The sequence below is a fragment of the Helianthus annuus genome, chromosome 7, assembly GCF_002127325.2.
Source record: "Helianthus annuus cultivar XRQ/B chromosome 7, HanXRQr2.0-SUNRISE, whole genome shotgun sequence".
NCBI classification, from domain to species: domain Eukaryota; kingdom Viridiplantae; phylum Streptophyta; class Magnoliopsida; order Asterales; family Asteraceae; genus Helianthus; species Helianthus annuus.
The window spans coordinates 2,677,418-2,749,506 of record NC_035439.2 but is presented as its reverse complement, the minus strand read 5'-3'; the positions used below and the strand labels follow the sequence as shown (position 1 = coordinate 2,749,506).

The window sequence follows — 72,089 nt, the reverse complement described above, 5'->3', positions numbered from 1 at the left end:
CAAGGGCATGGTCATAGATGATGTAACGTCCACTTAACAAATAACTATTAAGTCATCATCAAGTCTTAGTTACTTAGATGTATACATATAGAATAACTTAGATATTATATAGTTTACAAGTCTTATGATTCAAGCATGAGGTAGGAGATTAATGTCTCCATTTAGGTACCTCTTTGTGTCATAGAATACATACATGAGGTAGGAAGAACAAGCTTCCATTTAGGCACCTCTATTGTTCACCACTACACTTGTTGTTATAAACAACAAGGAGGGTCATGAACATACAAGTATCAAGGTATTAACAACAACTAATCTATAGCAAAACATCAAGTAATGAGTGGATTCTTATGAAGGATAGCCCAAGCTAATCCAACCATCACACATTCAACAAGTTTCACACTTGAACATTACTTGTGGGTAAAACCCTAATTAAAAACAGAAAGTTTATGAGGTTTTAACCTCTGATTCAGATGTCTCAACCTTGTTTTTAAGCTTAACCAACCATGGGATAAGTTGTAAGCATTAGGACATAGGTATGAGATGTGTTGGACACAAGTTGCATAGGTTTAAACAAGTTTTTGATGAACATAAAAACAAACAGAAAGTTTATGGACTATTTCGGGGCATTTCCAGGTCTGATTTCTCCAAGGAGAAGTCTAGGAATCGAACCCCATGATTATACAAGCAAGTAGGAAAAAGAATCGAGTGAATCGGATAAGAATTGAGTGAGTTATGCTCATTTTCGTGAAGGGGTGTCAATCTACTCGAACCTTTGCTTTCAGCTACGGTTTGGAGGATGTTTTGAGAGTTTTTAGTGTTGCAAAAGTGGTAGGGAGGCTGGTTATAAGTGGTATTTATAGGGGGAAGGATTAGGGTTTCAATGGGTTGGGCTTTGGAAGTGTTTAGAAGGGGTTACACCTTGGAACTAGCCCACAAAACCCAACTATATGGGGCTGAATTTTGCTGAATTGGGCTGCCATATTTCTTTATTTTTTTATTTTTTTAAAACATTATAATGAGTAATTTTGTTAGTTAAGTTGTGTAATAATATGCAACAATGTTTCCCCTAACTTGTAACAAGGTGAAATATGAAATAAAACATGATTTAACTAGGTAAAAAGTGTAATGTACAAGTATGTAACATGTTTGTAAGTGACAAGTATATGTCACATATTTACAAGTTCAACATATGTTTGTAAGCATCACAAAGAAGTATCAAATGATCTCATGATTAATTGTATTATGGTGTATGTATAGTATGTAACAAGGAAATGCAAGTTTTCATTCATGATCAAAATCTCGAGTTTACAACGAGTACTAGAAGGAACGAGTACAATGATACAAAGCTTCCAAAATTAGCAACACGAGTAAGACAAGCTATAAATAGAAAGTACAAAACACAGGGCGTTACACACATGATCCACGGAGGCAAGGGCAGGCCGCGCAAAGCGGCAAGAAGGCCGGAATATGACTGGAAAGACGAGCAAGTCGTCTTTCCAAAAGTCCGAGGCGGACCGCGCGATAGGCGCGCCGTCGTCATTTCAGGCCAACTGGCACATTACTGCACCGAGCGTCTATTCATCGACCCGGGCAGTACATCTGATATAATCTACGAACAATGCTTCAACCAGTTCGACCAGGAGGACAAAGATCGGTTGCAAGCAGTAGATTACCCGTTAACCGGGTTCGCAGGGGAAACTGTCTTTCCCCTATGCCAGATTACTTTCCCTGTGCGTCTTTCCAGCGGAAACCGCACAAGGACAGAAGAGGTAAACTTCATGGTTTAACCTCATACCTCCAGATATGACGTACTCCTCGGGAGAGAATCCCAAGGAGATTTCAATATGATTATGTTCGTCCCCCACTCTGCGGTTGGTTTCTCAACCGAATCGGGGGTCGCGATAATCTATGCCCGCAGAGACGTCATGATGTCGGACGAAGTACGTCCGACCAAGGTCGCAAGGCCCACTCCCAACGACCAACCAGAAAAATGGGTTCTCAACGCGAGATACCCAGAACAAAAGGTCACATTGGGTCACGCCTTATCCCCGACCACAAAAGCGCAACTGAAGCAGCTTCTCTTCAGGAACCAGGACATCTTCGCGTGGACACCCGCAGACATGACCGGGGTCCCACGTGATATTGCGCAACATCACTTGAATACCTTGCCAGGTATTAAGCCAGTGATCCAAGGCCAACGCCACCTTGGGTCAGCTAAAAATCAGGCGATGCAAGAGCAGATCGAAGAACTGCTCTCCGCGGGCATCCTGCGGGAAGTCAAATACCAGACGTGGTTATCCAACCCAGTCATGGTAGAAAAACCGTCCGGGGGCTGGCGCATGTGCGTCGATTACAAAGACCTTAACAAAGCCTGCCCCAAGGACTGTTACGCGCTTCCAGAAATCGACGAAAAAGTCGATAATCTCGCACCATTCAGGTGGAAGTGTTTCCTCGATTGCTACAAAGGGTACCATCAAGTACAAATGGCAATCGAGGATGAAGACAAAACGGCATTCCGGACTCCCACCGGAAATTACTGCTACACAAAAATGCCGTTTGGGTTGCGCAACGCGGGCTCAACCTACCAAAAGTTGATGAACGACACTTTCCGCGGCCAAATAAGCAAAAGTGTCGAAATCTACATGGACGACCTGGTCGTCATGAGCATGGAAGAGGATACCATGCTCACAGATATTGAAAGAACATTCCAAACTCTGCGCAGCGTTAACATAAAGCTCAATCCAGGGAAATGCTCGTTTGGAATGGAAGAAGGCAAATTCCTTGGGTTCATCGTGACTAAAGATGGATTCAAGGTAAACCCGGAGAAAGTCCAGGCGATCGAGCGCATGCCATCGCCTTCATCGATGAAGGATATGCAACGGCTAGCCGGCAGGCTAGCGGCACTTAACAGATTCTTAGCCAACCATGCAGCTAAGTCTTATCCGTTCATCAAGACCCTGCGGAGCTGTTCAAAGAAAGAACAATTCCAGTGGACCGCAGAGGCTGAACAGGCTTTTCGGGAAATGAAGGAGTGTTTGATACAACTCCCAACTCTAACCGCACCACACAAGGATGAGCCACTCATCTTATACCTATCCGCCGCGGATAACGCGGTGGGTGCGGTATTAATAGTGGAGCGAAAGGGGGTTCAAACACCCATCTATTACATCAGCAAGATGCTCAACGACCCAGAGACGAGATACTCAATAATGGAGAAATTGGTGCTAGCATTAATGCACGCTTCAAGACGGTTGCGACGCTACTTCGTAAACCACGTCATCACAGTGCTAACCAATTACAGGATCGGCCCGATCCTCTCCAAACCCGACATCTCTGGGAGATTAGCAAAATGGGCAATTGAGCTGGGCGCGCACACGATACACTATAAACCGCGCCCCGCGATTAAAGGCCAGATCTTAGCTGATTTCGCCGCCGAAGTACCGGTGAATCGCATCCAAGAATGCGAAGAAGCACAAACTCCTGCACCAACGCCACCCTCCTCCGAGACATGGGCACTATTCACAGATGGTGCCTCCAACGACGAAGGTGCGGGTGCAGGTCTGCGACTCGTCAGCCCTGACGGCCAAGAGCTTACATATGCAATCCGCCTTGAATTCAAAAGCACAAACAACGAGGCAGAATATGAAGCCCTGTTAGCGGGGCTACGTTTAGCAGTCAAAATCGGCGTGCAACATCTGGAAGCACACGTCGACTCTTTGTTAGTTGCAGGCCAAGTACGCGGCGACTATGCCGCAAAAGGGGATATCATGATCCTCTACCTCGAGCAAGCCCTGCAACTAAAATCCAAATTCGCTTCGTTCAATATTCGCCATATTAATCGAAGCGAAAACAAGTCCGCAGATGCACTATCAAAACTTGCATCTACCAGCTTCCAACACTTGGCAAAGGAGATACGCATCGAAATCCTGCAAAATCCTTCGGTACCCCTGCGCCAAGTAAAAGTCATTCAATACGGTTCAACATCATGGATGACACCTATTATCGCATATCTACAGGTGTGACTCCCGAAAGCAAATCAGAAGCACGCAAGCTACAATACAAAGCGTGCCATTATCAAATGGGAGACGGTATCTTGTACCGCAAATCATACCTCGGGCCACTACTACGATGCGTCAACCCCCAGGATGCCACATACCTCATCCGAGAGATACACGAGGGCATATGTGGCATACATGCTGGACCACGCATGGTAGTGGCCAAAATCATGACAATGAGGCATCTAATGCCGAGCGGCCAGGAGACTACGTCCTACGCGACAATGAGGCATCTAATGCCGAGCGGCCAGGCAAACTCGCCCCCAAGTGGGAAGGACCCTACCTCATCAAAGAGGTCTTAGGGAAAGGCGCGTACAAATTGCAAACACTAGAAGGCGAACCTATCGCACGCACATGGAATGCACAACAGCTTCGACGCTGTTATATGTAAGCCATGTTCTTACATTTCTCTATGTAACCTATCGGGCCGCAGGCCATTTGCAAATAAATAAATAAGCAATTTTATACATTATTGTTTGATATTTCTATTACAAATGCGTGTCCCACTTTGCGGTATCCCAAAAACAGATTGGCAAAATCTTCATTCGCGATACCCATACAAAGTGGTAACCACACACAAATATTGTAATAGGCCAGCAAAAGGCAAAAAGACTTGCATAGTTATCCGGCTGGATCAACAAGTTTTTGTTAAACACTTAACACAATTCCTGAGCCCAAAAAGGCAAACAATGGAATTGACGCGGACTCATACGACAAAGGTATGGAGTACACTCGACCCCATTCACAAATGGGTAGAGTTCCGGACATATAAGCTTTTACAAAGCTTACACAATTCCTGAGCCCAAAAAGGCAAACAATGGAATTGACGCGGACTCATACGACAAAGGTATGGAGTACACTTGACCCCATTCACAAATGGGTAGAGTGTAACGCCCTGTGTTTTTGTACTTTCTATTTATAGCTTGTCTTACTCGTGTTTCTAATTTTGGGAAGCTTTGTATCATTGTACTCGTTCCTTCTAGTACTCGTTGTAAACTCGAGATTTTGATCATGAATGAAAACTTGCATTTCCTTGTTACATACTATACATACACCATAATACGATTAATCATGAGATCATTTGATACTTCTTTGTGATACTTACAAACATATGTTGAACTTGTAAATATGTGACATATACTTATCACTTACAAACATGTTACATACTAGTACATTACACTTTTTACCTAGTTAAATCATGTTTTATTTCATATTTCACCTTGTTACAAGTTAGGGGAAACATTGTTGCATATTATTACACAACTTAAGTAACAAAATTACTCATTATAATGTTTTAAAAAAATAAAGAAATATGGCAGCCCAATTCAGCAAAATTCAGCCCCATATAGTTGGGTTTTGTGGGCTAGTTTCAAGGTGTAACCCCTTCTAAACACTTCCAAAGCCCAACCCATTGAAACCCTAATCCTTCCCCCTATAAATACCACTTATAACCAGCCTCCCTACCACTTTTGCAACACTAAAAACTCTCAAAACATCCTCCAAACCGTAGCTGAAAGCAAAGGTTCGAGCAGATTGACACCCCTTCACGAAAATGAGCATAACTCACTCAATTCTTATCCGATTCACTCGATTCTTTTTCCTACTTGCTTGTATAATCATGGGGTTCGATTCCTAGACTTCTCCTTGGAGAAATCAGACCTGGAATTGCTCCGAAATTGACCAAAAACTTTCTGTTTTGTTTCAAACTTATGCAAACTTCATCTAACTTGTGTGAAACACATCTCAAACCAATGTCCTAATGCTTACAACCCCTCTTATGGTTGGTTATGCTTAAAAACATGGTTGAGACATCTAAATCAGAGGTTAAAACCTCATAAACTTTCTGTTTTTAATTAGGGTTTTACCCACAAGTAATGTTCAAGTGTGAAACTTGTTGAATGTGTGATGGTTGGATTAGCTTGGGCTATCCTTCATAAGAATCCACTCATTACTTAATGTTTTGCTATAGATTAGTTGTTGTTAATACCTTGATACTTGTATGTTCATGACCCTCCTTGTTGTTTATAACAACAAGTGTAGTGGTGAACAATAGAGGTGCCTAAATGGAAGCTTGTTCTTCCTACCTCATGTATGTATTCTATGACACAAAGAGGTACCTAAATGGAGACATTAATCTCCTACCTCATGCTTGAATCTTAAGACTTGTAAACTATATAATATCTAAGTTATTCTATATGTATACATCTAAGTAACTAAGACTTGATGATGACTTAATAGTTATTTGTTAAGTGGACGTTACATCATCTATGACCATGCCCTTGTTACGACTCTAATGGATCTTAGAATCCATGAAATCATACCAACTCTTTTGAGTTTCAATAGTGTCAAGAACAAGAGTTATGTGTACAAGATGATTATTTTCACCTATGTTACTTTCTATATTTTAAAAACCCTGAATCTATAATCTTCCGTTATACGCCAAACTCACACACCTACGTTTCCTTGTGTAGAAGGACAAGGTGCTCCGAACTAATTCATCCACAAACTTGCTCTCGGAACTTCAAGTCACCACTTGTAAACCGTGAGTATACTCGTACTTTTCCCCTTTTTACTTTTACCACTTTCGGGGCGTAACATGTTTACCTATTGAAACTTACACATGAACTTTTGTCTAAACACATGAACATTCCTATAACATGCTTGTATATGTGATGACTTGATACTTTAAATTTGGGTGATTCTTATGTGTTGAACTTATCATTAACTTCGTACGAGCCAAACCTTGACATATGTAGCGCTATAGGATTAACGACCCGCCTCTACTGAAACTTTGGTTATGTCATGAGCAAGTTGCGTTTTCTTGGTTTGATATGTTATACACATGCCATATTTAATATTTATCTTGAATCGTATGCTTGCTATGAGGAATTGTTCACACTATTATCTTATGCTATGTTTGTACCAAACTTGTATACTCCCCTTTGCTTTTGCATTGAATTATTTTAAACATGTTACAGGTTGATGAGGACGATGCTAAGAAAAGAAATAGCGTTGATGCCTAGATACACATATAGACGTTAGGGTTTAATATGTTGTATCAAATTTTGTTATGTTATCATGTTGTTTTGTTAAGCTTGTTGTATTTGAATTTCTTGTAATGTCGACTATTTGAAGTTATGAAATGAAATGAAATTTGGATTTTCTAAATATTGTCACAAATAGCGTTATGATGTCTCTAGCAATCTTCACACTTCGTCTCATCCCGATGTTTCCGCCATTGGTTGGGGTGTGACAGATTGGTATCAGAGCCATAACTATAGGGAATTAGGAAAATTGCCATGCTTTTGCCCTAGTCTATAGTTTTAGGAACTTTGTCTCTTATTTGTTGTTTAAAACTTTTGTACTCTACCATGCATGCTTCCTAGCTACAATTCTTGTTATTAAACTTATGCGCCTTTCCTAAGGCTAACACGAATACACTTATTCTATTTTATACTCTTGTAACATCAACGAGACAACTTTACCAAAATAGGCGTGAAACCCACAATTTGGTAAACGACTCTCACTCTACCTTTAATCTATTTTTGCACGAAATTTCACCATTAAGCTAGGAGTGACATCCACAACTTAATGGTAATTTCCATTTCAACTCTAGTGGACCCTTGTCAAAGTGTCAAAATTTTATTTTGGCCGACAAGTACCAACCACATTTAGGGTACGAAATCGTCAAGTTAGGGGTGAAACCCGCATCTTGTCGATTAAGTCCCATTCCTTGATTTTTATTCTCGCCAAAGTCCTGAATGTTCCAATCATTTAGAGATGTGTAGTAACCGGAAGGGTAAGATACCGTTAATCGCTTCTCGACGAGAGTATCTTACTTATAGGCCAAAGCACAATATCTCTATATCGAAAGGACTTTCGACCCACTTTGGAATTGTCGACGTTTCTCTACCCGAAACATTCCTATGTTTTATTGAGCCTCTCTTTTATGTATCTCAATTTATATGTGATTTTATACTTGAACGTTCATTCGTTTCGAAATGTCGTTTTAAATCATTTCGCACGTTACCGCAATCACAAACAATAATAATCCTCGTGAACAAACTAAATTTATACCCCTTTACGCAACTTATGTGTTACTCTTGTTGAATGTATGTTGGAAACTTATGCTCTATGTGAACTTTACTTGGTACATGAACATTTACTTGCTTTTACATACACAAACCTTGTTTTCGATTAATGATCAAAGTCTCATCCTTTCCTTCTCTTTCAATCTTTTAGATGTTGTCTAGTTCCTCCAAGAGACTCAAGTCTAAGAAGGGTTCGACTTCCTCCGCCATGTCTCAAAAAGATTGCATGAAATTCATGGCCAAACAATTTGCTAAAGTCCTACCCGACATCGTTAGCAAGATTCAAACCGATTCACCGCATGGCTCTGTTGACTCAAAGGCAGACAAACTCAAACCGACCTTCCAATTTAAGCACTTCATGGCTTGTAAACCCTTAGAATTTACTGGCAAGAATGGCGCTACCGCCATGATGAACTGGTTTGATGCCATCGAGCTTACCTTCTTGCAAAGTGGTTGCCCTGACGAACTAAGAACCTTGAATGCAACTGGGGTGTTTCGTGAAAAGGCACTCGAGTGGTGGACGACTGAACGCAACAAAAGGGGAAACGAGGTTGCACATGCTATGCCTTGGGACGATCTCAAACAGCTTATGAAAGACCACTTCTGTCCTCCTCATGAACTCCAAAAATTGGAGAATGAATTTTGGAACCTTACTCAGAAGGGGAGTGACATGGATGGCCTGATTACGCGCTTTAAACAACTCAGTGTTCTCTGTCCTGGACAAGTTGAAACCGTACCCAAAACCGTAGCCAAAATTCGTCCGTTGTGTTGCACCTTCCCTGACAAACCACCTTGCCTCTGCCAATCCCCAAACCATTGAAGATGCTTTTCGTATAGCCACCGAACTTAACAACAACTGCGTTCTTCATGGAACCTATGACAAGGTTTCAACAAAGAATGCACACCAAGCTACCGTTGACTCTTCTGATGAGCCCAAACCCTCCCAACAGTCTAAGAGGAACCAAGGCAAGAAGCGGAAGGCTTCAAGCCAAAACTATGCGGTCGTCACTCCGCCAAACCCACAACCTCTACAAACTGTGCCTGCTTTTGCCAACAATGAAACTCCACGCAAGGTGTATACTGGAACGCACCCAAAGTGTGACAAGTGCCGATATCATCACCCTCTAAACACTCAATGTCGGAAGTGCGACAGGTGTGGCCGAGGTGGGCATACCGCCCCATTCTGTCGCTACACCACTCATGTCAACCAAAACCAAGCTCTCTTAGCTCCAACCCAAGTCGCTCCTGTGCGAGCATGTTTCACGTGTGGTGATACCAACCATATGGCCAATGTGTGTCCTCAACGATATCAACCACAACAGCCTCGACAGCAACTACCACAGCCACAACCCCAGCAACAACAACAACAGGTTCAAGAACCCGCTAGGGGTCGAGCTTTCCTCCTCACCACAGCTCAGGCTCAAAACGCAAACGACGTCATCACTGGTACGTTTCTCATTAACCATGTCTATGCTTCATGCTTATTTGATACTGGCGCCGATAAAAGTTTTGTGTCGTTAGAATTCGAGTCCTTGCTCAAGTGTAAACGCTCTAAGTTGCCAAAATCTTTCGCTATCGAAGTCGCTAATGGTAAAACCGTCACTGTCGATTCCGTTCTCTCCAATTGTTCCTTGATTCTCAACGATCATACGTTTTCAATCAACCTTATACCTATGCAAATGGGTAGCTTTGACATCATAGTAGGCATGGACTGGCTTAGGCAAGTTCGTGCTGAAGTTGTTTGTTCTGAAAAGTTTATCCGCCTTCCTCTTCCAAACGGTGATTCTCTACACGTCTACGGTGAGAAACCTTCTCAAGGTCTCAAGCTTATGTCGTGTATCCAAGCAAACAAATGCTTACGCAAGGGTACCTTCGCCTTTCTCGCCCACATTGTGGAAAATAAGGACAAAGGCCCAAACATAAGCGACGTTCCTATTGTACGCGACTTTCCGGATGTATTTCCTGATGATCTTCCTGGTCCGCCTCCTGCTCGTTCTGTCGATTTTCGCATCGATTTAGTGCCTGGTGCTACGCCTGTCGCTAAGTCTCCCTATCGTTTAGCACCCTCTGAGATGCAAGAGCTCTCGAGTCAACTTCAAGAGCTTCTTGACAAGGGCTTTATACGCCCTAGTACTTCTCCTTGGGGCGCTCCCGTTTTGTTTTTCAAAAAGAAAGATGGATCATTTCGTATGTGTATTGACTATCGTGAGCTCAACAAGCTTACTATCAAAAACCGATACCCTCTTCCTCGCATTGATGACCTCTTCGATCAATTGCAAGGCGCGACCTGCTTTTCAAAGATCGATCTTCGTTCTGGGTATCATCAACTTCGAGTACTCGAAGAAGATGTACCTGAAACCGCTTTTCGTACACGTTATGCTCATTATGAGTTCGTGGTCATGCCCTTTGGTTTGACCAACGCACCTGCTGTCTTCATGGATTTAATGAACCGCGTGTGCAAAGCATACTTGGACCGTTTTGTGATCGTCTTCATCGACGATATTCTCATCTATTCCAAGACGCAAGAAGAGCATAAGCGACACTTGCATCTTATCCTTGAACTCCTTCGTGCTGAACATCTATACGCCAAATTCTCCAAGTGTGAATTTTGGCTAAAAGAGGTTCAATTCCTTGGTCATACTGTCAACGAACTCGGAATTCACGTTGACCCCGCAAAAATCGAAGCTGTGAAAAATTGGATCGCACCTAAATCTCCGTCTGATGTTCGCTCGTTTCTTGGTCTTGCTGGTTACTATCGTCGTTTCATCTCCAACTTTTCAAAAATCGCTGTTCCTTTGACCTCCTTGACTCAAAAAGAGAGACCTTTTGTTTGGGGTCCCGAACAAGAGGAATCTTTTCAAACGCTCAAGGACATGCTTTGCAATGCTCCTATCCTAACGCTTCCTGATGGTAACGATGATTTTGTCGTGTATTGCGACGCTTCAAACCTTGGCCTTGGTTGCGTCCTTATGCAACGTGACAAGGTTATCGCTTACGCATCGAGACAACTCAAAATTCATGAGAAAAACTATACTACCCACGACCTTGAACTTGGTGCAGTCGTTTTTGCATTGAAGATTTAGCGACACTACCTCTATGGTACTAAATGTGTGGTCTTCACCGACCATAAGAGCCTTCAACACATCTTCAACCAAAAAGAACTGAATATGCGTCAACGTCGTTGGGTGGAATTGTTAAACGACTACGATTGTGAAATCAAATACCACCCAGGTAAAGCGAATGTAGTAGCCGACGCTCTTAGTCGTAAAACTCACGTCAAGAGTATCCGTTGTTTCCAACTCGTCCACGATCTTCAAAATCGCATACGTAACGCTCAGTATACATCCGTTAATGAGGGTAACCTCTACAACGAGATGCAATGTGGTGCTGAAAATAGTCTCGTGTCCAAATCTGATGGCATTTTATACTATCTCAATCGCATCTGGATTCCCAACCGTGATGATCTTCGCAAATTCCTGATGAAGGAGGCCCATAACACGAAGTATTCTATTCACCCTGGTGCCGATAAGATGTATCATGATATGCGTACATCCTATTGGTGGCCTGGAATGAAGAAGGATATAGCCAGCTTCGTCTCAAAATGTCTCACATGTTCCAAAGTGAAAGCTGAACATCAACGTCCCTCTGGCTTACTCAAACAACCAAGAATTCCTATCTGGAAATGGGAGAGCATTGCCATGGATTTTATCACTAAGCTTCCTCGCACTACTGCTGGTCATGACAGCATTTGGGTAATCGTTGATCGATTGACCAAGTCAGCTCACTTCCTCCCTATTCGTGAAGATTTCAAAGTCGAGAAATTGGCTAAGGTCTACATGAAGGAGATAATCTGTCGTCATGGTATTCCCATCGACATCATTTCTGATCGTGATGCTCGCTTTACGTCTCGTCTCTGGCAAACTTTTCAATCTGCTATAGGTACTAAACTCAACCTTAGCACTGCCTTCCATCCTCAGACTGACGGTCAAACCGAGCGTACTATCCAAACCTTAGAGGATATGCTTCGTTCATGCGTAATAGATTTTGGTGGCAACTGGGATTCACACTTGCCCTTGGTCGAATTCTCGTACAATAACAGTTATCACGCGAGTATTCAAATGGCACCTTTCGAAGCATTGTATGGTCGTAAGTGTCGTTCGCCTATTTGTTGGCACGAGATTGGTCAAGCCCAACTCACCGGTCCCGAGCTTATACAAGAGACGACGGACAAGATTTTACAGGTTCGAGACAACCTATTGAAAGCCAGGAACCGACAAAAGAGTTACGCTGACAAGGGACGCAAACCTATGGAATTCGAGACAGGTGACTTCGTGCTTCTCAAGGTATCCCCTTGGAAGGGCGTGATTCGATTTGGCAAGAAAGGGAAACTCGCGCCTCGCTACGTCGGTCCCTTCAAAATTCTCGAGAGGATTGGCGAGGTTGCGTATAGACTAGACCTGCCTGAAGAACTCAGCAATGTACATCCTGTCTTCCATGTGTCCAACTTAAAGAAATGTTTAGCTGACGAAGGACTCCACGTTCCTCTCGAAGACTTGCAAGTCAACGAAACGCTTCACTTTGTAGAAAAACCGGTCGAAATCATGGACCAAGGAACCAAGCAATTGAGGCGCAGTCGAATTCCTATTGTCAAAGTTCGATGGGAAGGAAAACGTGGCGCTGAATTTACTTGGGAGCTCGAAAGCGAAATGAAATCGAAATATCCTCATCTTTTCCCTGAGTCTTCCTAAATTTCGGGACGAAATTTCCTAAAGGAGGGGAGACTGTAACGCCCTGTGTTTTTGTACTTTCTATTTATAGCTTGTCTTACTCGTGTTTCTAATTTTGGGAAGCTTTGTATCATTGTACTCGTTCCTTCTAGTACTCGTTGTAAACTCGAGATTTTGATCATGAATGAAAACTTGCATTTCCTTGTTACATACTATACATACACCATAATACGATTAATCATGAGATCATTTGATACTTCTTTGTGATACTTACAAACATATGTTGAACTTGTAAATATGTGACATATACTTATCACTTACAAACATGTTACATACTAGTACATTACACTTTTTACCTAGTTAAATCATGTTTTATTTCATATTTCACCTTGTTACAAGTTAGGGGAAACATTGTTGCATATTATTACACAACTTAAGTAACAAAATTACTCATTATAATGTTTTAAAAAAATAAAGAAATATGGCAGCCCAATTCAGCAAAATTCAGCCCCATATAGTTGGGTTTTGTGGGCTAGTTTCAAGGTGTAACCCCTTCTAAACACTTCCAAAGCCCAACCCATTGAAACCCTAATCCTTCCCCCTATAAATACCACTTATAACCAGCCTCCCTACCACTTTTGCAACACTAAAAACTCTCAAAACATCCTCCAAACCGTAGCTGAAAGCAAAGGTTCGAGCAGATTGACACCCCTTCACGAAAATGAGCATAACTCACTCAATTCTTATCCGATTCACTCGATTCTTTTTCCTACTTGCTTGTATAATCATGGGGTTCGATTCCTAGACTTCTCCTTGGAGAAATCAGACCTGGAATTGCTCCGAAATTGACCAAAAACTTTCTGTTTTGTTTCAAACTTATGCAAACTTCATCTAACTTGTGTGAAACACATCTCAAACCAATGTCCTAATGCTTACAACCCCTCTTATGGTTGGTTATGCTTAAAAACATGGTTGAGACATCTAAATCAGAGGTTAAAACCTCATAAACTTTCTGTTTTTAATTAGGGTTTTACCCACAAGTAATGTTCAAGTGTGAAACTTGTTGAATGTGTGATGGTTGGATTAGCTTGGGCTATCCTTCATAAGAATCCACTCATTACTTAATGTTTTGCTATAGATTAGTTGTTGTTAATACCTTGATACTTGTATGTTCATGACCCTCCTTGTTGTTTATAACAACAAGTGTAGTGGTGAACAATAGAGGTGCCTAAATGGAAGCTTGTTCTTCCTACCTCATGTATGTATTCTATGACACAAAGAGGTACCTAAATGGAGACATTAATCTCCTACCTCATGCTTGAATCTTAAGACTTGTAAACTATATAATATCTAAGTTATTCTATATGTATACATCTAAGTAACTAAGACTTGATGATGACTTAATAGTTATTTGTTAAGTGGACGTTACATCATCTATGACCATGCCCTTGTTACGACTCTAATGGATCTTAGAATCCATGAAATCATACCAACTCTTTTGAGTTTCAATAGTGTCAAGAACAAGAGTTATGTGTACAAGATGATTATTTTCACCTATGTTACTTTCTATATTTTAAAAACCCTGAATCTATAATCTTCCGTTATACGCCAAACTCACACACCTACGTTTCCTTGTGTAGAAGGACAAGGTGCTCCGAACTAATTCATCCACAAACTTGCTCTCGGAACTTCAAGTCACCACTTGTAAACCGTGAGTATACTCGTACTTTTCCCCTTTTTACTTTTACCACTTTCGGGGCGTAACATGTTTACCTATTGAAACTTACACATGAACTTTTGTCTAAACACATGAACATTCCTATAACATGCTTGTATATGTGATGACTTGATACTTTAAATTTGGGTGATTCTTATGTGTTGAACTTATCATTAACTTCGTACGAGCCAAACCTTGACATATGTAGCGCTATAGGATTAACGACCCGCCTCTACTGAAACTTTGGTTATGTCATGAGCAAGTTGCGTTTTCTTGGTTTGATATGTTATACACATGCCATATTTAATATTTATCTTGAATCGTATGCTTGCTATGAGGAATTGTTCACACTATTATCTTATGCTATGTTTGTACCAAACTTGTATACTCCCCTTTGCTTTTGCATTGAATTATTTTAAACATGTTACAGGTTGATGAGGACGATGCTAAGAAAAGAAATAGCGTTGATGCCTAGATACACATATCGACGTTAGGGTTTAATATGTTGTATCAAATTTTGTTATGTTATCATGTTGTTTTGTTAAGCTTGTTGTATTTGAATTTCTTGTAATGTCGACTATTTGAAGTTATGAAATGAAATGAAATTTGGATTTTCTAAATATTGTCACAAATAGCGTTATGATGTCTCTAGCAATCTTCACACTTCGTCTCATCCCAATGTTTCCGCCATTGGTTGGGGTGTGACATAGAGTTCCGGACATATCAGCTTTTACAACGCTTACACAATTCTAAAACCCTAACACGGTAAATAACAGAATTGACGCGTCCTCATACGACAAAAAGTATGGAGTCTACTTGACCCCATTCACAAATGGGTTTCCGCATACATACGTTCAAACATGCAAGACTTAAAAACACTTGTACAAATTGAACAAAAAACTTTGTATTCAAAAAATTCAAGCACCCACATGATGCTTAATGAATTTACATAAAGTTCCTATTCTATACAAGGGGAACACAAAAAGGAGGCACACTAGCCAACCTAAACCCTATTTTGTACCGCTGGTTCCCGCATCTCCTCCGGCACCACCAGCGGGTTCTTCCTCTTCCGCATCCGGATAAAGCATCCGCAAGCGGTCAACATAGTCCGCAGCCTCCAAACAATCGTCCAGTTCCCCTACACAGGCAAGGGGCGTATCATAAAAGGAGACTTCGGCCGCTTTAAGAAGCGACTCGGTGTCCACACCATGGAACCCGGATCGCTTATCAGTATAACCGCCTGCGGATAATACATTGATATCCCCAATGCAGCGGTTATAACCAGCTTTAAAGCCTGCATCACGCGCGCGATCCTTGACCAGATCCAAACCAGCCGCGGTCTCAGGGGCATTCATGATAGCCTCAACAATCTGCAATAAAAGGATCATAAGTCTTGGATACTAATCCAAGCAAATGTAAAGGCAACGGATACTTACACGCGCGATTCCGTGAGTCCGCAACCACTCACGGTCAGCCTCCAACTGGTCAACAGAGGACACCAAGGCATCCTTGGCCTCAACAGCGGCATCAGCCCGCTTCTCCGCAACAGACACGCGGGCAGTAAGGTCTGTAACCGCGACCTCCCGAGCCTGAACCTCAGCCTGTCAAAAAACAGTAAACCGTTCACACGATAAACATTTACGAAACAAGGAAGAAAGTAACAAAGTTAAAGAAACATACCTGCAGGCTGGTAACAACTTTGTCCAAATGAATGCGCTCCGCATCCGCCTCTTCAAGAGCCTTAGAAGCACGGCTCTCCCTCTCTTCAGCCTCCTCAAGGGCTTTCGCGGCCCGAGCCCCGGCTTCTTTAGCCTCTTCAAGCGCCTTCAGGGCGTCGGCCTTCGCCTGCAGCGCTTTAACAGAAATGGCCTCAGCCGCAGCCTTCTCCTGGCTCAAGGTCACATTCGCCGCCTTGGCATTCGTCAACTCCTGCCGAGCATGAAACAGAATGTCATTCTGCTTAGCCCAAGATTCATTCCACTTCTTGCGCTCATTGGACATTTTTTCATTCCAACTCTTGCGCTCATCAGCAAGAAGCTTAGCAAGGGTACGCACCTGTTTCAGCTGGGCAGTGGCAGCCCATTCAGAAGTCTGCTTCTGCTTTTCCTTGTCCTTCTCGAGCTGCTCCGCACCCGCACGAGCAGCCTAGACCAACTTTTCCGCTTCCGCCCGCATACGAGCAGCCTCCTCCTCGCGGCGACCCAACACCTTGTAGTCTTCCAAGATTGCATTCGCCACAATAGAAGACCCAATTAACATTGTTGAGAGCTGGTTTATGCGCAGCTCACGGGGTGCAGCGCGGGCTCGCTCAACCTCAAAGGGGGTGCCTAGACCACCCAGAATCTCCTTGCATGCCGAAGGGTCATTGGAAATATCATCCCCCTGCATAACAGTCCAGGGGGGTCGGTGATACACAGTACTGCGACCCTGGGTGTAAGTGCGGTAGTAATACTCCAACTCAGACTCCCCAGGCTGAATTGAAGGCCCATCATACCCCGCACCACCGGCAGACGAGCCGGTACCCTTATCAACAGGAGACTTCTGCGGCTCAGCATCATGCTGCCGCGCTTCAGCGCCAGTTTTTTGCGGTTCGGCATCAGAATGCTGCTTCCCAGTATCAGCGAACCGCACACTCAAATTGTCTCCCTCATTGGGGGAGATCAGATTGTTGGACGAGTCAACAGTGTCAAATATCTAGGTCGCAGCATTCTCTGCGGTACCCTCTGTCCGCACCGTCGACTCCGACACCACCTTGGCAGGGGGTATCGATGGCACTTCAGTTGCACCCGCATCCGTGGCACGCGGGGATGACCCTGGAGCATCAAAGATAGAGACATCTTCATCTTGAAGCTCTACAAAAAACAAAGTCAAATAGCTATCAAAAACAAGTTACACATAACAGTTAAAGACAAGCTAGCCTACACTTACCAACGACAACCGCAGGTTTTTTCTGCGTCGGAGCAGACCTTTTGGTTACCAGTCTCCGACGTTTGGTTTCAACACCACCAGCAGCTTTCTGCTCTGGCCTTCTCTTCTCACCAATAACAGGGGGACCCGCAGCTGTCCCTCTCGCGACCGTCTCTTCTGCCTGCTTCTTCGCAGCACCAGAACGCGACCCCGCAGCTGTACCCAAACCCTCAAGGGTATCAGATACTATCACATAATCCTTGTATCGACGAAAAGAAGAGTGAGAGATACCTGCCGCCTGCGGCACCAGATGAGGCACAACAGTGACCTCCTTTATCTTCTTTTGGCGAAAGCGCACGCCCTTCACAGTTTGCCTCTTTGGCACACCTTTCGCTTCGGGGTCCCCTAAGGCCCCAAGATCACCTGCATGGAATCAATCCAAAGGGTGAGTCAATAAACCAACATTATCATCACAAGTGAAAAAGCTTCCAAATTATACCTTTGCCTGGCGGCAACTCAACTGCCAGTGCGGCCTCAGTAGGCACCCGGAAGTTACTACGGATGATAGCATTATGATCCTCCTCACCATCCGCACAAACTACGGCCTCAACCGTCCCAAGGAAATCCGGGGCAAACATCCTCCATGCGAGAGCATCCTCTGATAACACATAAAATCAGTACCGCAAAAAAAGAATAGGGAACTTAAACACATGAAGAGTACGTACCACCGCTTTTCTCCCGCACCACGGGTCTCGAGTTCTTGTTCCTCCTAGTCAACATCATACGCAACAACCACAGTTGCGTGTTGGTCAGCTTCACAGACTCAATAGTCTGAAGCTGCGGAAACCACTGCACTGATTTCAAGCTGGGCATCGCAATGGTCTCCCCTATGATCGTCTCGGTCACGTTCCGAAACGTCATGTCTGCAACAATGGCAGCAGCCTTGACGTAGAAGAATTTCTTCTTCCACATCGTCATCCCCTTGGGAGGAGTCATCAGCTTGGGGCTACCGTCTCGTTGACGGAAAGAAAAGAAACCCAATGATACAGTCATCTGATAAAACCGTCGGAAATCTCCGACGGTAGGCTCTATACCAAGAGCACGGAAGGTGAACTCAAAATTACGAATCCGAATCATCCCAAACGGACTCACTTGAGAAATGTGGACCTTGTACCACTCCAAGACATCCACAACAAACACCGTCAACGGTAACCGGAGATTACAGTCACCAAAAAAGTCGGCCCACATGGTCACATAACCGGCCGGAGCGTCGGCACCAGTATCACCCTCCGATGGATACTGAGCCCCATACTCAGGGGGCATTTGGACATCAAGCATAAGACGATCAAAGGTTTTTCTGGTCCACTTCAACGCCGGTAATCCACCACCGGCAGCCCCCTCTTCTTCTTCTTCAACCACTACCGGCTGTTCAGGGTTTTCACCCTCCACATTGTGTGGACTAGATGGTTCAGCCATCAAGAATATCAAAGAAACAGAAGATGGTGAACAGAAAAACTAGAAACCTCACCGGAATTTCAGAAAAAGTCGTCGGAGAAGACAAAGAACAAGGTTTCTCTCACCGGCAAAATTTTGAAATTTCGAACAAGTGAGGGGAAACCACGAACGGTTTCCCCTTATATACCCATCGCAATTAATGTGGAGGGAGAAAACAAATCATCACGTTCAAAAAGCGCGAATCATATGACACCACGTGTCAAGCGCCGTTTTCGCTGACAGTTATCACGCGCGCGTGGCCGCCCACGCGCCTGACAAAAGAGACGTTTACACTATTCGCTACAGTGCATTTAATGCCTCGGGTAGTGCAAACGTCCTTTCATTTCAGCACATGCCAGGAAGATCTCACCAACTTCCACCAACTCACACGTGAGATCAGCCACGTATGCAACAAAAAGCGACTACATTATCCAATTATAAGCGGCATGCGGTTTCTCTGGTATACCGCACCATAACCCATACCGCATGTCGTTTTTTAACATACCCCTAAAAATAGGTAAAAATATATATCTCTACACTATAAGGGGGTATAATACCTATCCGCACTACCCACGAGCACACGTGGAATATGCGGACATGACACACACGAGCCCGTTCAGGTGTGTCAGATGCTCAGAACCAGCGTAGTCCGTTGGACTGAACCGCATCTCAGACACAGGGGAACCGCATTACCTTCATTCTCTTCAAGCTTCAAATCCCTCCTGTCCGGTTCACAACCGCAGAGGGTACATGAACACCTTCTTTAACAAAAGGAAGGAAGGGAATGTACGCGAACGCACATCAGCAACCCTGTCTCCTGAACCTTCAAGAGCTACATCCAAGCCACACCCGCTTCGAGCAAATGTGGTAATGCAAAACCACAGACACTCACGAGGAGCTACGGACATAACCATAGCTTCCGCAGAGTGGTTGCTACGGAAGAGCCAAGCTCACTCCACATCACCGAGCAATGCTACTGCAAGGCAAACTCGGTATTGGAGCGGGAAGGTAAGTGGCTCCAAAACGAACGCAGATAAGCGCTCTAAACGAGCCCTCGTCGAACAACAAGCGTCCGAACAGCGGTAACAAGTCTGCTTATGACTTTGTTTGCCCGCCTATGGGCCGCATAGAATAAACAATGGGGGGCATACCCTTGCCTATGACCATGTTTATTTACCCATAGTACGAATATACATTGTTCGACCAAACATGGCCAACAATGACGCAACGAGGTAACCGCAAAGAACGTGCGGTTACTAGAGAGCTATGACGACGAACACGAAAACCCAACAAAAAAGGGATCGTCGTCTCGTGACCAGATGCTGAACATAGAGCTTGAGCAAAGCACTTGCAAGCATCAACTACTTTTGATCCCAGTCTCAAAGATTGGTCCAAAAAGTTTCTTTTCTTCTTCATGCACCAACTCAACAATTGGTATGAAGAAAAGACAACCTTTAAAGGATGGGAAACCTCTGCACACCTTCAAACCACCATCTCAGAGGTTGGTTCGAAGTTTGTGCAGCATTACTAACAAAGTCTCCAAGAGACCTTCGGCACAACAACAGGTGGCAAGCCACCTGGTGACATAAATCGGCTGAGAATTTCGCATCAGACGAGATTCCTTCACCGATACGGAAGAGGCGTCAGATGACCCTTCCAGACCTCCAGCTTGATTTACATACAGAAAAGACCACACATGGTCTAGGATCTTCTCCAGACTCCAAACTACCTTCCAAACACCATAGTCCAGTACTCCTCCCACATACAACTTGTATGTGGCAGCAACACTAGACTGGGGGGACTTGAAGGGGTATGGTCCCAGATCTCGCGTCAGCATTGACCGCGAGTGACCATTACCCTTATCAAAACCCCCACTAGCTAACAACCTACTTGTGCCCATGCGGGAACGCGTCGGCACAAGGGTTGAATCCAATCTATCTAGTAACGAAGGAGGACTTACATGGAACATGAGAACGGTAGAGTGATGCGACATAGCATCACATCTGGTGTATGAAAACGGAAGTATTCACAGCGATGCGGCATCGCACCGCATCCAGTGAACACTTCTATCAATACAAGAAAGCCTTACCTTAGGCATAGAAGAAGATGAACGTAACGGTGCGGCTGACACCGCACCATACGGGCATTTTCGTCACGACAAGGGATGCAGGCAAGACGACGATGCGGCTAGCACCGCATCTCGCGTATTCCTTGATCACAAGTAAGAGACGCGGTAACTTCAGATGTTACCGCACATAGCGATGCGGCTTGCACCGCATCCTATGCACTCAAGCAAGTGGGACTGACACCACAGTGCAAGTGGCACCAATGGCAGTTACCTGTCAGAGCTACGTAAGCAATGGACTGACGTGGCGTAACCTCCACAACCGACAAGCCTGACACACCTGAAAAGGTGCAGCACGTCGTCAGTCCATCCATCATCATCCTCCTTCACTCCTCGGCTATAAATACCAACCCCAAACCAGGTTTGAGGTATCTCTTCACAACTCTCTCACTACTACTACTATCTTACTTTGCTTCCCAAGCAAACTACTGATTCTCACGCCGGAGAGTGGTAACAAGGAGCACCCCCCACCCCATCCTCCTTGTTACGAGTCACGGCTTGTTTCCTTGTGCAGGAGATCAACCACCGGTGATCCAGCCAGCGATCCTCGAGAGGAAGGGATTAACCCTTCTTGACGAGACCAGTGTGTTAACCCTGCCCGGTTAACCATTGTTTCATCAACAGTTGAAGAGAAGTTTGTCTTGTCCCTTTGGCAGCGAGCTGTGTTTGAGTGTTTGCGAGCCCCCATGCTCAGGATTTCCTGTTTGTTGTTCCTATCGAAGGTTTAGGGTAATGTATGTCGGCTGTTGAATATCGGGCTATCCTCAAGTACCGGCTGATGATACCCTTTTTCCTGGTTGATGACCCGTGTCTTGTATGTCGGAAGTGTTGCTTGGATTCTTTTGGGGAGCATGCAGTCCATTGCAAAAAATTACCGAGCTTTAAATATCGACATGATTTAGTTCGAGATGTGCTTTATGATGTCCTTAAGTAGGCAGGGATCTCGGCAAAAAAGGAAGCTCCGATGAACTTCTTGACCGATCATTTAGAAGGGAGATCTACCCTACGGCCCGTTGACATTCTTGTTTTTTGATGGGAAGGAGGGAAACATGCGTGTGTCGATTTGACAGGTATGTCCCCCCTCGTTGGGCTAAGGGACCACGGGTTTGTGGCGGGACAGACAATAATCAAGGCAGACGCGGGCAAAGAGCTAAGCACGAAAAATCTTGAATCGAGAATCAGCACGTGTTCGCCCCGTTCGCTTTCGATACCTTTGGCGCTCTCGCCCCTGATGCGGTACGGTTCCTCAAGCGGGTTCAGCATGTGTTAAGCAGTAACACCGAGTATGTTAAGGGGCAGAATTTTATGTTTAGCAGGGTAGGGTTTGCTATTCAAAAGGAGATAGCGGCGCAACTTGTTGCTCGTCAAGCTGCCATTAGTCTGTAATCGTCTCTGTTTTAAATGATAACAATAATAAAAGTTGAAAAAAAGGAAATTACAATATACAAGAACTAAACAAGCACCAAGTAAGGCTCTAAAGTACCTATAATTCAGTAGTTAGCATGAAAACCAAGATATATGATGTGTACCACATACTCAACCCAAACAAGAGTTAAAGCTTTAAGATAGTTGCCTATGCAAACTTAACTTAAAGCACCAAAAATTAGCCTAACAAACCCTATAAAAAGTTCACACATCAAACATCATTAACAAACTTCATTATTATAAGGAAACATAGCGATCAAATAATGCTTAAGATGGTTAAAGACGTAAATGTTATCACACATGAAGTCATTCTCTTTTAACATATCTAAAAACCATAATCATGAAAGCTATCTTTTTTAGACTGGTATTCATCTATATGTTTTGTTTATACTATAAAAAATGACAACTTAATTACATTGTCAGAATTATCTTTACAACGTACGAAACCTGATCCATACACATGTGCACTTTGTTTTCACTAAAGTCTCATGTACGTATGTTTGGTTTAATTACGAAAATAAAGTGGTTACACACTTAAAATTTATATATGGTGCAGATCATGAGAGAGTCACAAAATTACTTGAGAAGGAAATTTTAATCAAAAGAGTAAACTCTTATTTTGGTTCATGTGGTTTGGGCATTTTTGTCATTTTAGTCTAAATCTCAAACGTTTTAAATCTTGGTCTCTGTGGTTTCACTTTTATTGTCATTTTAGTCTAAAATTCAAATTACCTTCTATTTTACTATTAAAACTGGTTATTTTGTCTTTATCCTTAGGGGCAAAATAGTCATTTACATTTTATAAATAAATACAGACCTACTAGTCAACCATCCCCATCTCTCTCTCTCTCCCAGATATGCACCATCTTAGCTCTCTCTCTCTCTCTCATATCTGTAAACCTAAGTCTTGACATCCACAAACCACCATCAATCTCCTTTATAATCACCGCAACATCATCAACAACCACCATCATCACCCCCGTCAATCACACCCACCACCGTCACCGTCAACAACCACAACCGTCACTGTACCCATTAAATGCCACCACCGTCGCCACTCGAAAACCCTAAACCTACCACCACGGATCTGTGAGACCTGTAACACAGCTCAAAGAATCATTTTTTTAATCGTCGTCGCTGCTACTTCTGTTCCGATGAGCCACTGCAGTTTCGGCGAGAGTTGTTCCGATCTGAATTGGTTCCGGCGCAAGCTTCTGTTCTGATCTCACCCCTTTATACGCAGGTTCGATCTTTCACCAGGTAACAATCAACCACCCATTTGAACGCAGGTATGGTTGATATCCACAGTTCCGGCGAGAGTTGTTCCGATCTGAATTGGAGGCGGTGGTGGTTGCAGTTGTTAGAGGGTTGAATTTAGGTTTTTGATTTTGGGTGGATTTGTTTGATAGAGGGTTGAATTTAGGATTTAGATTTTGGGGGAAAATGTTATGGACTAATACCATTGCAAGGTATGGGACTTGTCTCACATCGGTTGTATGGGCAACTGATGTAGGGTTTATATACCAAATGGGCTATCTCACCCACCAGACTAGTCTTTTGGGTTGAGTTCTCTCGTTTGGTATGTAACGTTGGTATCAGAGCCAGAACTCGGAGTGGTGGCCCATAGAGTGGTGGCCTGGAGAGAGCCAGCCGTGACCAACATGGCCGTGACCAACGAGGCTCGGAGTGGTGGCCTGGAAAGAGCCAGCCGTGACCAACGAGAACGTTGGCCCTTAAGGAGGGTCGATTGTTATGGACTAATACCACTGCAAGGTATGGGACTTGTCCCACATCGGTTGTATGGGCAATTGATGTGGGGTTTATATACCAAATGAGATCTCTCACCCACCAGATTAGTCTTTTGGGTTGAGTTCTCTCGTTTGGTATGTAACAAAAAAGGGGATGATGTTGGTGATTAGGTATCTGTGTGTGTTTATAGAGAGAGAGAGAGAGAGAAACAGATCACCGGGCAGAAGGGGGAAAGAAGAAAATGAGAGGGGGTGGGTAGTTGGCAAGTGGGTAAAATGACCAAAATGCCCTTCAGAAAAGGACAAAAAACTAGTTTTTTAGAAATCTGAATTGACTTTGCTTTTGAACTAAAATGGTAACAAAAATGAAACCACAGGGACCCAGATTTAAAAAGTTTGATATTTACACTAAAATGATAAAAGTGCTCAAACCACATGGATCAAAATGGCAGTTTACTCTATTCAAAATAAATTATTAATTTTTTTTTTTGACATCTTAAGCTATAAAAAGTATCGATACCAAAGACTAAACAAACAAATATTGAAATCGAACACCGATATTGATATCAAACCCATGAATTTTTTTAGAGTAAACTGCCATTTTGGTCCCTGTGGTTTGGGCACTTTTGCCATTTTAGTCCAAATCTCAAAATTTTTACATCTGGGTCCCTGTGGTTTGCATTTTGTTGCCATTTTGGTCCAAAACTCAAAAACCCCCTTTTTTAACTGTTGAAAGCTGGTTGTTTTGTCTTTTTATGCAAGGGCATTTTTGTCCATCTCAATTTATATAAACTTTGTACTCTCTTTCTAACTATACACTGCAGACCCCATCTTCATCTTCATCTTAAATCCCTACCCTCCCCAAAATCACCCACTGAGATGATCTTCTCCAATGGGTTAATACACTAACACACATACATCCACATTAAAACACAATTCAACATCCAGATCCAAAGCTACAAAACTTATTTTCAAACGAGATAGATCTGAAATAAGAGAACCGGAACAAGATAAGCGGAGAAAACGAAGACGGAGACGAAGAGAACGCAACCTACGAACGATAAGAACGCCCTTGATGCAGCTTGAAGGTCTCTCTCTAGTTTCTCTCTCTAGAAATGTTGTTCAAAGTGGTGAAGACAGAGAGAGAGCGGCGATTATGGTAGTGGAGCGTTGAATCTGTTGTTCCGTTCGGGAATGGTGGTGCGAGATCTCCGATTTTGTGCTTCGTTGGGATTCGTTGCAGGGGATTCGTTGTCGACGACGGCTTCTCATCCACAACACCCAAACTCCATCTTCCATTAACACCCACAATCGATGACAATGCGGGATTGCCGGCAGGGATCCATTGGTGGCAGAATGTGGTGGAGCTAGGGTTTAAAGGGTGGGGATGAAGGTGGTGAGTGGAGATTTGTACGGTGAGGTGGTGGTGGTAGTGGCACTGGTGAGAAGGGAGAGGAGGTGGCGGTGGCGGTGGTGAAGTTCATGGAGGCGGTGGTGCTAGAGAGAGGAGAAAGTGGTGGTGGTGGTGAGAAGCAGGTATCAGTTTCTTATAAAGAGAAAGAGGAAAAGGAGAGGGAGAGAGGGTGGGGGCGGGGTGGGTAGTTGGGCAAAATGACCAAAATGCCCATGAGGAAAAGGACAAAAATTAGTTTTTTTTTTTTAAATCTGATCTGATTTGAGTTTTGGACCAAAATGGCAACAAAATGCAAACCACAGGGACCCAGATGTAAAAAGTTTGAGATTTGGACTAAAATGGCAAAAGTGCCCAAACCACAGGGACCAAAATGGCAGTTTACTCATTTTTTTATATTTGTTTTATGTATACCTTGTGTAAATATTATAATTAGTTGTTTTTTATTCGTTCATCAGCAAGCAAACAGTAAAGATATATATATTTTAGGCACACACGAATTGACTTGCAACAGAATTACAAATAAAAAGCAGCCACGAATCGACAACCGATGGCGTCTACAACAACAGTCACAAATCTGACCTCTTTTCTCCTTGTGGGTCTCGCTATTTTCTTGTTTTACAGACACCCTTCTTCTTCTCTCACTCCAAACATCATGTCTCAACAACAACAAACCCCCAAATCCGTTCACCAATTCACCGTCAAGGTAACTCCTAATCGATTCATGTGTTTATCTTCTTGATTCTTACTTCAAAGTGATTACTTTTTAGAGTAAAATGGTCCTGAGATTATATATCACTTTTGCCACTTGTTACAAAGACAAAAAAGAATTTTTTTGTATCCGGGTCGGTTTCATTTTTGTTGTCATTTTCATCGTATCGGCAAGTTAGAAATTTCTGCCCTTTTTGTCCTTTTTCTCGTTTAAACGGTGGTGTTTCTGATGGAGTTCATACATAATATGACGATTATACCCTTTATTTTTTTAAATGGAATTTCTTTGTCATCATTGTATATTAATTATTTTTCGTGTTATGAATTTACATCGAGATAGTTGATAAACGGGTTTGCTACCCCTTTTTTAATAGCAAAACTAAGTCTTTAAATGAGTAAAATGACTAAAAGGCGATAAATTTCTAACCCAGCTTACCAATTGGATAGAAATGGCAATAAAAATGAAACCTAATGGATCCATATATAAAAAGTTTTATTTTTGATCAAAGTGGGTAAAAAAAACCTAAACTCAGGCACTATTTTGGCATTTTACTCTACTTTTTATATAGATATTTGAAGAATATATGTAATAATGTAATTGGGTTTAGTTTTAGTTACAAAATTGGTGTAGAAAAAATCTGAGAATTTGAAAAAAAAAAGTCAAACTTTGACTTTATATGATCCTTTGAATTGTGGAACTGTGGAAGTATGAATTTATATGGGTTTATTGTGAATTATTTTTGTAGGATATTCGCGGAAATGAGGTGTCATTGAGCTCTTACAAGGGGAAGGTTCTTTTGATTGTTAATGTTGCATCTAAATGGTAAATAGCTCGATTTTTGGTTATACTTTTTTTTAGGGTGTACCTATTGGCACACCCAAATGCCTATATGCACACCAAAAAGGGCTTTTTTGTCCTATATGCACACCCTGCAGTGTCGAGCTGTGGCCAAGCGCGACGTTTTGGTCCGGTCAACCAGACAAAAGATTGACGGGTCTGTTGACCGGATCAAAACGCCGAGCTTTGGCTGCGTTTTGGTCCTGTCAACCAGACAAAAGACTGACCAGGTGTCTGGTAGACAGGACCAAAACTGGCCAAAGCTCGGCGTTTTGGTCCGGTCAACAGACCCGTCAGTCTTTGTCTGGTTGACCGGACCAAAATGCCGCGCTTTGAGTATCATAAATCAAGCATGCAAAAAAACTTGTTGGTAGTCACTAAAAGTATGATATTGTCAAGATTTTGGTTTAGAAGTGTCTTTGATTATCATAAATCAAGCATATAAGATGATAAGAACACTGTTCAGTTTATAACTAGTAATTAACAGTCTGATTCTGATCATGTAATTTAGTTCAAAGAAAAACCGAAGCAGATTTTTATATTATTGATGATCTATGTTTTTCATACTTTCATAATTTGTAGTGTATTTCTTGATTTTCTTTAATTAGTTGATTACTATGATAAGCAGTGGAGTAATCTCGTCTGCTGATAAATTCGCTTTCGGTTTCCTTATTTCTGTATTTTAGCTCTCTTACAAGTTACATAACCTGCAAAACTTAATTAATAAAAATAAGAGTAAATTACGATTTTGGCACCTGTGGTTATATCACTTTTACCCTTTTAACCCAAAAAAGATTTTTTTTAACATCTGAGCCCCCAACGTCTTTTTTTCTAACCTTTTTGGCCCCTAACGTCTTTTTTCTAACCCTTTTGGCCCCTAACATTTAATGGATGGGGTTAGTGTTAGGGGCCAAAAGGGTTAGAAAAAAAGACGTTGGAGGCGCAGATGTTAAAAAATTCTTTTTTGGGCTAAAAGTGTAAAAGTGATATAACCACAGGGGCCAAAATCGTAATGTGGGAGTATGTAGTTCTTGATCAAGAAATTCAAGACGTATCTCGAGTTTGTTACATCATTATTATGGCATTTATTTTTTTCTGATGTATAGTTGAAATAAACAGTTGGGTGATTATGGTTGAGGATATCCTTATCTTCTTAATTTATTTATTACATGTATGTATGTATGTCAGCTGCAAGACTAATGTCATTACTACCTCCATATCGGAAGAGTCCACGTTTGACTTATGAAAGTCAAATACATCATCTTTTAGTTTTGAAATCATCAAACATCAGGGCCTTTTGTGTATAGTAATTTTGTTAGTACATTAAATTGTATTTTCGATGTGAAATGTCGGACATTAATGTTTTTTTCTCAGTCCCATGATCCGAGTCGAGTTCTGACCTTTAATGGTCAAAATGATATAACCTATTAACTTAAAGGTTGATAAAATTCTGCTTTGAGTAAACTGCCATTTTTGGTCCCTGTGGTTTGGTTACTTTTGCCACTTTAGTCCAAAATTGAAACCTTTTGCATCTGGGTCCCTGTGGTTTCAGTTTTATTGCCATTTTGGTCCAAAAATGAAATTAGGTCATATTTGTCTTATAAAATCCTGTAATTTTGTCCTTTACCTCATGGGCAAATCAGGTCATATTTGTCTTATAAAATATGGTATTTATTTATAAAAAAGAAATGACCATTTTGCTTATGCGGAAAAGGACAAAATAGCAGGATTTTATAAGACAAATATGACCTGATTTCATTTTTGGACCAAAATAGCAATAAAACTGAAACCACAGGGACCCAGATGCAAAAGGTTTCAGTTTTGGACTAAAGTGGCAAAAGTAACCAAACCACAGGGACCAAAATGGCAGTTTACTCTTCTGCTTTTATAACAGAGAAAAAAATCCAAAAGCACCTTAAACTATCAGAATAATTACAAAATAGAACAAACTGGCACCAAAAACTCACATTAGTTAATTTAGTTGGCAAACTCCAACACCGTTATCCATTTAATTGTCTATAAAACCAGTGGCGAAGCTTGCCCTCGAAAACCGGGGGGGGGGGGGGGGGGGGGGGGCTTTCTATACGAAAACTACATATATAACACTACTGAGCGAAAAATTCGCCCCCCCCCTCCGGCCCCACTTATCCTGCGCCCCTGTTTAAAACTCACTTGTTTGGTTTAGTAACACTATACAACTTTTTTTCCTGTAATTAGTATCTAATCCTTTCGTTATATATAGTGGACTAACGGAGTCAAACTACAAAGAGTTGAATATATTGTACCAAAAATACAAAGATCAAGGTACGTTTATCGTTATTGTGCATGAACTAGATCCATTTTTTCTGATAATTTAAACGGTTTCATGGTTTTGATGTATGTGACTTTCATATTTGTTGGCAGATTTTGAAATCTTGGCTTTTCCATGCAACCAGTTTCTTAGGCAAGAGCCAGGAACAAATGAAGAAATTCAAGAGACCGTATGCACGAGATTCAAAGCCGAGTTCCCGATATTTGACAAGGTATTCTTTGATGGTTCAGTTTTCAAGCAAAGTTCTTTATAGAGTAAAATGTGATTTTTCGTCCCTGAGGTTTGGCCACTTTTGAGACTTTCGCCCAAAGGTTTGTTTTCCCGCATCTGGATCCAAAAAGTTTGCTCGTTAACTCCCATCCATTTTTCTCTGTTAAGTCAGGGGCATTTTGTCTTTTTTGTTGACTTAAAGGGCGATTCGGTCTTTTTCACTTTATGTAAAAAGACTGAATACCCCTAAAAAAGAGCAAATTGCCCTTAAAGTTAACGAAAAAGATAGAAATACCCCTGAATTAACGAAAAAAATGGACGGAGTTAACGAGCCGGATGAAAATGGTGGGATTTCAAACCTTTTAGATCCAGATGCGGAAAAACAAACCTTTGGACGAAAGTCGCAAAACTGGCCAAACCTCGGGGACAAAAAATGGCATTATTGCACATTCCATTTTCAAAATCTTCGAAAAAGAAAGAAACTTTGCAACGAGTATGAGATATTCAAAACTGTAAATTGTTGCAATATTGAAGAGATAGAAGGAGAAATTTGTATATCTAAAAGAAACAATCTTGGATCGTTGCAGATTGATGTCAACGGAAACAATGCAGCACCCCTTTACAAGTTTTTAAAATCCGAGAAAGGTGGTTTCTTGGTTGATGGCATAAAATGGAACTTCACCAAGTTCTTGGTGAACAAAGAAGGAAAAGTTATCCAAAGATACGGTCCTCGAACCCCGCCTCTAGAATTCGAGGTTAGTTTGAAAAAGGAAGAGTAAAATGCCGTTTTCGTCCCTGAGGTTTGGCCAGTGTTGCGACTTTCGTCCAAAGGTTTGTTTTTTCGCATCTGGATCCAAAAGATTTGAAATCTTGTCATTTCATCCAGCTTGTTAATCCATTTTCTCCTTTAAGTCAGGGGTATTTCCGTTTTTTTTTCGTTAACTTAAAGGCCAATTCGGTCTTTTTCACTTTATGTAAAAAGACCGAATACCCCTAAAAAAGACTGAATTGCCCTTTAAGTTAGCAAAAAAGATAAAAATACCCCTGACTTAACGGAGAAAAATGGATGGAGTTAACGAGCCTGATGAAAATGGCAAGATTTCAAACCTTTTGTATCCAGATGCGGAATAAACAAACCTTTTTACTAAAGTTGCAAAACTGACCAAACCTCAGGGACGAAAATGGCATTTTACTCAAAAAGAAAAACGCAAAATATAGGTTTTGGTTTCTGGGAATCTGGGTTACTGATTTCTTGAATTGGTTCTTTGATAATGTACAGAAAGATATTCAAGATCTGTTGAGTTCGTCATCATCTTAAGAGACAAGGTGTGTCGTTTCGTGCCCGATTAATAAAGATTTTAAAGCAGTTAAATTTATCTGTTATGGGAACTATTTGGACCAAGTTTATGTGTAATGTTGTGAACTTGATTGGTTTCTTGCAGAAAAGAGATAATAAACAATGGGATGTGCACTTGAAGATTGGTGGTTTTGGTGTATGTTTTAGTGAATGTCTCTTTATGATGTTTTTATTGTATGTGCTTATGTGTTTGTAGTTGATGAAATAAACAATACTTCTATCTTCTCTTTTGTGCTAGAAAACTATAGCCTATTATATATCCAATTTCACACCCTTTTACTATAATATTTTATTCTACCATAAGAATTTAAAATGCATTTAACTTATGATTATTATCGATTCATCTTTCAACTACATATTCATTTGTTTTGATCTTAGGAATATAATCATTGAACTAATTATGAGTATGATCTAAAATTAAAAATCGTCCCTTAGAGTATTAGTATAAGTATCATATAAGTATATAACCCTTATGGTTTACATTTAGTTTTAATAAACCCTATACTTTATAAATTTATTTTACTATTATTAGTAGTATTATTTTATAAATTTAAATCTGATTGACTTGCGAGTCAACACGTCACAAAGGGAGTACGTTGTTTAATGTTTTTACATTTAATTTTTGTTCTGTTTACGTTTTGGTATTAATTTTGCAATTCAACGCTTTTACGTCTATTTTTTATTTGGTATAACGTTCCCGCCGCAACACGCGAGTCTTAACTACTAGTATTAATAAAAATTACATTCCATAAAACATATACAAAGTTAATCATATTTTGATCTTCATTTCTTGGAGCTCCAATCCTTCAATCCATAGTAAAGCCAGCCCAAATTCCTTCCGTCTACGAGTCCAATTCTACCGTTAGGAGTCCAACATATGCATATCTTATTAGTGGCCGTAAACGAATCGCACGTTTAGCGAACAATTCATGAACTGTTTGGCGGAAAGTTCGTTTACGTTCGTTCGTTTAATAAATGAACGAACATGAACAAGAAATTATGTTGAATTAGTTAATTGAACGAACACGAACAGAGGTCTCGTTCGTTTGATTGTGTTTGTGAACGTTCGGTAAAGTTTTCGTAAACATTCGTTAATTTATGCTTGTTCATGTGCGTTTGTTTATGTTGTTTATTTAAGTTTTTGTACATTCATTTATTTTATCTAAAGTTTTTATATTCTTTAGTTATTAATTTATCTTATTACTCTAACAAATAAAATAGGAAACTCTATTTCCACATTTTTTATGCATCGCTCCTTTTTTCTTCTCATTATTCACATCGACGAATACGAGCGACCTCCTTCTCATGATTGAAGCCTCAAGTTCCCCCACTGCTCCCTTCGCTACCCTCCTCTAGCCTCCGGAATTCGTGAACACATTCATTTCCTTAATCAACGAATACAAACAAAAAATCTCGTTCGGTAAGCGTTCATGAACCGTTCGTAAACACACTATTTTCTTAATAAATGAACACGTACATCCCTAGTTATACCGTAAATTAGGGGTGTGAATTTCTGACACGACCTGAAAACACGACACGAATCTAACACAAAATTTGTGGGTTTTGAGTTAGTTTAAACAGGTTCTGGTCAGGTTCGGGTCAACCTACGAATATTCAGGTTGAGTTCGGGTTCATATGTATAAAACGATTTTCGGGTTCGGATTCATCCAAAATTTTCGTATTCAGATCAGGTTAAACCCATCAACCTATAAAGAGGACCCGTTTAACACCCTAAATACATTCTTATTTGTAGAAAGTAATACAAGTGAAAAACATAAATGTTTCGAATAAGATCGAAGGTAAAGTACAAAAAAACAAACAAACGCAGAGATTCACCACCGTCGGCGGAAATCGAAATGGATTCCGATGAAGATGTGAGTACAGTACTACCCCTAAGCCAGAGACCGGAATGGTCCGACATAACCCCGGTGCCCCAAAACGACGGCCCCAATCCCGTCGTTCCGATTGCATACTCGGAACAGTTCGCCGAAACCATGAGTTACTTCCGAGCCGTTTATTTAGCCGATGAACGATCTGTTCGAACTCTTCTTCTTACCGCCGAAGCAATTCACCTTAACGCCGGAAATTACACTGTAAGATTTACAACACCCTTTTACATTTTTACCCCTGTTCTTGTTCTTGTTGTTGTTGTTCAGGTATGTTAAGTATAGATGAAGGTTAGTTGACTGCAGATTTGACTTTAATTTATATTTTTGTGTCTAGTTAGTTTGTGAAATTAGAGGGTTTTGCTTGGTTTATAAGTTTGATTATTAACTTTGAGGATGAATTTTGGTTAAACGAATGAATAAAGTTTGGATCTTTGTGATTAGGTTGGGGAAAAAATGTGACTTTGTGGCTGTTAGTTATGCTTGTAATTGAATTATGCTTTAACAAAGTTTTTTTGGCAATTTTTTTTTGCTCGGTTGGATCGATATTAAGTTTATCTTTTAGATTGGGTAAGAACCTTAAGTTGCATAATTTCTGGGATCGACTTTGTAGTCAAGTGTCAAGACTTAAGTAGTTAATGCGGTAAAATATCGGATATCGGTCAAGGACTGATATTTGAGATATCGGTTATCACGGTGGGATATTGGTAATTTTAATATCATACTAAATTTATATATAGAGCATTTTAACACTAACAATTCAGTGTACTCTCCTAGAATTAACAAATTAACCTTTTGCAAGTTGCAAAACACTAACAATTGTAGCAAGTAGGAACTCACTAAGACTTAAAACACTAACATTTAACAGTACCAACTAACAATTAAGACTTAAAACACTGATATCGAGAAATCGGTGATAGATCGGTCAATATCGCCGATTTACTGGTACCGATATTTTGCACCGATGTCTCGGCAGGGGACTGATAACCGATATATCATTGATAGGGTAGGGATCCTGTACATTAATCCAGATGTGTGAGAAGTGTATTATAACACTATATATAACACTATATAACACCATATAAACACCGTATAACACTATGTAACACCATATAACACTATGTAACACTTTATAACACTATATAACAAATATAACACTATACATCTATCAGACAAAATATAGTGTTATATTTGTTATATACTGTTATATAGTGTTACATAGTGTTATATGGTGTTACATAGTGTTATACGGTGTTTATATGGTGTTATATAGTGTTATATATAGTGTTATAATACACTTCTCACACTTCTGGATTAATGTACAGGATCCTCTATCATCATTGATATATCGGTGATATATCGGGATGTTAACTACATAGGTCAAGACATGGGTTTTCATCGTCACTGGAACGGGTACGGGAACGAGAAACGGCAAAACTCAAAATTCCAAGATACGGGTACGGCAATAAAAAATATAAAAAAATAAAAATACATTAAACAAATTCCAAAAATACTACATCTTCCAAAGGTAATTAATTATCAATAATCAAATCATTTTCAAATTCCGGTTCATCTAGTGAGAGATCGGCAATCGATAGAGAATTAGAGATGATGAGACTTGAGAGTTTAGAGATTAGAGAAGCCGAATATGATAGGTCTATTTATTTAATGTCCGGTTGTGGAATTTGAAAGGGTAAAAACCCTAAAAATAAATGGAAACGGGCTGGATACTTCTACCAGATACGTCCCCGCCATTGGAAACGTTTAGGAAACGTCCCCGACGAGTACCCATGGTGTTTCCGTCCCCGAAAAGTACCCGAGACGGGTACGGCCACATAAATGGAGTCCCCGTGCTACATAGGAGCCTACTATAACGGTCTTTTTTGGATTACGTTTTGATGGTTATACGAAGTCGGATACTCTTTTTTATGCTAATAAACTATTGTTTGGTTTTCGCTTCATAAAATGGTTTTGTACACAATATATCTTTTGTTTAAAGATGATATCGGTTTTGTCTTTCACAGGTGTGGCAATTCAGACGTGTAATAATTGAGGCTCTGAATGCCGATTTACATGATGAATTCGACTTGGTTGAACAGCTTGCTAGCAAAAACTCGAAAAACTATCAGCTATGGTGAGACGGTATCTATTTATACTCTTTATTAGTGTATCAAATCTCTTGGCCTTCAGATTCCACCAGTATAGTTCTAAATTTTTAATCAACTTTCATCAATATAATTCTTAAAAATTCAAGTTATCATTTGGATTACGAGGCTGGAGATGGTTTGTTTCAGGTGTTAAACAAACTTAAGTTATCACAGCAACTTTTCAACCCCTCAGGGGCGAGGCTTTGCTTTTAGTAGATTAGGGTTTTCTATTCAGGAAGGGATGGCGGCGCAGTTTGTTGCTCGTCTACCTGCTATCCTTATGTAATTTGCCCTGATGATTGGAATGAAATAAAAATTTATCGAAAAAAAAAATAGATAAAAAATAAAAAAAAAATAAAAAATCATCGACTATGAAGCATCTCTTGCATTGGAGTTAGGGTTTGAAAAATTTAGTTTAAAAATATTTTTATTGTAGGCACCATAGGAGGTGGGTTGCGGAGAAACTCGGGACGGAAGCTGTTAGTAGAGAACTTGAGTTCACCAAGAAGATATTCTTAAACGATGCTAAACATTATCATGCTTGGTCTCATAGACAGGTAGTTTTCACCCCCTCTTCGAAAGATCACTTATACTCATGTATAGGGCTGCAAATGAACTGAACTTTCAGCGAACAATTCGTGAACCGTTCGGCAGGAAGTTCGTTTGTGCTCGTTCATTTATGTTCGTTTGTGTTTGATAGTTCATTAGTGTATTTAATTTTTATATTTTATTTAAATACTTCACAATTCCGACAAATAAAGTATTTAATAAGTATCAGTGCTACATGAACGCTTGATTGTGTTCATGAACTTTAAGGGGGGGGGGGGGGGGGGATATTGCACGGTCCTCCCAACCGCTGGAGTGATCCCACTCCACAAGCTAGCTTAGCCCCATAGCTACCTGGCGGTTAATACCCAACCCGACGCGAGATCCTGGAGGATGTACCTGCCAGGATTCGAACCGGGGTCCTCTGGGAAGAGGTGGGTGAGGCTGGCCACTGGGACACCCCAAATGGTTAACTTTAGTTTGTGTCCGTTTGTGTTCATGAACGTTCGTTTGCGTTCAGTACCTAAAGTTAACAAACGAACACGTTCATTTCCTTAACAAACGAACACGGACATGAAATCTCGTTCAGTTCCTGTTCATGAACAGTTCGTGAACGCATATATTTTCTTAACTAACGAACATGAACAAGGTCTTGTTCGTGTTTGTTCGGTTCGTTTGCAGCCTTACTCATGTATTACAAGCTACTTTGTAGTAGCTTTCGGTTTTTATTTTGATTTTGAGATCCCTTTTTTATCAATTTTTTCCGTTCCAGTGGGTGCTCCTAAATCTCGGAGGATGGGAAGATGAACTTGCTTACTGTAATGAACTCTTGGAAGTTGATATTTTTAACAACTCTGCTTGGAATCAGGTTAGGAATTCGAGATCTTTATTCAAACTGCATGCGTTCCGCGCACATTTGGTTTTTCTATTTTACTTCTTGTTAATGTAGGTTTAAATTGATCAAATCGTTTTTGTGTTTGGCAATTAAGTAGCACAACCTACGCCTGGCAGTAGTTGAAAATTTCGACCCGTTTACTTATGAAGGGGTCAGTTTGGGTTACGTTTTAAATGTAACGGGTCATGTTAAAGGATTCCCGAAGCCTCTTAATTCGTTTTATTTAAAAAGATGACTATTTATTGAAATCTATATGAATAATACGTGATTGAGAAATTTAAAAAGTTATGTGCATGAAATAATATGTTTTATTACTTGATTAGTTATGTGCATGAAATAATACGTTTTTCACATAAATGTTATTTTTACTCTTTTTATCGATTAGTTTGCAAAACAATCGATTTGTCACACATCATTATTTCATGAGTGAATTTCAAGGATTGTCCTTTATCTTTATACCAATTTCAGGCGCTGTCCTTTATGTTCAAAATTGACGAGTTTTGTCCTTTATGTTTTCATATCGTACACATTTTGTCCTTTAGGCCTAACCCAGTTAGTTTTTTCAGTTAAATTTGGTCATGTGCTTTGCACATGAGGGCATTTTTGTCAATTCAAAGGTAAGTTCAACGGCAGATTTACAGCTCAAAGCTTCTGCAACCTTTGAATTGACAAAAATGCCCTCATGTGCAAAGCACATGACCAAATTTAACTGAAAAAACTAACTGGGTTAGGCCTAAAGGACAAAACGTGAATGATATGAAAACATAAAGGACAAAACTCGTCAATTTTGAACATAAAGGACAACGCCTGAAAATGGATATAAAGATAAAGGACAATCCTTGAAATTCACTCTTATTTCATTATTACTACTTTAAACGGCCGAAGCACATCAAAACACTATCTTTTACAATCCATTTATTAAAACCCATTATCAGATTCTAATTATTTCAGTATGTCGCTTTATTTTTTATTTGCAGAGATACTTTGTTATAACAAGACACCCGAAATTAGGTGGTATAGAGGCTACACTTGATTCAGAAGTTGATTACACCATAAAAGCCATCTTAACGAAACCCGAAAACGAAAGCTCGTGGAGATACCTTCGCGGTCTGTACAAAAACAACATGCAGTCATTCGTAACAAATCCTAAGATCCCAACGCTTTGTCTGGACGTGTTGACTTCCAAAGTCTACCCCGTGTTTGCCCTTAGTTTACTGTTGGATCTTATCTCAAACGGTTTCGAACCAAACCAAGATCTAAAAAACGCCGTTGAAGCGGTAGTTCCAGAGTCAAACAGTCAAGGTTTAGATATTGCAGCAACGATTTGCACGGTTTTAGAGATCATCGATCGAATGAGGGTAAATTATTGGGGGTGGAGAAAGAACAATCTTCGTTCGCAAGTTGCCGAGGGAGTTGCAAACCTCAGTATTCATTGAAGCTTTGAAGAACATGTTGTGTTTGTTTTCTGTTATGATTATTGTCTTAGGTTGATAAATTGGATCACAAACATAATGTATTTGGTTTGTCAATTGTCAAGTGTAATGTTTAGAATGATACAAATGAAAAATTACTGTTACAAACTATAAATTTGCAACATCTTTGTGCTGTACCAAATGCTTAGGGAGGTTTATTGACTTCTGTAATCTCATTCACATTGTGTGTGTGTGTGGTGTGTGTGTGTGGGGGGGGGGGGTATGTCATGCGGTGATGATTCCTATGCCATTACGCCCTATCACTAGATCAAATTATTTCACGGATTGTATACACTCGTAATTATGGTCCTATGCCATTACGCCCTATCACTAGATCAAATTATTTCACGGATTGTATACACTCGTAATTATGGTCGTTTCTTGTATAAAGGGATTTTTGTATGTAAAAGGTATGAAAAGTCGACGATGTATATATTTACGGCGAGAATATATGTGTCCGTTAATTTAAAGATAGTTTAAAGAGTAACTGTAGAGCGTATTATTATAACCAAATAGTTCACTCGTGCGTTAGACATAAATAATTTGGATGCACCGTTGTGTGTTAGACACAATGTTATAATTGTGCTACACACATCTAGTGGCGGACATAGAGTGTTAACAGGGGTAGCACGGGCTACTCCTCAACCCCATTTTCGTAGTGTAAAAATATCCCTTAACTTCATTTCCGTAGCGTAAAAATACCCCTCAAATCCGTTTCTGTTATATAAAGGATACCCATGATCCTAAAAAAATTAGGATACCCCTAACTTTTTGGGCTAGTTCCGCCACTGCACACATCATTGTAAGTGGTTTAAAAGAATATATACAGTTGTTATTAAACAGCTTAAAAACACTGTTATTACTAGTTTAATTTAAATATACCATTATAACAAATAGTATCTTAATCCCTTTTTAAATAACTAAATACCAAGTTAACTATACCATTATAATAAATAGTATCTGAATCCCTTTTTAAATAACTAAATACCATAAATATCTCAATAAAGCCTGTTATTTTTAACTAAATATACCAATAAAGCCTGATTTTTTTAATCAAATCTACCAATAAAGCCAGTTTTTTTTTTTTTTTTTCTTTTGTCTTTCACTTTATATGGATTCAACATAAAGCTTTTAGATCATGAATTTATATATTTCCAGAAACTACTTACGTCAATAATATTTTGGTCATAGGTCTAACATTAGTAAGAACTTTTATTTCATCAATTTATTAGTCCAAACTACAAATTAATTCATCACAAATGCTACACATATCAACTTCATATGTCCAAAACACATTAGAACAAAAAAAAAAAAAAAAACCATCAGAATCAAAGTTCTTCATCCTCATCCTTTTTTATGTAAATCCCAACCCCTCATCGATTATCCATCTCGGATCAAGAATTTGAAACTAATCACCACACAAAATTCACAACCACCTCCTTCATCCACCGCCACAGGCGGCATGGGGCAAACAGTCGGATCTCCTACCACTTCTGCAAGATTAATGATTAATGACTTGTAGTTATGCCTCAAATTGGTGCATAAATCAAGAAAGTTGTGAATTGCATAGTTTAACTGTGCAAGCTACTGCTTGTGCCCAATACTTGAGCCTTGCTTTCACTTCCTCAGGATCATCACCTACACAAATTCAATTCAATTCAATTAGATTATAGTTTCTAACACATACTTATACAACCGCTTATATTTACGATAAAAAAAATAATAATATGGGTGCAAAAGGCTCCGAGAATGCACCGGTCTGCGCTTTCGGGCCACCCGATAATTCTGATTTGAAGGATTACTCAGGAGAGTTAAAGATAAATCAAGTGAGTTGGAATAAAAACTGTTAGCTTTATTTATTTAAATAGTTTGAATTATCGGTTTATTAAACATATCAAACTGGTTTATTTGATTATTGATTAGTATAAGTATAGTATAAATAGGTGGCTATAGTTTATTTGATTATTCATTAGTATAAGTGTAGTACAAATAAATTGTTATGGTTTGGGCAATTGTACTGGCGTGTTTTGGTTTATAATAAAAGAGTCTAGCGGTGTTCCTTTGTCGCGTGTATGTGTGTTCAAGTTTGGGGCCTGATTTTCCAACAATTTTCACGTCTCAACCCATGCCTTTCACCAATTTAATTCTTCTACTAATTTTCATGATAACTTTCGTCCGTTAACTTTTTTTTCTCGATAATCCAATATAGCTCTCGTTGAAAGCGGAATAATATTAAAAAAGAGTAAAGTACACGGATGGTCCCTATGATTTACTAAAATTTTAGATTTAGTCCCTAACTTTCCAAAAGTTCCAAGATGGTCCCTGTGGTTTACACTTTGTAACACATTTAGTCCGTAGCTTTTTCCAAAAGTATATGGAGGCCCCAGTGGTTTGCATTTTGCAACGCATTTAGCTCCTAACTTACACATGCTAAAACCTTTAGGTTTATTGGCTGGAGACTGAATGCGTTACAAAGTGCAAACCACAGGAACCATATGTATACTTTTTAAAAGTTAGGGACCAAATCCACAATTTTGGTAAACCCCATTAACCATCCGTCTGTGTACTTTACTCATTCAAAAAATTGGTATATTTTATATCATAAGCTATATCGAGTGCCCGCAGTACCGGTACCATGCAAACGAAACTAGTACCTAGTACCAACTAAACAACATCAGTACCGTTAAACAATAATAAGCATCCAAAATCAATGTTCTAAAACATAATATCCAAACAATAAACCAAACAACACTCACCAGGACTAGAAATCTTCCAATTAGCAATCGGAGCAGACGGCGGTGGAGATCCGGTTTCACTCATCGACTCTTCCGGCGGATCCGGCGACTTCTGCTGATCATCAAGAAGAAACTTCTGACTCATAGAATAACACAACTCAAGTGCAGGCAAAGTGTTACACAGCTCAGGAATCTCATCATAACTAAACCCAAATCCTAAATCAAAACACCCTTTCAGTTCATCTAAATCCTCATCAGTCAAACTCTTTGCTGTTACAAGATCATCTTCATCTGATGCCTCTACATACCCTTCAAGAAACACTTGATTGTTCTTCTTTCTAAAGCTGTTCTTGGGCCGTGTGTTTAAAAGCCCAGATTGAGTTTGAGTTTCTTGATCTGGGTGTTGTTGGTTGTGGAAGATTCTTTCGGAGATTGTTGAGATTGATTCATGTGACAGGCTTCCCATTGTTGTTAATGACAATATCCCTGTTGTTTTGGAGTTTGTTAAAGTGGTTATGTGAGAGAAATGAGTTGGTATTTATAGAGTTTTGAGTCTTATCATGTTTTTTTTTTTTTTTTTTTTTTTTTTTTTTTTTTTTTTTTTTAACGGCAAATTTGGATCACTAGCGGACCGCGGTCATCGTGCGACCAGCGGAATCACCCGATCATATCCATTTTCATTAGGCATAATGCATATACACCAATTCAGGAGGAAACCCAATAAATATGGAAAAACCTCTTTGTGGGAATCGAATCCAGGACCTATTGGGCCTAAAGTCTTATTTCACCCTATGATGCCACTAGGCTATAAAACGACGTATTGAGTCTTATCATGTTATGTATGATGTATGCATTATAATAGTGGATGTATACTATATGCGCATGTGGCATTGGCATATGCTTTATATTTTGAGTGAAAAAGTTAAATAATAACAAGTCAAAACGAAGTTGAGTTACTCAACTGAAGCTCCCTATCCCTGATGCTTTACATTCGGGTCTGAATCTGTTAGAGATGGTAATAATAATCATTAATCAAGCCGGTTCTAAATGCTGGAAAAAGGTTGTTTTAGGAGAATCTTAAAAAGCATTAAGGAAGATTCGTTTTTGTGGATTAAAAATAAATCTATAATTAATGTATTAGATTGGGATTTGGAAGATGTGGTGCGAGTTTAATACACGTGATGTAATTCTTTAATTCTTCTTGTAGTTTGGGATTTTTAGCTTTTTGTTAGCCTTGGTTTAGTCGTCTAAATAAGTTTGTTGTCAAAAAATAGTATTAACGAATTCGAGTTAAAATGAACTAAGCTTAACGCACAAACACACTTCATGTAATTAGGAAGTTGTTGGTTTCTTGAAGAGAGTGTAGAGAGTCGTGTACATCAATTTCTCGACGCCTAAGAACTAGAGCTTTGTTTTCACTAGGATCGGTTTTGCAATTCAAAATGGGGGTTGTGGCGCATCTTGTTGCCCGTTTACCTACCGCTATTATGTAATTTCCTACTTATTAACATAATATATTTAAGCTATCATTGTCGAAATGTTGTCAAATACTCAAATTCATATAAAATGTCTCATTCTGTATGTTATGAAGTTCAAGTGTGTAGGGGCGTCCCCTTCGATTATAATGAGAGGTTTTGATTCCTTGTTCTATGGATTTCGTGTTCAATAGCTATGTAGGTAGCGAACAATTGTAGAGAAGTATAGTGAAGGGTGTGCAGGTAATATAAACATATATTTATATCAAGAATGTAAATAGTAGACAAGTATGGCGAAAAGTAAGACACTTTAAGAAGGGTGTGGTATATGTAACATATATTTATGTTTCATATATACATGAACAAATTGGGTTTAGTTTCTATTTGTAGCAAAAGAAACCTATTGAAGGGGGGCACACAAAAAAATAGAACATGTTATGTGAAGTTTTAAAATATTTTCATACAAATACAAGTTAATAGTCAGTCTCCTAACTTTACGATGAGAACAAAATTTTACAAGGAAGTGATTGCTTAAATAATTTAATAGTTACAAACCAAACAATTTAGTTAAGAGTTCAAACGGTCAATACCTACTTATCTAATTTAATTGTCACACATTAATTAGATATTTTACTTGAAGTGGTCACAATTGTGTTGGGTTACCGGGTTGTAATTGATAAACCCAAACATGACTCATATATATATTCAATTATGTTACAAACGTCAATCTTAACAGGACACACTTGAACCGCAAAACTGAACATGCATTTGCAATCCATTTTGTATAAATGGATGAAATGGGTTGTCAAGTCAAAGTGGATTTTGTAAATTAGTTGTAAACGGGTTAGCAAGTCAATATAGACTTGTAATGAGTTGTAAACGGGTTGAGATGTTATAATAAAGTTGTGGACATATTAAAGGAGTCACAACCACATCGAAGGGTTGAACTTATAAATTATATGTTGTTTATTTCTTTTCACTAATTTTAAATGGTTTGACATATCAACCGGTTTAATTTTAGTACAACCAAAAAGATTAACATAGTACACAAATAAACCCAGACATATTTATTTATATTAAAAGGGCTATAGTTAAAGTGTAAGACTCATCAATTAAAACTATGGTTATTAGAATATCGATACCGATTTTGTTTCGTATCAATAATTAACATCTAGGGGTAGACATGTCATTCTTCTTATAGCAAAAAACGCATAAAATAAAGTCCAATGAGGTCACATGGATTAAAATAACATCCTAAAACACCCATTGTGATACGCTAATCGGGTTGATTGGCTATGAAACCGTTCGATCGGGTGTGCCACATCATCATAAAATCATTATATATTTCTAGAAATGTTTATTAAATTATAAGATCTTGGATATGATCAGGGCCGGCCCTGAGGGTGGGCGGGGAGGACCACCGGCCAGGGCCCGATATTTTGGAGGGCACGTTATTTTTAGAAAAAAAAATCGATATGTATACGTAAACATTTCTTTTTTAATAGGATATACCTATACAAAACTATTCTTATGCTTTATAGATTAGTTATTAGCCAACTGACATTAGGTTTAGACCTTTATTGAGCTCAATACCCAATTTCGTTAAGGTCTAAGGGCACATTTTTTGGAGCTCGAACAGGGTACACGAATTCTTAGGACCGACCCTGGATATGATCCATGATATCTTGAATATACCCCCACCAGATGCTATTTTTGGCTCATCTACAAGTTTTATATATAAAAAATGCTTAGATTAATATTTAATTTTATCTTTTGATCCACTATTCGCGGGAGATTATATTACATCAAACACATATTGGATTCGAATAATATAACTTTTATTATTATTATTATTATTATTATTATTATTATTATTATTATTATTATTATATTTATATAATTTATAAACTACGATAACTAAAATATTTATCCAGCGTATTATTAAGAGACTTATTTTTTATACATAGCTCGTATCGAGTTAGGGGACAATTGGCGGATCTAGGATTCCGACCAAACAGGAACGTTTTATAAATAGGCGGTAACGAAATCGAAAAAACGTCAAATTTTTCCAAAATTTACACTAAAAACGTCAAAAATTTTCCGACCAAGCGGTAGCCGGCGCTCCCCCTTGTATACACATACATCCGCCCGGACAAAGAACTGCTCAATAAGATTATCAATAGGCAACAACACTACCAACAAGATGAATCTTTTTATTTATTATTTTTACCGAGATTCAATCTAGTATACAGTAAATAACATACCGAGAGTTAACTCTCATGTCAACAAATTTGCATTGTCATTCTTCATCCACTTGAAATTGTTATTATAGGTGTGCGACTGTGGTACTCGTGGCTACAAAACTTTTATCACGGATCAAAATAGTTATATCAAACCATATAAGAATATATACGTTTTGATACTCATTAGGTCAAATAAAAATCTGCAATTCCTCATTTTATTTAGGTCAGATAAAAATCTACAATTCCTCAGTTTACCAACATTCAACTAAACGAACATACATATATTGTATTGTCTACTTTACTACATACACAAACATGCAAAATTACCAATTTATTATAACAACCGTTGAATACCAAAGAGTTAATGTTAATAGTCGGGACATATAATAAAAAATACAATATTTGAAAACTATATTAATGATTGGCGTTGCAAAAAGAACACCACAGTCAATCTAAACCGCCTCCACAGATCTCTGATTTGGCGATGATTGGCGACTTTAATCGAGAGGGTTTTTAAGCGGTAGCCGTGGGTCACTGATACAGTCGAGATGCAGTGATGGTATATCAGAGGTAGCAGGACATGTGAGTGGACAGTTTTAATAAAGGTTGAAACATACGTGACTTATAAGCATACAGATAAACAAACACAAGTTAAACAACCTATAGCATGAAACATAGCTGATACTCAATGTACAACCAGGCAATCAATAGTTGTGTTGCAAATTCATAATATTTAATTAATTTGCTCAACGTTGTACCTAACTTTGCCGGTGTGGTTATGATTCTATCATTTAATCTAGAAAGTGTTATATATTAAATACGAAATATTATTCAAAGCAATTATAGAAAACGATGGTTTGATTTTTCAGCCAAAAAGTGAACAGTATAAATTTATAAAATATATAGCATACAACGTGGCATAGAAAAAGAATATGCCTTTTTTTAATCTTCCATAAAGAATACAACATACATGTCGGCGTAGGTGATACGTGTCCTATATCACCTTCACAAACGGGTCGGGTCTTTTGAAGTGGTCCATTGTGACAGCTCATCAATAATGGATTGATGTTGACACCATATAAATCATGTATGGGTACACATAGTATAGTAGCATGCATATCATGAAACATGGTTAGATTAGAGTTGGAAGATAATCATACATAACTATAGTCTTTAATCTCTATATCTTTGTAGATGATTATACCTAAAATTCCAATATAAACCAACCCAACCCTTCAAGGTACATGAGCCAAATTCTTTTTATAGACTCGTGACAAACTAAAATCTCTCCGTTGACAAAATGCTCACATATTTTGTTTTTTTACTGTTCATCCACTTAACCCTAACTTATTCTAATTATATATAAGTATATTATTACGCTAGAGTGTGGTCACAGAGAGACTTCTCACCACCATGTTATAAGGTTAACAATATTATCCGTTTCACAAACCCCTCTTTGCGGAGTTCATTCGTGATTCTAGAAGATAGACCCGTGGGAATAGATCCAAAATCATCCGGATAAGATAAAATTTGTCACTTGGTCATGACATTAGATCTCAATTTTAATATTTATTGGATTTGAAATAATTTCACATTTCTATTTTATATTTGCATATCATAGTAAATATCTAAAAGTATTATTTACATGCTTTTTCTTTACATCAGATGTCTTACGAACTATTATTTGTATGCTTATACATAATTAGTTGTATTATGCTTCATTAGCGTAAGTTTTCTGTATAACCATCATAAATAGATAACTATAGTAAATGTATAGCATATTCTGAAAATATACGTAGTGATTGAAATATATGATGAAAGTTAGAAAGAAAGTGGGTGAATGGTTACATAATGGATATACTTCTCACACTCAAAACCAAAATTACATGTGCTTTGCACAAGAATGAAAATACAATCTTTATTAGAAAAAAAAAATCATTAATTATCCGAAGGCCCAACTCCCTCCTTTCAATCTTGAAAACGTGTGTATAACAGGTTATCCATAGTAATTTTATAACCCTAAAATGAGTAAAATCTAGTTTTTTAAAAGACTTATTTTTGCTTTCTTGAAAAGGGCTAGTGATGCACCTTGTTATCCGTTTACCTTTTATTTCGATATATTAGTTTGGTATTTTATTGAAGCTTGAATATGAAATTTATGTTTAACATCTTACAATTTTGTGTGTCGTGGATAAAACGTAATTGAAAAAAAGATTTTATGATACATAATAAAATAATAGATGTTTTGTTTGAGACCACCCTTAGTGGGGTTATTTGGCGTTTTTCCTCAAAAAATGCTCATACACGTCTCGGAACTGCTCCCAAGGGCGTTTTTTTTGAAAAAAAATGGTGGGGTGTCCTTTTTTTAAACACATTCACGTGTTTCTTTGGCTAATAGTATTTTTTGATGGTTTTTTTTTATTTTTTATTTAATTTTATTAGAATATCTAGTCATTGCAAAATTTTAAGTCCCATTTAGGGATGGCATATCGGGTCGACCCGATCTGTTAAGACACGAACACGATAAGACACGAACACGAAACCTGTAAACACGAACACGACACGAAATCTTATCGTGTCAGATTTTCCAAACACGAACACGAACCTGTTAACAAACAGGTTACACGAAATGACCTGTTAAGACACGAAAATGTTGCCAACATATTATATGACCTGTTTAAGCCACAAACACGACCTGTTAAGACCCGAACACGACCTGTTAAGACACGAACATGACCTATCATTCCATATTTGAATTTAGCAATTAAGGAACCTGTTTAATGAAAATTTAGTCACCAAAGGTTCACAAAAGTCATAAAAATGCATAAACACATAATGTCTTAACAAACTTAAAACGAAATCCATAAAAGTCAAATCATAATATCCAAATAGTTTCAAAATCCAAGTTCCCAAATGCCTTTCTTTCTCAAGATCTTCATTCTTCAATTCCAAACATTCAAACCTACACAAATAATTACAGTCGTATTAGGCATGGACAATTTGACATAAACTCATTCATATAGTTTTATCAGGCAACGTATTAGGCATGGACAATTTGACATAAACTCAATTACAGTCGTATTAGGCTTGGCAGCTGGCTTTGCCTTTGCAGCCGGCTTTGTTTTAGCAGCCGGCTTGGCAGCTGGCTTTGCCTTTGCTGCTTCCCTTCGATTTCAACTTGATGTTTAATCAGTAACTGTTGGAGACGGCTGACAATCTAGGAGCATTGGGTTGTCTTTAGATTGTTCAGCCACCGACCCAGAGCCTGCTTCATCCAAAAACAAGCATACCGCCAGCCGGTCCAGACGGCTGACAATCGATAGTTGTAATGTTGTTTTTACACTGCTGGAACATGAGAGAAGCCACCTTACAAACAATGTATCAAGATCCTTGAATCTTCTACCTTTTGAAGGTTAACATGGAGGAATCTTGATACAGATTGGCAAACTGATCCAATAAACATGACGTATGATAAACAATGTGATTAGAAAATACAATATACCATACATAAACTAATAATAAACAGAAACATTACCGCTAGGGTTTCGAGGCGAAGTTAGATCAGGTCCAGATGAGGTTTCGCTAGATTCAGAGCCGCTCTCATCTGACGAATTTCTTCCAGCTTGCAATAAACAACCTCCTTCATATCTAAATCACTAACATCCCAAATTAGACTATAATACTTTTTTTTATAAAAATAAATAAACAAACAAAAATCCTTAAATCAACCTGATTAAATGAATCCAAAAGCCTTGGGTGATTCTGACTTTCTGATTTTAGAAGACCAAAATACAAAGGAACGACAGTAACAGTACATCCACATGAGCTAAATCACTTAACTTTCATAAAAAAAACCCCCAAAAAGTTAACCATAACTTCAATATGATAAACACAAACATCAACTATAGTTATAAGACATAAAATGGCAACACTTACAGGCAAGCACATGACATTTCGATTGAAAGATATGGGTATCGATAAGTTGAATCAGAACCCGTGAATCAATCGATGAATCAGAAACAGGCGAACAGAACTGATGGCTGCTGGACGATGGCTGCTGGGCGGACAACAGACGAACAGAACTGATGTGGCTGCTGGTTGACGGCTGCTGGTTAACGGCTGCTGGGCGATGGTTGCCGGCGGACAACAAACGAACAGAACAGATGACTAGATGAGAACGATGAATGGACCAGGCGAACACAACAGACGATGGCTGCTGGGCGATGGTTGCCGGCTGCTGAGTGCTGGAGAAATGAGAATGGAGATGGAGAGTTTCTTTTAGGGTTCTGCTTTGGAAGTTTGGAGCGTGAATGGTAAATGAAAATTTCAAAATTAGGGCTCGCTCATGAAATATTGAAATACCATATATTTTTTTTAATTAAAATTCTTAGCATGTCATTAACGGGTCTTAACAGGTTAACGGGTTTTAACCTGTTAAGACACGAAATTTAAACAGGTCTTATCGTGTCGACCTGTTTAGACACGAAACCCGTTAAGGCCAAACCCGAAACCTGTTAACTTCGTGTAGGTTCGTGTCGTGTTATCGTGTTCGTGTCAGAATTGCCAACCCTAGTCTCATTACACCCTTTTTTACATAATGCCCCACAATTGCTTAGATACTAACTGGACCGACATATGACGCAAAATACACCAAATTCCTCCTCTTCCTAATGGTAGTGGTTAGACCATAGAAAATGGGTGGGGCTACAAAAAAGAAGAAGAGACAATGGTAGATCCAACATACCACGTGTAGGGTTACCATCACACGCCGGTCACAACCATTCGGGTTAAACCATGTTTTTCCCTATGTTCCCACCCCACCATATCAAATATTCATTGCACTTGTTGATACAAACAAACCGTTTAGATAATCTAGCTAAATATCCACTTGGGATAAGTTATCACTCTATCAAGAAATTCTAAAATAAGAGGCAATTTTAGTTAAGTTATGCTAACTCTCTAAACATATAGAGTCAACACTTATCGAGTCGGGGGTCTCATTATAAGGAGTTTCTCTATCCCTACGGAGTAGAAGTAAGGTTATTTACATCTTACATTTCTCAAATCCTACCTTAGTCTTGCTATTAATGAGATTTCTTGAGTATGATGATGATGATAACTCATTTCTTATATTTGTTTCATATTTTTTTAGTAAAAGCAACAAAAATCATGACAATATATATGTATATATATAATTTATTATTCTCTATACATAGAGAATGAGATATTGAAGGGTTTTGGAAGATAAGCAAGGTTTATAAGTAAATCCTAAGGACAATAATAGATAACCTAATATGAATAAGCAGGTAGAGGATCCTGTAAAAAGTGCTCAAAGTGTGAGAAGTGTAAGAAGTGTATTATAACACTATATATAATACTATATAACACCATATAAACACCGTATAACAATATGTAACAACATATAATACTATATAACACTATGTAACACTATATATCATTATATAACAAATATAACACTATACATCTATCATAGACATGTTATCAGACAACCTATAGTGTTATATTTGTTATATAATGATATATAGTGTTACATAGTGTTATATGGTATTATATGGTGTTACATATTGTTATACGGTGTTTATATGGTGTTATATAGTATTATATATAGTGTTATAATACACTTCTTACACTTCTCACACTTTAGGCCCTTTTTACACTATCTTTACCCTGAATAAGCATTCAAATAATATTACTCCCTTAACAAGTGTTAGACTAGCAATTCCATCATATGTAATCGATTTAGTAAATTGGGCAACATGACCACTAATATTTTGGAAATCAGATTGGATTGTGCCAATTGGTACAATCGGATAAACCTATAATCATCGGTGTCATGGTACACTTATTGCTAATAGAATGACTTGTTGCACGCTTTCTTTCTTTATTTTTATATATTTCTTAAAACCACCTAAAGACTTCAAGCTTTTTTTTTTAAATAATCAAATTATTCTTTATTTTATATAAATAATACATTCATATCAAGCTTTTTTTAAATAATCAAATTATTCTTTATTTTATATAAATAGTACATTCATATAAAATTTAAACCATTGTTGCAAAAGTCGTTAGGCGCTTTCTAGTCGGTTGATCGGGAAGTTGAGAGTACTCGATCTAGGTGGAGAGTACTCGGACATGTTAAATTATAAAGAAATTAGTTTTCGGAAATTAAATATATGTCAAATAACACAAATTTACTAATATTTATAACAAAATACGTGAAAATGATATCCATTTTTTAATATGATAGACGTACAAATAATGTTTTATTATTCTTTAAGTCAAACTCGGCCCAAGTTGACTTACTAGATCTGATTCTGACTGAGGTTGACCGCGTTTGATCGATTCCGAATAATTAGGCGGAGTTGAAGAAAGACGTCTCGGCAACCTACCTTGTAGCAAACACTCGGGAAGTACTCGAGCTCGTTTACCTGCTATCCTTATGTAATTTGCCCTATTGATTGAAATGAAACACCAGTAGGTAAAAAAAATGATATTATCTTTCTAAATTCTAAACCAACTTTTTATATAGAAGTTGGTTAAAAAAATCATCTACCTTTGAAAAATCAAACTCATATGTCTTTTTTACACCTTTCCAAATTGATATCTTGGAACTTAGTGATGAAAGCTCTATCCAATATCCATGAAAGATATAATATTTTTTAATTTTCAACAGTTATTATGATACGAGAAAAAACTATATATATTTGAAAAATCAAATTCATATAATGTCGATTTATAATTAGTTAAATAATACAAATATTTTGTCTTTTTTATACACCTCTCCAACTTGAAATCTTGGAACTTAGTAATGAAAGCATAATCCAATATCCATGAAAGAACAAAAGTTGTAAACAAAACCTTATCAAGTTAATAAGCGCAGTCTGTTGAAATGGCAGTAGATATTTTTCATTGATATTTTAAAAATTACTAACTTATTATAATCTTGTCTATCGTTTTAGTACATATCACGTATTTTTAACGTGATATTTAATTATTGAATTCAAAGATACATAAAAAAATAAAATAAACATATTTTCACACCTGTAATTAAAATTATTTGCATTTTTTCTTCACAATTATTTTGCATAAGAGTAACATAAGGATCATCAATCACATGGGATTGGAAATCCTAATAAAAAATTGAAACACATGGAAAAAAGTTTGGGTTGGGTAAGAATCAGATTGTCAAGGATTAACAAATTATTTGGGGAGTAAACTTTAAAAATAGTCCCTGATGTTTGGTTAATTTTGTTAATTTAGTCTAAAATTCAAACCTCTTAAAATTGTGTCCATGTGGTTTCAATTTTGTTGTCATTTTCATTCAAAATAAAAAACTGGTCAAATTTTTCAGTTTTTTTTTTTTTTTTGTCTTTTCCTCCCTTTTAATGAAGGGCAAAATAGTCATATTTTTTTAATTTGTTATAATAAAACGTTAAAAGACTATTTTGCCATTCATTAAAAAGGAGGAAAAAGACAAAAAAGTTGGATATTAACTGAAAAATCTGACAATATTCTGATTTTGGATGAAAATTGCAACAAAATTAAAACCACAAGAACCCATATTTAAAAGGTTTAAGTTTTAAACTAAAATGTGAAAAGTAAACAAACCTCGGGACCATTTTCACAGTTTACTCTTATTTGGGAGATACGTTGTCAACTTTGGGTTTGTTTTTGGGCCGAAATTGGCCCACTATACCTTAACTTGATTGGCGCGAACCAAACGATTACCATTAACAAGTCAGTAACTTGTATACTAGGAACCGATTCAGGTTAGAAAAAAATCATAGATTACAAACCGGTTTGGCGATTACCATAGGTTAATATAACCGGTGAAACGGTTATTATGGGCAATACAATTAGCTGTCTTCAAACGGTTCTGTAGCTTTTTACACTTGCTTTTTGAGTTTATTTTATATAATTTCTTTAAAACTCTGGTTTTATTCTTTTATTAAAAAGACTAAGTGCACTTTACATCAATATCGCAGGTAAGCGAGCAACAAGCTGCGCCGCTACCCCTTTCTGAATAGCAAACCATAGCCTATTAAAGACAAACCCCTGCCCCCTTGTTGATGAGCAACTGCTGTGGACAACCTTTTGGACCCTAGTCAACAAACGGATAGCTTCTGGAGCTAAGGAGCCAAAGGTATCGAAGGCGAAGGGGACAGATGCATGTTGGTTATCAGGACATGCTTTAGCGTGTTTATCCACCTTTTTTTATTCCGCTTTCCTTATAGCTTGTCCTGCTACAAACCCGCTTTCCCTTAAACCAGCTAAGGGGGAGACTCCTGTGAGATCCACACCAGCATGTTCCCCTCCCGCCCAGCCAAAGACGAGCAGATCCGCTGGTCTCAATGTAGATCTCCCTTCCATGGGGTCTGTAAGGAAATTCACAGGGGTCTCCTTCTTGGCAGAAATCCCCGCTCTCCTCAAGATGTCCCCCGAAACATCCCTCACCCAGTCATGCCGATATTTGAAACAAGGGAGCTTCTTACAATGAACAACATGCTCCTCGTATCTATCCATGCATGCATTACGGCAGATTGGACAGGTTTCGTCGAATTATGTTTTTGGTACGGAATTATGTTTCTTTACTTTTAACTTTCAAAAAGTTAACGAAAATTGAACTCTATTGAGTTTATTTTATATATTAGTATTTAATTGATTGTTTTCACTTTTTTTAACTTAAAAAAAACGGTTGTAAAACCGATTATCTCGGTTAACTGGTTTGGTTACTAACCTAGGGTTGTTTGTTTAGCTCTTAATAGTTCAGACCTTTTATTGGTTCAGCACTTAACAGTTCAGACTGTTTGTTTCGCAAGCAAATGTTTGAATGTTTCAGACATTTGACTCTGAATGGTAAAGCATTATATTAAGTGTGAATAGTTAAGACCTCTTATCTGAATTGATCAGACACGGTTAAGCATTATACTGTCTCTTAATGGTTCAGACCTCTTACTGGTTCAACACTTATTCATTCAGAAATTGCTAAACAGCCACATAGTCAGTTAAGATTTCTTGAACCGGTTATTAAATAAAAGAACCTACTATTGGCCTAACCGGTTTTGACCAAGTCAACCTATAACTAGTTCGTTTAATAACCGGTATAATAAAAACCGGTGAACCGGTTTGTGCATAGATATAAATTATCAAACAACCTGGGCTTATTTCTGGATCAAAAAAGTGGCCCACGTTATAGACCCAACAAAGAAAGTGCTTTGAGTTGGTTTAACACACGATTACTTCGAGCCCGAACAATTCGGGTTAAAGTTCCATTTCAAAAAAGCAATAAAGTAACCAAAGGTGGTACCATACATGCCATCTTCTTCTCCCACAATTCATATTTTGCAATACCAACGCGGGAAAACTGAAGAAAACTATCTAAGGAGCTTGCTTGTTTCCACACCACCTCACCTCAAGGTATTATTATTAAAGATGAGCTTCTGATTCCATTCGGTTTAATTCGTTTTTTCATTTTTCTTATACTTTAATTCAAATGGATCAAAGATTAGATTCATAGATCTTCTTAAGAAACAATAGTTTTATTACTATATTTTGATGTTATCAGATAACTGTACTGTTAGGCTTCTATAATCATCATTCATCTACCATCATTTGTAGTTCTTTAAACAATTGTTTTAATGATTTTTGTTCTGATGAAGTGTTTTGCTATAGGTGGGATTTACTGGGTACGGTTGTTGTTGTGATGAAGTGTGAACCAGTAATAGTTTAAAGAGTAAAATGCTATTTTTGTCCCTGAGATCTGGTCAGTTTTGCGAATTTCGTCCAAAAGTTTGTTTTTTCGCATATGGATCTAAAAGGTTTGAAATCTTGCCATTTTCATACGACTCGTTTACTCCATCCATTTTTCTTCGTTAATTCAGGGGTACTTCTGTCTTTTTTTTGTTTTTTAAATGGTTTTGAATACGTGTACATTATGCTAATTGCTAGTACATAAAGTAAAAAAAAGACCGAATTGCCTTTTAAATTAACAAAAATGACAAAATGACAAACATACCCCTGACTTAACGGAGAAAAATGGATGGAGTTGACGAGCCGGTGAAAATGGCAAGATTTCAGACCTTTTGAATCCAGATGCGAAAAAACAAACCTTTGTACGAAATTTGCAAAACTGGCCAAACCTCAAAGACGAAAATGACATTTTACTCTAGTTTAAAACTAAAATTTATATATTAAGCACATATTTGACCTGTTCATTTTTGTTCAATTTGCAGTTAATGTTGTTGGTCAATCAGAATACCAATTCTGTTTCTTTGAAACTGAATACTAATTTAACTTACACATAGACAACCACTTTAAAATCGCCATCGACTAATGAACTCAATGTGTTCTTTCGATCCTGAAATTTGGCTTTATCTTCTTTGCTGGCATCTTGTAGACTATTTCTACTTTCGGTTTTTGTTCTTTGTTTGTAATACTAATACTAATAAGAGTAAATTGCCATTTTAGTCCCTGAGATTTGACCAAGATTGCCAATTTAGTCCAAATAGTTTTTTTCTTGTCATTTTAGTCAAAATAGTTTTGTTTTATGCCATTTTCGTCCTTGATTTTTGTCATTTTTTGCCATTTTCATCGACCACCACCACCAACTCCCACCACCCATCCCATCACAACCTTCTATCATCGCCACCATCTGCCTGCACCGTCACCACTCATCCACCCACCCCACCACCTTCACCACCCAGCGTTTCCACCACCACCGGCCACTTTTCCACCACCCACCTCATCAATCAACACCACCGCCATCATCGTAAAACCAACAACCACCGCAATCATCTTCACTGTAAACCGGTACAACACCATCCCCATACCATCACACCTGCAAAAAAAGAAAGGAAAATGTGTTTGACCAAAATTCACCTAAGGTAACTAAATTTTTTGAACGGAGTTAGTGGGTTGGATGAAAATGGCAAAAAATGATAAAAGTCAGGGACTAAAATGGTAGAAAACAAAACTATTTGGACTAAAGTGACAATTTTGGTCAAACCTCAGGGAATAAAATGGAAATTTACTCTACTAATAATCATATCTCAACCTAACAATGATTTAAATCACAGTGTCCATAATCATGGTGTGCATTAGGAAGAAGAATCCAAAAATTCACACACAAGAACACAAGCTATGCTCAAATGACACATTTCGAGAATCAACCAAACTCCAAACCCATGCGCCGCGCTCTATCTCTAGATCCGGTTTCAAGACTTTTAAAAAAGAAAGCGAGAATACTGAAGATGGTGAATTTGCATTTGCTATTACTTTATGGAAAGAAGAATTGCTTAATCATGATAACTGCACATGGTTATCAATAGGTGATGCATCATATCCATCATCATGTTCCAAAGATAATGGTTTATCAAGTTGCATGGATCTTAAAATAGATGCATGGTTCATTTCCTTATTATCAACAGACTCACCAATACATGATACATTTTTAGATACTAAAACCACATTCTTCGACGGGTCGCGTGTGAATCCAATGGAAGAAGCGTCTTTAATTCTTGATCAAAGAAAAGTATTGGATGAATACATTGTTTTTCAAGAGCATTTAGAGGAGGAAGAAGTTGTTTCATCACTTTCATGGCTGGAGAATGAGTCATCTAATGGTCAAACTTTAGATAAAAAGTCAAAGTCAAAGTCAAAACGGGCCTATTTTGATAGCGGCGACGATGAGCACTCATTGTTTTCTTCTTCTTTTAGCTCTGATTACTCATCAGAAATCATGGATTTGGAAGACATTGGTGTCGATGAGCCGCTTTTCTGGCCGTTTAATTCGGCATCTGATTGGGGTTCAGAATATAAGCAGGATTTCCTCATTATGTCCCCTTGTAAGAAAGATGGTAATTCGCCAAAAGGCAAGAACATGGTAGCGGAAGAAGTTGACCGTTTGACCGAAAAATATGAGAGAAAGCATAAAATAGTATTGGAAGATCTTTTGTTGGTTGATAAGTTAAATGTAGATGGTGTGATCATTGAACAAGTATTGGGGCTTGGTGAGTTTGATGGACATGAGGGTGTTGAATATGAGTTCAACATAGATCACTTCTCTATTGTCTAGATTTCATCACTTGTTTTTATAGATCAATACATTTGTTGTTTGTATATTTTTCTGAAAGTTTAGATAGAAGTTTTGTTAAATTGATCAACACGATTTCACATATGTTGAACAAGATGAGTTCGACAAAGATCTTGTACTTGCTGTGGGTTTTATAGCTTCGCTGGCTCTATTCTATAATCATAGAATCTTCTGCCGTTCAAAAAAAAAAAGATAGAAGTTTTGTTAAAGTAATCAACACGATTTCACATATGTTGAAAGTAAAAATATTTATCAGTTTTATTGACTCATTGATATTAAACCGAACTATTTAAGAGCTTAAGTTGATAGCTTGACAAGCTTTTATGATGCAAACTCAAGCTCGACTCTTAAAAGATTCGAGATCGACTCGAACTAGACTGTAAAACTCATTATCATTTATAAAACTTTTATGTAATAACAACAATAAAAATTTTTGAATAAGAAAGAGTTTAGATAAGTCTAGGAATAATAAAATCAACTTTAGTGGGTGGTGTAGTGGTAAACGCCTAATTTTACCCAAACAAAGGTGTCAAGTGTCATGTTTATATTGTGCTTTCATTGGTTCTACGACCCCGTCATAACATCTTAAAGGCCACATGCCTCACACAAGCTCTAATTTACCTGATTTCATTAGTTAGTACGGTATTGACATGTATCATGAGTATTTCAATAAAAAGTTCTCATGTTTATACAAAGTTGTAATATGACAAATGTGTTACCTTCACGTGTTCGATTCGTTGCAACGGTTAGATAATGCAAGTTATAACAAAAGTTTTTAGATAAGAACCAAATCGCTAAAGAAACTTCAGTTATCATGTTTGAAATGTCTTCTTCAAAAATACAAACACAGGACTAAACTGATCACGAATTCGCATAGTCAAATTGGTACCTATAATTAAGCAAAAACAGGTTCTTTTATTATCACATGTTAAATTTGAAGTTGGGCTGGTTAACCTACAAAAACTGAAACACTTTTTTATAGTTTGAAAGCTCTTTATAATGAGTTTGAATATAATTACAGAAGTAGGCAAAAGATCAAATACAAATAATCTTAACATACTAAACATACAAATTGAAGGAAAACCCAAAAAGACAAGGTGACATTTTTGTAATTACCACCAACTATCAAAGTTACAACCAAAAATACCTAAAAAAACACAAATTTTTTTTTAACATTTTTTATTAAAAAATCGCTACATTTCGTTAGCAAAAAAAAAAAAAAAAAAAAAAAAATTTTTTTGGCTGCTACTAAAAGTAGCGATTTTTTAATAAAAAATGTTAAAAAAATAAAATAAAATAATTTGTGTGTTTTTTTTTATTTTTTTAGATTTTTTTAGGTTTTTTGGGGGGTTTAGTTTTTAGCATTTTAGCTTGGATGAGGGGGAGGGGGGGGGGGGGGGGTTAGGTTTTTTTTAGGTTTTTGGGTGTGGGGGGTGGGGTGGGGGGGGGGTTAGGTTTTTTTAGGTTTTGGGGGGGGGGGGGGGTAGGTTTTTTTTAGGTTTTTGGGGGGTGGGGGGGGGGGTTTAGGTTTTTTTTGGGGGTGGGGGGAGTGGTTAGGTTTTTTTAGGTATATTTATAGAGTAACTTTGATAGTTATTGATAATTACAAAAATGTCACCTTGTCTTTTTGAGTTTTCCTTCAATTTGTATGTTTAGTATGTTAAGATTATTTGTACAAGAACTTTACCTTAGAGAAGTAATATCATTTCAATAACAATCCAACTTCTGAGATGGGATTGAACACCCCTAATCCTATGGAAGTTCTTTATTTATGTTATCAAAGTTTAAGGTATTTTTATTCCTCTAGGAACAACAGGAAAAAAAAGCCCATAAAGCCATAACAGTAGCCATTGCATTATGAAATGACATAGAAGTAATCCTTCCAGTTTCATATACAACTTCAATAGATCTTGAGCAGGTGTAGATGAGCTTTTGGAAATATAAAGATTAATTAAGTAAACAAGTGGAAGAGCGTGTGCAATGCCAATAATAAAGCCAACCGTAGATAAGAAAATCACCTGTAAAGAAAGAATTATTCACATTACTTCAATGGCAGAAGCCATTGTACTACAAGTCTTTTAGGAGCTTTTACAAAGAGTATGGTTAGTTTTCAAACAAAATGAATAAATAAATAAATACTGTACAAAAAAAGTCAAAACAAAAACCAAATAAAAAGTTATCTCTGTACTTAATATGACTACCTGTGCTTATTATGGTCTCCATCCATATACCAGAGCTCTAAAAGGTAACTAAGACTGACCCATTGAGCCAACCGGTTGCCACGTCAAGGAAAAAACAAAATGAAAGGTAAAAATTTTAATTAAATATGTGAATGTCTTGCACGACCAGGTTGTCTACACGAACAAGTTCGCAACCAATTGTGGAAAGATTATTTAATTCTTTTTTTCTTTTCTCTGTTATTCAACCTATTTTTTATAATATCTAACTCTTTTTATTCTTTTTATTATTTAACTTCCATTATTTATATAATAAAATATTAGTTTAGGTTGGGTTGTGAATGTGAGTGAAAAATTAAATTAAGTTGGGTTGTGTAGGTGAAAGAGAGAAAAATTAGTATTTTATTAAAAGATTGGGTTGAGTTGGGTTATAATAGTGGATAGTCTAAGGCTTTCAACAATCTAGCACAACTCAAAAGAAAACAAATGGCATATAGAATAGTTAATAGTTGTATATAACAAATATTTTGGAATTTATTTTCTAAAAAATGACAAAAATAGTGATTTGAACCTTGTGTACGCCATTTATCACATATTTTTCACCAGGTTTACTATTTGGAAAAAAAAACAAGATTTCATCACTATTCACCAACCACTCACATTCAAACCGGCAAAATTTATAGCTTTATGTTATCATATAAAGTGCATCTTCGTTTGTGACTAAGGTGCTGTTTGTCTTTGCAAACATAAACTGTCTGCAAGCGGTTTGCAACTGAAGATGTGGTCTGAAGCTATGCAAGCTGAAAATATAAGACTGTTTGTTTATATAAGTTGATACTGTCTGCATAATTTGAAAATATATAACTGTCAAACACCATCATATCCCCACCACCGATACCTAAAATCAAAAATTAATTTCCAAACTGAACCTCAGCAACAAAACAATCAAAACAAAACAAAATTAAAACCATTACATCACCAAAAAAAATCCTAAAACCTCTTTTCCAACAAACTCATCATCATAAATAAGATGCAGAAAACCCTAACAAACGACATAAAATGAACTGAATGAGAATAAAGAAAAGGAAAAATCCTTAAAAGTGTCACGATTCTACATATAGAGTACAAATAAAACGTTATGATAGATGATAAGAGACACGATGAGAATAAAGAAAAGGAAAATTGATTACTGCAACGGCGGTGGCCGGAGAACTGGCGGTCGTCAGAAAACTGGTCGGAGGAGGAGGAGGAGGAGCGGTGGCGATGTGGGAGGGGCTGATGTTTTAAGCATATACGAGGGAGGAGTCAGGGCTGTAAACGAGCCGAGTCGAGCCGAGCTAGACCAAGCTCGAGCTCGGCTCAAACTCGATTCAAGCTGGCTCGGCTCGAGCTCGAATTTCAAATCGAGCTAAGATTTGAGGCTCGAGCTCGACTCGATTAGAATTCGAGCTAGCTCGGCTCGGCTCGATCTAGCTCGAATTAACAAAGAACCGCAAAATTTACTACTTAAAAATCCCGTAAAAATGAATTTCTTCGTGGACTAAGGGCCACAATTGTCATTTAATTTAACCAGATGGCTAAATATGCAAGTATAAATAGTTAATTCAATTTGTGCATTTTCTTTATCTTCTTTTATAGTGGAGATACTCCCTTAGTTTTTGTTTTCTAAGCAATGTGGGACAAAAAAATGAAGTATGTAAACCTTATCGAGCCAGCTCACGAGCCGAGCTAGGCCAAGCTTGAGCTCGGCTCGTTTACAAATCGAGCCGAGCCGAGCTGGCTCGTTTACAACCGAGCCAATTTCGAGCCGAGCTTTCTTCGAGCTTTTTTCGAGCGAGTTTCGAGCGAGCTGCGAGCCACGAGTTTTTTGAACACCCCTAGGAGGAGTATTTAGGGTTTTTGTGAAGATGTTTTAAGAGGAGTTCCATATCTTATTTTTTAAGATGAAAAAAGTTGAGTTCATATCTGTTTAAAAAAAAAAAAAAACAAACAAACAGTCTTAAAGGGTTAGTCTGCACGCCTGCAGACATCAGCTCCCTGAAATGTTTGAAGAAAAACCAAACATCTCCTAAATGAACTTTAATTTGGATTTATAAGGCCCAATTAGGAAAACCGACTCATGCCCTAAGTCTAGTTATACAAGATTTCCAACCGATGGATTAACAACCTTGACAAAGTTTCTCATGTGATGCATTACATAACATGTTTTATTTACGAGTCAAATATGACTTTTGCAAAATTCGCATACAAAGTCCGCCGATTGCAAGAAAACTAAATCACCCAATCAAAATTAAGCAAATATGCCCTCACGAGTTTGCTTGGGTGGTTAAGGGGTTTTGCCTTAGGCTTTCCTCCTGTGGAGGTCTTCGTTCAATCCCTACTATGTGAAAATCATGTAAATACGGTGAGCATCATTGGGATGGATTCAAAGTTCAGCTAAGAAGATCAGGTTTGTCTTAATGGCAGCCCCTGGGGCAAGTCGGACTGATGCCTTGAAAAAAACAATAAGCAAAAATGCCAAAAATAACTTAAACCAAATAAATAATTTCAATAACTCAAAGCGAGCAATTTAAAAGTACATAAGACTTAAGAAAACAAATCTTAAGATAATACAAACCTGCTCAACCGTTTGAACCGGTCGAACCAGATTTACCGCTAGTACATAAGACACACCGTATTCGGCTTTTACCAGCCTTTATCGTACCGGACTCATGTCCGATATCCGGTTTAACAGGTATAACCGGCCGGTTCATACCGGTATTAAAAACATTGCTTATAGCACTAGTGGTACTTTCGAATGCAAAATATGCGGAAAAAGATTTCAAAGTTTTCAAGCACTATGCGGCCACCAGGGAATCCACATGAAGGTTGATCACATTAACGAACGAACCTTGTTAACTCTGAATATCTTCGCTCCAAAGGTGGCGTTGCACCGATTATATTATATATAATAATATTAAAGAAAAGAAGATGCATATTGTTATACATCTGATACATGTTTTACAAGTTTATCAATTTTTTGTTATTTATTCTATTTCGTCATTTAGTGTAAACTTTTTTTGAATATTGTTGTACTTGTACTATACATTTGATTCATGTTTTACAACTTTATCATTTTTTGTCTTTTCTTCTATTTCGTCATTTAGTGTAAAAATTTTCTGAATATTGTTGTACAATACATTTGATTCATGTTTTACAAGTTTATCAATTTTTTTATCTTTTATTCTATTTCGTCATTTAGTTTAAACCTTTTCATTTGCAACCGATTTAACTATTGTATATTTTTCTCTAATTTTAACCAAATTACTTTTCTACCCTTGAATAGTTTTTTTAACGACACGTTAATGCCGTTTTAGACATATTTTTTATTTTTCATTTTCTTACTATAACGAGTGTGGCAAAGATTTTTTTAGTTTAATTTTTTTAACGAGAACACCGATACTATTTTGAACATATTTTTTTGAACTTTTTTTGCTATAACAAGCGCGATGAAACCGACCAAGTAGCATAACTAATTAATATATCATTTTAATTAATTTTACAAATATATTTATCGGTTGTAATGGTGTGCTATACGTTCTGAATTCCAACCGCGTCCCTGCGCTGTGCAGGTAACTACGACCCTAGTTACTAATAATAGAAGGAATGAATAGTAGTTTTAATATTATAATATATATATATATATATATATATATATATAGGGTAGGGATATGGTAAAAAGTGTTTAAAATGTGAGAAGGGTAAGAAGTGTTTTAAATCATTGGATATTTGATCTAATGGTTGAGATCAATATGGTATAAAAATGTAAATTGTGTTTTACTTAGAAGGACCTTATGTAAAATTGAAGGGCAATAGTGTCTTTTCAAATGTTTCAAATATGGTAACCGTATCCTACACAACCAAAACCCCCATCATTCTCCTAAAAACCAGCGACTTTCCTTCAAAAGTTGATTATCCGATTTCCTTGATTATTAACCCTTGATAAAACACTATTTGAAGATATAACACTATGAACCAGAAAATCAAGATGTCTGTACAGAATATAACACTATTGATTGGGGATAAAACACTATGAACCAGAAAATCAAGATGTCTGTACAGAATATAACACTATTGATTGGGGATAAAACACTATGAGCCAGAAAATTAAGATGTCTGTACAAAATATAACACTATTGATTGGAGATAAAACACTATGAAAGGAAAATTAAGATGTTTGTACAGAATATAACACTATTGATTGGGGATAAAACATTATACATCTAAATATAAAAAAAAAAACAACTTTGTTCATGATAAAACACTAAAACAACAACTTACCCTAAACAATTCAATGTATAAAACACTACATAAACACAAAATCAAAACATACTAACACCAGAATCGCAGAAGGTTAACAACTGATGCGTAGATGAAAATCTTATTGGATCTTGCAAAAAAATACAAATTTCGAATCAATCCCTAAAAAATCTCATTGCCAGTTTTTTTGCAGTTATCTTGGAAATCAATTAATTGATAAGAATGGAAAATTACTAATACACCCTTTTGAATTAATTAAGATAAAAGACACTTGTCATTCCCAAATTATTTCTCACACTTCTCACAAAAGTTGAACTTTGTACAGGATCCTCTACCTATATATATATATATATATATATATATATAGAGAGAGAGAGAGAGAGAGCGAGAGAGAAAGTATAATGTACTTCACGCCTTAACGTACATTAACGTACTTCACGAAATATATAACATGCGTAATTATTTTTTTGACCAAAATAACGTGCGTGATTTTGGATCCCATGCGTGATTATGTGGTTCCATGCGTGATTATATGTTCCATGCGTGATTATACCCCTGATCCAACGGTTACCATTGTCTCCTACGTGAAGTATGATAAGCCGTGAAGTATGTTAACCTTTCTATATATATATATATATATATATATATATATATATATATAGGGGAAGGTTCATTTGAGAAGAAAATTTTATTAAGAATAAAAAGAACAAAAGGGTACAATTGTAAAACATTAAATAGTTTTTTTCTCATCTCATTTATTATTATGTTTGACTAATTAATTAGTCATTAAGACCATCATCTTCTACACTAAAAAATTTTGCCTACACACGTCAAAAGTTATCCTACACATTTCGAAATTTATCCTACACATATTGAAATTTATCCTACACAAGTCGTAATTTATCATACACGCATCATATTTATCCTACACTATAAATGAATTTTTATTTTTATTTTTTGAGAAAAATATGTATCTTAAAAATAAGTTACAAATTTAATATAGTTAGTTATTAAAGATGAAACTACAAATTAATGATGTATGTAAGTTTACCAATATACCCTTATAGTTACATTAAGTACAAATATTAAATGAAATCTAATGAAGCATTCCTATTGGTTGAAATTTCTTCTTTTTTCTTCTTACAAAGAATTTCTTCTCATTTGAACTCTCCACTATATATATATATATATAATACCCTAATTATTTTAATAATACAAAAATAATTATTATATTTAATTTTTTACTTGAATACATTTTCAGATTTTTGTAACTTTAAAGATTTTTTTTTTGTATTACGGGTTGGGATAGTGTCAACCGATATCAAACCGGTACTGGTATCGAAAATACCGGTACGGTCCTGTTCAGTATTCGTACATGAAGATAAAAACCTGCACCAACCTGGTGCAGAAAACGCCAAAAGTTAGTACCGAATTGATATTGAATATCTTTTGGTTCGGAAAATTCGATACTGTTACCCGTACCATTTGCTTATCCCTGATCACGAGTACCGTACGAACAACAACGGTATCGTACAACCTTTTTTGTTGATTTTCTTCAACTTTTAATAATTTCTTATTTTTTTCAACGGCCACACAAGAAACCATAAAAACTATATATACATATACATATACATATACATATACATATACATATACATATACATATATATATATATATATACCACTCATAGACTTCATTCTCTCAATCCCCACCCACATACACACACCCTCACATTAGAGTATACATTCAAGCATAACCATGAATACAGAGATGGGGAAAACAGTTACAGGTTCTTATAGCCAATGTTTTAAAAACCGGTTTTTAAGTCATGCTGGTTTGGGCTCTAAAATGGTTCAACTGGTTGAATCGGGTTCTATCGGGCGGTTGAGCCGGGTTACTTGTTAACCCTATAAATTCCATAAAATACAAGTTCATCTAAAAAAACAATCCAATCTTAACTAGGATTTATGTACCTCATCATAGTTTTATTTAATCGAGCCGGGGGTCTCACTGGAAGCGGCCCCTCTATTCCTATGGGATAGAGGTAAGACTGTCTAAATCTTACCTTCCTCAGACCCTACCTTAGATTTGCTATTGGTGGGATTTACCGAGTATGATAATGATCATAGTTTTATCTAAAATCAACTATTTTTATTGTAAACTATTAAGTATTTTAAGAAAATTTTTATTAGTTATAAACAATATTGCATTGTACCAGGTGAGTAACAGTTTCAACAACTATGAAATATTGGAATAGAATACATTAGGTAATTACCGGAAACATTGGAAGATAAATATTACCTTAATATTGTATGTTATTAAAATTAAGAAAACAAATCTTAAGATAATGCAAACCGGTTCAATTGTTTGAACCGGTAGACCCGGATTTACCGCCGGTACATAAGATACCGTATTCGGCTTTTACCGGCCTGTATCGTACCGGACTCATGTCCGATATCCGGTTTAACAGGTATAACCGGCCGGTTCATACCGGTATTTAAAACATTGCTTATAGCACTAGTGGTACTTTCGAATGCAAAACATGCGGAAACAGATTTCAAAGTTTTCAAGCACTATGCGGCCGCCAGGGAATCCACGTGAAGGTTGATCACCTAACGAACGAACCTTATTAACTCTGAATATCTTCGCTCCAAAGGCGGGGTTGCACTGATTATATTATATATAATAATATTAAAGAAAAGAAGATGAATATTGTTATACATCTGATGCATGTTTTACAAATTTATCAATTTTTTATCTTTTATTCTATTTCGTCATTTAGTGTAAACTTTTTCTGAATATTCTTATAGTTGTACTATACATTTGATTCATGTTTTACAAGTTAATCAATTTTTTATCTTTTATTCTATTTCGTCATTTAGTGTAAACTTTTTTATTTGCAACCGGTTTAACTATTGTATTTTTTTCTTTAACTTTAACCAAATTACTTTTCTACCCTTGAATAGGTTTTTTAACAACACGTTAATACCGTTTTAGACATATTTTTTATTCTTCTTTTTCTTTACTATAACGAGTGTGGCAAATGTTTTTAGTTTAATATTTTTTAACGAACACACCGATAGTATTATGAACATATTTTTTAACTTTTTTTTGCAATAACAAGCGCGCCGAAACCTACCAAGTTTCTATCGTTTCTTTTTCGTTTACCTTATCTTTACCTTTGTTATTTACTATGTCATTTTACCTTGTGTTATTATTTTGATGTTCAGAGTCGAGTTTTTTTTTTTTTTTTTGAATAGTAAACTTTATTAGAACACCGGGCAAGCCCTCAAATCAAGGACCGCCACCAAAGCCACTTACAACATGTAAAGAGGATTACGACCATTTCCATTCTATACAAGAAAATTTATGTAACACCCCATGTTTTCAAAAGTCAAAGTCAAAGTCAAAGTCAAGATTGACTTCTTTGACTGTAATTAGTCTCTTTTATGTTTTATTTGTTGTATTATGTGAAGTAAGTGTTAATAATCAAGGGATCAAAGTAATCGAATATTTATCGACGTAAAACGCTTTACGACAGTGAATAGTAGGAAGTAACAATGCGATAAAGTCAATCAATCAATAATCAAGCTAATCGAATCATCATTGAACTCGAAACTCGAATTATGCGACTTTGGTATTATTATACGTGTGTGTGCGCCTTATGTGTTACCTGTGCGTGTTTACCTTATGTTATGTATGATGATCAGTCGAATCGAAACTCGAAACTCAATCTAACTCAATCGAAATCGAATTATGGTAAATGGTGGTGAAAAGATAGTGTGAAATATAGATGCTTGTATGTAGATATAGTGGTTGGGATTAAAAGTAATTTGAATAGGAAACTCAATCGTATCCGTATCATCCTCAATCGAAATCGAAATATCAGAAATCGTCGCACCGAACGCTCGAAACAGGCTGTTGATCGATCAGGCTTTCAGCCGATCGAACAGCCCAGCCGATCGAACAGACCGTCCGATCGAACAGGCTGTCCGATCGAGATGCCTGGCCGATCGGCCAGCGCTTTCCTCTTTGGAAAGTCTATAAATAGCCCTGTCATTGTCATTCTTTCCACTTTTAGAAACTCTCTGACCGACCAGCTCGTGTTTAACCTGACTAAACTACTCACCGGCAAGTGAACCGGTCGACTCTAGCACAGAAAAGTAAGTCCGGATGTCGAACCCACAAGGACTCTAATGAATTACGTTAACGACTTTATTTAGATTAGACACTGACACGACTAAACAATTGTTGTATTTTAAAGGGGGTTTTACTAAATTCCTAAAATTGCAATTAAAATGAAATTAAGACTAAGACACGAACGAATACTAAGGTTTGATTCAGATGAGATTAATGACTACCTAGACTTGAATCCAGTTTAACTATGAATGGACTTCTAACGGTATTATTGTTGTATGGAGCCGGGATCGTAAAGTACTAAACCTTAAGGTATTTCAATGCTAAGACTTCCCGACCCTTCTCAGGAAAAAACCTAGGAAACCCTACAAGGCTGTTGCGAATACCGACTGTTAGATTTCCTCTCAGTCCTCTAACGACTATAAAAGTGCCCTAATACGACTATCTACCTCTCAGCACGACAATCTAAGGCAATTCTAGGTTCTAACTTGGTTTACTAGACACAAATGCAATTAGGGAACTAAAACCGACTTCTCTCAAAATCTATCTTAGTTATATATTGCACCGAGACCTAATAACTAACTCGAGCCTCTCAGCGACAAGTTAAGCAGAATATTTAATTCTAATTGTATTTTAATTACTATTTCTAAGGCTATCGGCCGATTTACTCAAAGATCACCCGAACCCGCAAGGATGCAAATAATCAACACAGATCTATTATGTGAAAGACCTTCACCAAAATCTATGTGAAATAGTAAACAATCAACAACCAAAAATAAATACGCACACGCACCAAATCAGAAACTCTAGAACACTTTACTTTCAGAAATCAATCCATAATCAAACGATAAAAACCGTAAAAGATCCAAACTTTAATCAAACTATCATCTTATCTAGGTAGTATCTAGGGTTTAGCCAAGAAACATGTTGTTCATAGTAAACAAATCAAGTTCAAAACAAGAATTCATTGGAAAAGACTGAAAACACGAAATTAAAGAAAACCGGGAGATAAAACCCGAACAATCTTCACTTCCACGCTCCAAGCTTCAACCGAATGATTCCTGCAAGCTAAATCACCTTGAAAGACTCAAAATCTGCTCTCCAAAGTCGCCTAGGGTTTCTTTTTTCGTAAGATCCTTCATAATAATGATCATTCTCCCTTTTATACAAAACCCTAGTGAAAAATAAAAGAATTTCGAACTATCAACCCGTGGCGCTACGCGACGGGTTTCCTGCTTTTCGTTGGTGTAGCGCCATCAACATCAATATCAGATTTTGCTTGTTAACTGTTGGTGCTACACGAGTGATTAGGTGGAAGTCCGTGGTGTAGCGCCAGTGACTTATTTCCACAGAATGTTGCCTTCAAAATCCAACTTTGCATGCCCAAAACTCCCAAGAATTATTCTAACTCTTTGTGACTTGCTCCAGGACATAATGTTTCAGCATCAAGCTCGTTTCCACTCAATTTTCAGCCAATTAACGTATCAAAACCTGGAAAACCGAACTTTGATCAATAGCACGTAATTCTATATAAAACTAAACTAAAAATAACGATAAACTGTACAAAATATACACGAATAAAGGATGTATTTTGCAATACATCAGTGTTCTTCACTATTTCTCAGATTTCTCTCAATCCCGGTAAGATTTCATCCTAAATCTTGTATTTTCTTGATCTATGCACATTCCTACACTTTTCTATCTTTCAAATCTTGATTTTTAACCGTGAAATCATCAAGATCTAAGTGTTCTAGGATGATGTCATCATGGATTTCTTAGAGAACTTCATGTTTTGGCTTCAATCCACCAAGAATCACTTGGATCTAGCCGATTTCCACATAAACAAACAAGGATCCATCACAGATCTGAACATTTAAACGGTGTGAAGGATTGAAAGAAGGATTTTCCAACTTTCTTTCAACTCTTTTACACTCAATGCCTTCAAACCGATAGAAACGGAGCTTGAGCCAACTCACTAATCATTCTAATAGATGTGTGGTTCAAGATTCGGATTCTATCTACGAGGTTCACCGATTTCAGGTTAAACTCTAAACTCCGTTCCGAACCGTTCACCGGCCGGACTTGGGTGATTCCTGTCCGAGCAGGGGAAACAAGTAAGAACGAAGGTTCCATGGTTCAACTCGTTGTCAAAATACCTCGATATAACGTCAAACAATCAGAACAGCCAAGTGTTAGATGAACAGGCCGACCAGGTCAGGATGCTGACCGATCGGACAGGCTGTTCGAACGAACAGTCCAACCGATCGGACATGTTAGCCGATCGACCAGGCCAGCCGATCGGCTAGCACATGGTCCCACACTTTAACAATTTCATGAAGTCTAGTATTGAACGAAGTGCTGTTCGATCGAACTACGGTTTGACTTGAATTACTCTTCGGATCATGAGATACTATGCTTCAACACTTAATCGATTTTCAGCTCGCTCGACGTATTGGAGTGCCACCCGATCGAACACGCCGTCCGATCAGGTGACATCCTGCTGAGGACTTATTACTGAAGTACCTGACCGATCGGTTAAGCCGGCCGATCGAACGGCCTGTTCGATCAATCGACCTGAAAGGTAAGGACACTTCAATGTTCTCAAATACTACAATGAAAACTTCAAAAGGTCAAGCCATCATACGCAAACACATCCTACTCAAAGGAAGAAACAATCCACTCGAACAGCCCAACCGATCGAGCCTACCGGCCGATCGAACAGGCTGTCCGAACGGACTGTCAACCGAACGAACAACCCGTCCGATCGAACCTACCGTCCGATCGACCAGGCTGTTCGACCCATCAGCACATGTTTCCTTTTTACGCGTTACTCATCGCTATGCTATCGAACTATTCAGGCTAACTCTACTCTCAAGCGCTCCCTTCAATCCATCAATTGCTGTGAGTATACTCGAACCCTTTTTGCTTTAGCATTTTTGGGTGTTACATACGTTACTTATCTAAATCACAATCGAACACACTACTCAATTATTTTAAACGCTAACTGTTCTGCATGTATTACGTGACTAAATGAATGCTTGTTGTTATGTTTACACGTGGAATGTTGTCTACCTGCCTTAACGACGATAGTACTATAGTTTAGACTCAGCACCCGTTCACTCGGGGGTTGTTAAGGACCATTACTTGCATGGATTACGGTGGTAATCATGTATTACGAACTGCCTCGGGCAGTCAACCCGCAGTCATTGGTATCGATAGATCCATGTCGATAATTAACATGCTTCGTTTTCCTCTGTGTACGTGCTGGTTATGCGTAAACTATTTCGAACTCTGTATGCTATATCAAACTTGTATGCTCACCTTTACATTATATATTGACTTTATTTTAACGTATGTGACAGGTGTTTAAGATGCTTACTTGCTAGGGAAGCGAGGCTAGAATAAAGCTCTAGAGCACCCCAACAAATAGTTGTCTGTAGCAATCAAACTAGGGGTCTTTAGAAGCAGAAAAAAACAATATTTATTTTTATATTTGAATCTGAGTTGTCGGAATGGAATATTTGACTAGATGTTATCTGTAATAATTTGTTTTACTATTTGGGATACGGTATGGGACATATTATTTAAACTAAATAGTAATGATAGTTGTTGTGGAAACTTCTGGACAGTCTGTTTCACTCAGTGCCATGCCCCGATGATTTCGCCATCGGTTGGGGTGTGACAATTTAGATCTATTTTTTAACCAAAGGAACGACCAGGATTTTATCCGAGCAACCGCGTCAACCACCATCGGGTTAGACGCTTGAAAAGTTTTTTCATTACTCAGCTTCCACACCACCCAGCATGTAATATAAACAATACCTCTAATTATTCTTTGAGCCCACTTACCTCTGTGCGAGTGTTCTTGTACCTGCAGCAGGTCAGAGAAGTCGAAGGCCATTATCGGCCCAATATCACATCAATTACTCACTGCCTACCACACACCACAAGCAAAATAACATCCTGTAAACAAATGCATAACATTTTCAGCTGCTGAATTACATAAAACACATAAATCATCTTGAATATTAACATGTCTCCGAATCAACGCCTCTTTAGTCGGAATACGATCCATCTCCGTTCTCCAGATAAATAAGTTAACCTTATTCGGAACCCAAGCCTCCCATTTCATCGCATGATCCCTCGGCACATCTGAGCCCCTCCGAATCCACTTTTCACTGAATCAACTGACAACGGCTCGTTCCCGACTTCTCCCCAGGACCATCGATCAGTCTCACCCGATAAAGAACAATTATTAAGGAGTTCGACATCTTGCATCTCTGAAAGCTCCTCCACTGTAGATAAACCATGTTTCCATTTCGGCGTGAACCTCCACATACTACCATCCCAAAGAAACCTATCTGCCACAACGCATTGTTTATCTACCTCCAAAACTTCAATGTCAACCCATTACCAACCTTAGTCGAAAACAAATCTGATGCATGTTTTACAAGTTTATCATTTTTTGTCTTTTATTTTATTTCGTCATTTAGTGTAAACTTTTTACTATACATTTGATTCATGTTTTACAAGTTTATCAATTTTTTGTCTATTATTCTGTTTCGTCATTTAGGGTAAACTTTTTCTGAATATTGTTGTACAATACATTTGATTCATGTTTTACAAGTTAATCAATTTTTTATCCTTTATTTCTATTTCATCATTTAGTGTAAACTTTTTCATTTGCAACCGGATCAACTGTTGTATTTTTTTCTTTAACTTTAACCAAATTACTTTTCTACCCTTGAATAGTTTTTTTAACGACATGTTAATGCCGTTTTAGAGACTTGGGTCGCACATTGGCCCAATCGCTGAAATAGGGCCACACATTGATGTG

General features: G+C 37.9%; 4 protein-coding genes and 1 long non-coding RNA gene across 6 annotated transcripts; 3 read left to right on the top strand and 2 right to left on the bottom strand.

The window, feature by feature from the left end:
* Positions 1-26,162: 26,162 nt before the first annotated feature.
* LOC110867581 (probable glutathione peroxidase 2) lies at positions 26,163-31,412 on the top strand. Its single transcript, XM_022116557.2, has 7 exons — positions 26,163-26,406; positions 27,158-27,234; positions 29,492-29,553; positions 29,653-29,771; positions 30,358-30,525; positions 31,050-31,096; positions 31,213-31,412. Exons 1-6 carry the CDS (start codon positions 26,251-26,253, stop codon positions 31,086-31,088), a joined length of 621 nt encoding a protein of 206 aa, XP_021972249.1. The 5' UTR covers positions 26,163-26,250; the 3' UTR covers positions 31,089-31,096; positions 31,213-31,412.
* Positions 31,413-32,876: 1,464 nt separating this feature from the next.
* LOC110867580 (protein farnesyltransferase/geranylgeranyltransferase type-1 subunit alpha) lies at positions 32,877-38,235 on the top strand. The gene is made up of 5 exons (XM_022116556.2): positions 32,877-33,220; positions 35,038-35,147; positions 35,597-35,717; positions 36,479-36,574; positions 37,579-38,235. The coding sequence occupies exons 1-5, from the start codon at positions 32,906-32,908 to the stop codon at positions 38,035-38,037; spliced, it is 1,101 nt and encodes a 366-aa protein (XP_021972248.1). The 5' UTR covers positions 32,877-32,905; the 3' UTR covers positions 38,038-38,235.
* A 1,026-nt stretch (positions 38,236-39,261) lies between these two features.
* Positions 39,262-41,324, bottom strand: LOC110867579. Its single transcript, XM_022116555.2, has 2 exons — positions 40,830-41,324; positions 39,262-39,711 (listed from the first exon to the last, which is right to left on the bottom strand). The coding sequence occupies exons 1-2, from the start codon at positions 41,272-41,274 to the stop codon at positions 39,620-39,622; spliced, it is 537 nt and encodes a 178-aa protein (XP_021972247.1). The 5' UTR covers positions 41,275-41,324; the 3' UTR covers positions 39,262-39,619.
* Positions 41,325-47,282: 5,958 nt separating this feature from the next.
* LOC110867578 lies at positions 47,283-48,841 on the bottom strand. 2 transcript variants are annotated; one of them, XR_002551687.2, is made up of 5 exons: positions 48,463-48,841; positions 48,256-48,365; positions 48,062-48,174; positions 47,601-47,973; positions 47,283-47,488 (listed from the first exon to the last, which is right to left on the bottom strand). It is a non-coding gene; the product is annotated as an uncharacterized LOC110867578 (long non-coding RNA). The 2 variants fall into 2 exon arrangements; XR_002551686.2 differs by having other exon boundaries at positions 47,283-47,973.
* A 6,792-nt stretch (positions 48,842-55,633) lies between these two features.
* LOC110866138 lies at positions 55,634-56,679 on the top strand. Its single transcript, XM_022115440.2, has one exon. It carries the CDS (start codon positions 55,634-55,636, stop codon positions 56,618-56,620), a length of 987 nt encoding a protein of 328 aa, XP_021971132.1. The 3' UTR covers positions 56,621-56,679.
* The last annotated feature ends 15,410 nt before the right edge of the window (positions 56,680-72,089 follow it).

Excerpts from the sequence above, each read along its gene's own strand:
- LOC110867581 (XM_022116557.2), top strand. The coding sequence starts at position 26,251 with ATGGCGTCTACAACAACAGTCACAAATCTGACCTCTTTTCTCCTTGTG. Across the intron at positions 27,235-29,491 it reads GTTAATGTTGCATCTAAATG|TGGACTAACGGAGTCAAACT; the intron begins GTAAATAGCTCG and ends CGTTATATATAG. Across the intron at positions 29,772-30,357 it reads AGTTCCCGATATTTGACAAG|ATTGATGTCAACGGAAACAA; the intron begins GTATTCTTTGAT and ends GGATCGTTGCAG.
- LOC110867580 (XM_022116556.2), top strand. The coding sequence starts at position 32,906 with ATGTTTCGAATAAGATCGAAGGTAAAGTACAAAAAAACAAACAAACGC. Across the intron at positions 35,718-36,478 it reads ATGCTTGGTCTCATAGACAG|TGGGTGCTCCTAAATCTCGG; the intron begins GTAGTTTTCACC and ends TTTCCGTTCCAG. Across the intron at positions 36,575-37,578 it reads ACAACTCTGCTTGGAATCAG|AGATACTTTGTTATAACAAG; the intron begins GTTAGGAATTCG and ends TTTTATTTGCAG.
- LOC110867579 (XM_022116555.2), bottom strand. The coding sequence starts at position 41,274 with ATGGGAAGCCTGTCACATGAATCAATCTCAACAATCTCCGAAAGAATC. Across the intron at positions 39,712-40,829 it reads TTGGAAGATTTCTAGTCCTG|GTGATGATCCTGAGGAAGTG; the intron begins GTGAGTGTTGTT and ends GAATTTGTGTAG.
- LOC110866138 (XM_022115440.2), top strand. The coding sequence starts at position 55,634 with ATGGTGTGCATTAGGAAGAAGAATCCAAAAATTCACACACAAGAACAC.